This window comes from Anarhichas minor, unplaced genomic scaffold (assembly GCF_050575085.1).
Source record: "Anarhichas minor isolate MPS153535 unplaced genomic scaffold, ASM5057508v1 ptg000010l, whole genome shotgun sequence".
NCBI lineage: Eukaryota > Metazoa > Chordata > Actinopteri > Perciformes > Anarhichadidae > Anarhichas > Anarhichas minor.
This window is the reverse complement of record NW_027466456.1, coordinates 12,904,359-12,975,638: the sequence shown is the minus strand read 5'-3', so window position 1 is coordinate 12,975,638 and position 71,280 is coordinate 12,904,359. Positions and strand designations below refer to the sequence as shown.

Sequence of the window (71,280 nt, the reverse complement as noted above, 5' to 3'; positions counted from 1 at the left end):
GAGGGGCATCCGAGACATTAAGGACAGACTTAAAGCAAGGGTGAGCAGCACGGACCTTCACACCTCCCTGACACACATGCACACGCTCGTAGAAATTGTGTGCGCACACATGATTCTGTTCTGAGAGCACACAGATACAGTCGACACCCCCCCCCCCCCCCCTCATAGAAATAGACAGGAAGGCTGCTTTACATGGAGTGTGTGATTCTGACGCCGGGCCCTTTAATGACTGTTGAAGCCTGCTTAGCGCTTTGTTCAGGGCTGTACATTTTTAACCAACGCCCCTCTGGCTATGGCCTGTCATGTCATCCAGGCCCCGGCCCCTCTTTCTCTTTTATTGTCTGCATATTTCATCAGTGAGCCTGTGATTTCCTCAAAGCTAATGTAACGAGGTGTATGTTTCCATAAGCCTGATGGATTTGATCAGGCAATAGCAGTTTGATCTGTCAGTGGGAAACTGAGCAGAGAGGGCACTGATGAAGAGCACGAGGAGTTTGCAGTGTTCTGCATGTGTGTACACACACACACACACACACACACACACACACACACACACACACACACAGTAGAGGAAGGTAGAGGTTTTGAAATCTATTTGATTTGAGGTGAAACAGATTTCCTGTGCATTCATGAATTAATTCTCAAATGCACAAATTAATTAATTCGACTTTCTCAGGATCACACTTAATCTGCAGTGCATTTATGTTGCTGTCAGCCACAGATGTCTAAACAAGGACCCCGATGCACAAACATATTGAAATGAAGCTCATCAGCGGTGGCTACCTTGAATATAATTGTTTTAACCTTGTAGAGAACGTTTTAAAGGATTAGGCCGGTGATAATAAATATATGTGCTGTTATCCAAAGATTCCATTAAAAGGCCAAAACCACCAATGCGTTACTTCTTCTCTCTGTGTTTTCCAACTGTGATACCATGTCCGTGGCTCAGAGACCCGAACTCATTTGTTCTTACTGAAGATCTTTCTTTTGAAAGACGGGTCGTGAGTACATACTTTAATTGTTTCAGTGATTTACTGAAGCAGCCGGGCACTGTAGCTCTTAGCAAAATTTATCCAAACACAAATACACGGGGCATTTGTAAGGGACTATTTTTAGGGGCAGATTTGATGCGCTACCGAGTATTCGCAGTAACAGGACGGTGTGTGTGTGAGATTGACCACAGTGACCATGTTCATCGTGTCATCAAACTGTGGTTTATTGATTGCACTTTTGATCTATGGTGCAGATAAACAATACTTATTAGAAGAATCAATAAATATTTTCACAGATGTTGGTAGTAAGAAAAATATAGACTATCACCAGACTAATCCTTTAACTCAGAGGTTAAAGCATCAGGTCAGGTACTGCAGGGGGTCCGCGAAATGTTTGGTTGATTAGACAATTTAAAAAAGAAAAAAAGAAAAAAAAGTTTTTTCTCTAAACATGAATGTGTCCATTATTGTAATAGTTCAGTATTGTATGAAAGATAACAGGTATGTTTATGCATGGCAGTGGCACTAATAGGCCATCACTCATTTTACGTTTCCACATTTATGTTTAAGATGAAAACATCAGTGTGAATAGCTTGTGTGTATGATTATCATGCAACTGACAGACAACGTTGATATTGGCATTGGTATCAGTTGACAAGGTGTGTTTATAAATGGCAGTGGCACGGCCTCCCTCCTCACTGTACCTCACACGTTTAAAATAAAAACATGAATATATGAACCTGTGTATTATTTGAATAGCTTAGTATTGAATGCACAATAAAGAGGTATACACGGTACTAGGCCCATTTAATATAAAACACAATTTTATACAATATATATAGTCGGGGGTCCCTGCTCCATCTCTCTATCAGTTTGGGGGTCCTTGGCCTGAAAAATGTTGAAGACTTCTGCTTTAACTTTTACAAATGTCACTGAGAAATAGAAACTGTACAAAGAGCGTCTTTACTTTAGTTCTGTGGCTTCTTTCATTCTTTCACTTGAAACGGATTAACTTGAACGAAGGAGTAATGCATTGAATTTGTTGTGATGTGGTTTGAATGCAAAAACACATTATTCTCCCACCAACATGTTCTACATACTAGTCCCTTTAGTTCATATACAACACAGATCATTTTACATTCATTTCATTTCTCTCTCAGGAAGAAGAAGAAGAGGGGGTGATGGTCTGTGAGGGGTCTCCCACCAGCACCAAGAGCCTGTCTCCAAGGAGACTGCAGAAGATGAGACGGGTATGACACACACACACACAGATACACACACACACACACATCAGTAAATAAGTTAACTACATGTACACTGACTGATCATACGAGAGCTCAGTTTTCGCTTGATCGACATGGATGCGGTCTTCCACTTCTGTGCTCTTTCCGTCCACTTTTTGTTCTCATTTCTGTCTTTCTTTCTCTCTTCATCCCCACTCTCTCTCTCTCTTTTTTTTATCTCCATCCTCCTGTCTTTCTTTCTCCCCCTCTCTCTCTCTCTTGAAACAGCTCTTGGAAGTACAGTAGTTTGTCAGGGTGCCAAATGTAATGATAAGCAATTTTTTTTTTCTTTCAACGCACTCATGTTGTACATTCAGTATTTTTCTCTGAACAGCACGGACAGTAGAAGCAACTCATCTGCTGGTCAGCATTTCCTCTGAAGAATTTGCTTGTGCCCCATAAGTGGATTGTGTGTGTGTGTGTGTGTGTGTGTGTGTGTGTGTGTGTGTGTGTGTGTTCGTGCAGAGCTGGCATACAATGTGCAAACACATGCACGCTCACAAAATACACATTCATCAATAAATTTATCAAGAGAGGTAAAAACGTTAGAAAATACGAAGAGACTGCAGTGTGAATGAAAGCGTGGACATATAGTTCTTGGTGAAGGAAGTTTAGTTCAACGTAATTAAAATTGCACACTTAAGTACAGTACTAAAAGCATGCATACAGCCTCAGGTTACTAGTTAAATCTTCCACCTAATATCTATACCTCTGTACTCTCAGCTGGAGCTTTTCCACTTATTTTGGCGAAATGAAAAAAATACCAAGTTGACTGCCAGTTCTGTCTTAAAAATACACAAAAAAAACATCCCTGCATGCACACACTGACATTTTGGTCACAGTCATATAAGAGTTTGATTAGGAGAGGTTGCGCCGTCTCTAATTAGCGTTGTGTTTCCTGTGTGTGTGTGTGTGCGTGCGTGTGTGTGAGATGAGGCTGGAAAGTCTTAGCGCAGAGGAAGGTGTGACGGCCGGGGAGAGGAGAGGAACGGCAATTAGGGCTTTTCTAAAGGCCTCCTCGGACACCCTCCCCCCAGCAAGCACACACACAAAGACGGGCCAGCCCGACACACACACACACACACACACACAGATTAACAGTTAACATGCAATTGATGTGCGCACACACCCACAAACAAGCATACACACTGCATTCAGGATATACACACTCTCACACCCCTGTCCCTGCCATTGAGGCCTGTTCATTGCCACAGTAACGGGTCCCTGGAGACCACTGGAGGAGGGACGCACAGGACACGCGTCCCACAGCACTGATTTTGTGTGTTTGTGTTTGTATAGTTAGTCCATCAGTTCCTCTTCAGCCATACACAATGCTTTTCTTCTCTTTTCACATTAACGTTATATATTTACTTCTACCTTTTAGCTCAAGTACAGTTTACTCGTCTATGTTTCCCGACCCCCCTCTGGTAGTCTTCCTGACTACCAGAGCACCGAAAACACTTAGAAATAGATTGGAAAAATTGATTTCATTAAAGACATAAACCCCAGTAGGAGAGTGCACTCTGACATTCTGTCAAGTGAAACTAAGACTGAAAATTGAGAAGCCAAGAAAGCCTTGATAGTTTATGGCCCGTCAGTGTGCAGTAACCCCTGAAAGATTGAAACTCTTCAAAACAGTTCAAAACTGTGTTGTTGTTTTTCCAAGATAGTCGTATTAGCTTAGTTTTTGTCCTTATAAACAAATTAAAACGCGTTACTTAGAAACTCAAAATATAACACATTCTTTCACAAAAAGATGTTTATGTCCAGTTCAGAAATAATGTTTTTTGTTTATGGAATACCTCTGGAAAATCATTTGGCAAGTACAGAATTAAATACTCTTTTTTTTTAGGCTTTTATTTTTCTTAATGCGAGCCTTTTCTTTACTTTCACCTGACTGTTTAAAGCGCACCGTATTTACATTTCAGTTTCAGTTCAAAGGAATCTCTTACCCCCTCTTATCTTTCCTTCTCCTTCCTTTCTATCTGTGTTTTTTTGTATTAAATTGCTGCCCATGAAATCTTGATACTGTGTTCTGCCCACAGCTGTCTTGACCAGGTGTTCCTTGCACGGGAAATTGCTCTCAATGGGACTAACCTGGTTAAATAAAGGTTAAGTAAAGTGGGAAAAAAAAATAGAAAACCTTCCTTTACCGCCTCTTGTGCCCACACAGACACCTACAGCAGTACCAACTCTTATTCCTCGATGCTCATTCCTTAAAATATGTCCCACTCCATCTCTGTCCTGTCTGTGTCCATCCATGCAATTCATTTTTCAATCCTAAAATATTATTTTCCTAAAATAAATATATCTAACTTTTCTTGAATTGACATTGTACCCCAATTTTATTACCCGAGACTCATTTTTAGAAACACGTCACAACACAGCACCACAAAAAAACCAGCCTCCCAACTGACCATCAAGTTGAATCAGCGCCTCTCTTCAGTTCTTAAAGTTCAACAAAAACTGAACATTAAAACCTTCTTTAAGGTAGTACTCCATTAGTTTTAGCTACTGTAGGTGTGCCTAATAAACTGGCAACTGAGTGTATATTAAAGATGGTACAATGGCGCTGCTTATTGAACCGTATTCATGCCTGAGTGAAAGGAAACTCACTTCGTATACAGATTTTTTTATTTTTTTTATTTGCCTTTAAGACACATTTTTGCATTGTGTCCTTAGCTACAGTACAAACACTCGTAAACCCGCTCCCTTGTCCTTCTCACGCATCCATACCTCTGACCAAGTGACCAACAAAGCCTCATTCGCCTGCTATTATAAATTCACACGCATTTTGTCATCTGGCGCTCCAAACATGATGATGGTGATCTGATTAAAGACATTCCATCTTCCTGTATGAAAGAAGAAGCCTGAAACATTTTGAGCATTCATCTTTTCTTTTTTTTTTTTTGCAAACTCCTCTATGGCTGTCCTTGAAATGAAGTGAATGATCCTGGAGTAGCTTCCTTTTAATTAATCAGAGCAAAAAATAATCCGAGTTATGAAATTCCTCTTCTATTTGATCAGCCAACACACATGTACCAAAGTGAAAGTGCTGTTGTCATTTGCGCACATATTTCAGCCGTATCTGGCAATGTGGGTGATTGTCGGTGTTTGGTGAGCTTGTTGATTAAGAATGTAGGAGTAATCCTTTCGTTTGACAAAAACAAGACTGAATTGGACTGCTGACTCCTCGTCTGATACAACAAACAACAACCATTGTTCTGGCTCCTGTATGGTTCTCTGTGTGAGTGCCACATCTGTTTTTGAGATTCTGTATATCTGGTATGTGTGTGTGTGTGTGTGTGTTTTATGTGGTATTGTGCTGTGAGCATCTGCAAACAGAGAGTGCGTGTCTGTACCTCAGCCCTTTTGTACATGAGCATGGTTTTGATTGTGTGTACTGCATGCACACACAAACACGCATGCATTTAGCAGCTTGCCTCAGGTTGGAGACAACACAATGACAGCTGTTGAGAGAGGAGAGGAGAGGTTGGGTCAGTGTTATGGACAATGACAGCCAGCAGGCCTGTTGCCCGGCTCAGCCTCAGGCTCTGGACTCTTCACCTGGTGAGGCAGGAGAGGTGCCAGCCCGGAAAACACCACATCGCTTAGGGCGGAGGGGAATCAGGGAGCTGACAAAGATGTAAAACAGAGGAACAAAGTCACATGGATACTTCAGTGTGCGTGTGCGTGTGTGTGTGTGTGTGTGTGTGTGTGTGTGTGTGTGTGTGTGTGTGTGTGTGTGTGTGTGTGTGTGTGTGTGTGTGTGTGTGTGTGTGTGTGTGTGTGTGTGTGTGTGTGTGTGTGTGTGTGTGTGTGTGTGTGTGTGTGTGGTTATTTGTATGCGTTTGTAGTCTCCATTTCATTTAGTTTGTCCCCACTTCAGAGACCAACTGACTTCCTCGCTGAACCCAAAGTGCCATCTCCTGGCACCTTCAGAGTACTGCACTGCACCCATTCACAGAAAGACACCAGGTGATCTTACTGGATGAGTTTAGTCCAACAGAATGAGCATAATTCACATTTTCCTTCTTTTATATGCCTCCCTTTTTAAGCGAAAGGGAAGCGGGCTTTCAGCAACAGCCAGTTGGATCGACGAGCAGTGAATCTTGCCTCAAATGCCGTTTTTCTTTCTTTTCTTTCTTTTTTCTTTGAGCGAGCAGCTCTTAAACAGACTTGGCCGTACTTCTGCAAAGGCTCTGCCTCTCCCCAAGGTTTGTTTGCATTTTGCCGGCATCTCTTTACATACACTGCCAAGCTGTGAGATCAGTGCCCGCTCAGAAATACCATATGAAATGTATAATGTAAGACTGGCTATTAAAGTCCGCTAGCGTTTGGCCCCGTCACAGAGAGGCGTAGTTGTTCCGCTTAACTGGTCATGCAGGGAAGGAAGGGAAGAGGAGGGAAGAGGAGGGGAAAGTTTGTTTCTCCAAATGCAGATGGTGATGACTACTTTCCCCTCATAAACACAGAAATGAAATGTAATTTGTTGTATCAAATCTGAGGCCCCTTGGATATATGTCATACCTTTGCTTATTGCACGGCCAGGATCTAAAGGGTGCGAGTAAAGGATAAGCTGCTCACGTCTACAATTCTATTCAGTTTACTCACAATCCGTGACTGTGAAGGCTTGTAAGAGGACGTGTGGCTTTTTATGTCTGAAGCCGAAACTAGTGGTAATCAGGATTCTTTAACTTCTTGAGCCAGGTACTCTGATCAAAGTCAAAAAAATAAAAAGATTACAAAATAATATTAAAATGATTAAAGAAATGTTTCCCTCAAGGTAAAAACGAAAATAACACTGTGAGGAGAAGTCAAATCTTCTCCTTGATTTAAGAAACACGAGGCTTTTCTCTCTCTTCCAAAACTGAAACAACTCTTTATTATTTCCGTGACTCCTCTGCTGTATCTCCTCCTGACTCCTTGGCTCCCTGCGATCTGTACAGTCGCACTTGTGGCGGAGAGGAAGGGAAGCGAGAGCCAGACCGACAGAAACAGTGACATCTGTCGCTGGCAGCAGAGTGATGGAGGGAGGAAATGGGAGACAGGGGAGGCATGTAGGGGAGAATCACTTTTTACATTTTCACCTTTTAGCTTCCCATTAGCCGACAGCGAGAAGCTAATGAAGGAGCAGTATGATAATCTGTTGTTCTGCTATTTTATGCTTTCCCCTGTCCTGTCAGGCCTGAGGAGGTATGGGAAGGTGGCACAGCTGTCACAGCTTTGGTTGGGAATATCTCAGAGCACATTTGAAGAGTCTCTCTCTCTCTCTATTTCTGTTGTCATTTTACATTGACGTACAGTACATCTAATTTTAGATCTCAGATTTAACTGATGCTGATGATTTCAACAGCTTTTCAGGAGCAGAGATATTATATTCAAGTGACTAACAAAAGCATACGTCGTATCTCACATTACCAGTCAAATGAATGCAGTATGTTGGCCATTAAAAAAAAGAAGAAAAAAAAGTGTGATAAACCCACTCCTTCTATCGTAAAATGCTTGGTTGCTGTAAATAGTCTAATCTTAACTGCTGCACTCAAGGGTCACAGTGAAGAGAGGGAGTGACAAATTGATAAAGCCGTGAAGTGAGGTGCCATCCGTTTACGGCTCCCTGTGGAACTTTCTTTTGTAGACGGCATCAGAGCTGTAACAGAGATCAGAGGGCCAGGCTTCATGACCTGTGTCTGGTTGTGTTTGGGTTCACCTTGCTTTAATAAACACCTAGACGCAGAGAGAGAGAGAGAGGCCCTGCTTCCCGAAAACACCGCTCTCTCGCACAAATGCGCAGTCTAAATAACTGCATGCACCGTGAACATGCAGTGTTTCTGTCCAAACCCTCCCCAAGTGTCTCACAGGTGCATCTCCGCTCCGCTTTGGCTGGCTGGCACGTCGGCCTGGCCCCAGATTTACTGCCCTGACACAGGAATCCATTAAAGGCTGTTTAGGGATCCCAGGCCTGAGCCCCTCTGAAATCTCTTTCATTATAGCTCCACGCTACCATGGAAGGCGAGCGGCTTGGCCAATCAGCAGTGCCGCCACATGTGTTCATGTTTAGCCCGATGGCTGAGAGGCTTAAGTGGCTACTGCACACATCTCCTCCGCTGACTTTTATGGAGAAAATGGCACTTTAACTCTTTGTGTTTTTTTGTAATAGGGTGCGTATGTGACTGAGTGTGTATATGTGGGTGTGTGTATGTCTTCCCTGGCCGAACACAGGCCCTAAATGAGGCCAGGCCAGCCACACGTTACATTCCGCCTGTCTGGCTGGCACTGCGTCGGCTAATCAAGACCAGCTTGGTTACCGGTTCCAATACTGCCCCCCTTCCCCCCCTCCCGTCATTCTTTAGAGCTTTGAGGAATCTTTCCTCACCTCTAAACATTTCCTTCCTTCCTTTTTTCATTAATTCCCTTCCTCCTTATTGTTATTGTGCTCTTGTGTCAGTTTTTTTTTTTTTTTGTTGTGTGTCTGTGTCTCACAAATCACAACCACAACACAAGCACACAAACTGTACAGCGTTCACTCCCTAAACACACACACCCGTCCTTCCGCTCGCTGTTAGGGTTGTGAAGAGCCTTTTTCTCAGTGTAGGGCTTTGATAATTGGCTAACGAGAAAAATGCAGAGAAGTTAGAGAGGTGGAGCCAAGCTAGTGTAAAAAAACATGGGAGGGGGGGCTGCTAACTGTACCACATGAGTGCTTGTTTGTGTACAAAAACACACAAGAGACTGAACGACAGTTTGAGATGTTACCACAACAATAGACACAGGAGGTGTGCAGCAATATGTGAGAAGGTAAATGGGCAAGAGTGGAAAGAGTGTAAATTAGAAAGTGAGAGATATTGTTAACATAAGCGAACATGCGCGTGCAGTGAGAGAGGAACATATGCGTCGTGGTGGAAGGCATGTTAATAGGTGGCCTGGGGCAGATTTGGGCTCCCATGGGGAGAGTCCTGCCCGGCTCTGTAAAGCTTCTGTCTCTTCTTTAACCCACCCATTAAATACGGTACACAGGTGGCTTATTAAACCCACAATGTGTGAGACAACTACACTACGCACTGATCATTCAACACTCAAATGACAAATACAATCACATGTGCCGGTGTCGCAATGCAAATGATCAATGTAGCTACCCCCCACATCTTCACTCCCAGTGTGAACGTGGCTTTAACTTCCCATATAATGCTGAGTTTGATAAAATACTGCAGGGGATGTTAAAGATTTCTGTCCCTAGACCCGAATTTGACAAATTTAGTCTCAACCCTAAGGGTCCAGGCTCATTAAAACAAGCTGCTGCTTGTGTCTCATGGGGACCCACCAGACGCAGACCTGCATCTTGTCTCTATCAGGTTCCAAGTCGTTGTTTAGTGAAATGCTGTACCTCAGCAGAACACCCCATTCTGTCTGACTCCATGTTTATCACGAAGCCTTGTATCTTAAAGCGAACCCCCCCCCCCCCCCCCCCCCTCGGGTCCACTTCCATTGTGTTATCATGTAATGCTTTGCTTTTCTAACTACATCCACTTGCTGTGTTGTTCTCATTAACAGCAAAACTTCAACAAGTATCCCATGAGCCCTCGAGATCTTGGCTACGGGCTCGATGATGACGAGCTGGACAGTGCGAGCAAGTAAGTACTCTGATTTTTATGATCGCAACATTTTGGCCATTCCCATTTTGTTTCAAGTATGTTTGTCCCGATATTGGAACTTTAGCTGGTTGACTGATTCATTTCATAAAGAAAAAGCAGGTTCTCTTTTTCTGAGCACATTCAATCTTTTTTGTTTGTTACCCATGATAATACTGCCCCCAGGTGGACATATGTGGTGACAGAAACGTCACTCAAAGGAAGTGGTTATCGCAGCGATATTCACAATAAACTGTTATACACATGAAATATTACTTTTGAAAATCCCCACTGTTGATTAGCATTTGATGCTCGCTAAAGAACAGTTATCTTATGAAACAATACACGAGTCACTGTTTAACTCTGTCTCTGTCTCAGGATCTCCTCAGAGGACAGCGGGGATGTCCCTTCCTACATCGAGGACAGCGACGACTCCTACTCAGTAGAGCTCGACATCGACTCCTCCCGCTCGGGCCAGATGAACCTGCTGGAGGAAATCCTGGACTCTCTGAGCACCACGACTGTGGAGCAAGGCAAACTTAGCGCTGCCAAGAGCCTGGACTTCTTCAGGTCCATGGATGATTTAAACTACAAGGCCCCGGTACGCAAGAGAGAGACGGAGGAAGACATGGCTATGAGAGGGCCAGTCAGCATTTACAAGTTCTTTTACAATTCTTAAGGTGTCAGAATGGGACTCAGAACTGTGTTTCTTCATAAAGGTATTAAGTTAATGGTATTTCCTTGTTTCTGCTGTTCCAGAGCAAGCCCGCACCTCCCAGCGCATCCAAACCTGCCGATGAGAGTGGCTGTGATGGCGGCAGGGATCATGGCGGCTGGAATATGGGCCAGGATGACACTGCGGTACACGGAAAACACCTCCCCCCGTCCCCACGCAGACAGCCCAACAAGAGCAGCCTGAAGGTGACAAAGAGACCTGCGACAGCTTCCGCAATGCCCATCATCACGAATACACCCCCGGCCCAGGAGGCTGACATCTCCAGGTCATACCCTCATCAGCTCAACTATGACCCTCTACCTGTAGGGCGACGACCAAAAGACCGCTTCTCCTACTCGCCCTCAGCGTCCCATAGAGTTACACCTATGCCGCCGTCTCCCACTCTCTGTTACACCTACAGTTCTCCAGCAACCGTTTCTCACCCAAGCTATTCTCTTGAACCGACGGGCCGGCCTCGGACCATCTCGGACCCACAAGGCAACATGGAGCTTCCTGAGGCCCAGAACCAGACTGCCTCCACCGGCATCCTGAGGAGGAAGGTGCTGTCCAAGGAAACCGTGAGGTACTACCAGGAAAAGGCCCTCCAGAGGCAAAGCAGCAAGGCCCAGCAGGAGGGTCGGGGGAGCCCGTCGATGCCCAGCCCGTCAGCTATGCAGGTCCCGTGGGAGAAAGAGGTGTCCAAGGAGGGGCTCCTGGGGCTCGGCCTGTGCCTGGGTCAGGGTAAAGGTTCGGGGGCGGCTGTGGTGCAGGATCGAGGCCTCCTCGAGGAGATTGACTCCATGTGTTGCCTCGGCTCAGGGCTCCACACCAGCCTGCAGCTCTCCCAGGTTCACTGCAACAACAGTCACCAGCCGGTCCAGAGCAAAGCCACAGACGAGTCATAGGGACGTCACAGACTCGGTGTCTGTAAAATGCCATAGGTTCCACTGAAATCTATTCACTGTAATTCCTCTATTACAACTAGCTACACGTTCAGAGAACAGGATCTTTGTGATCCCAGCGCTCTGCTATCAGGAAACATTATGAACAGATTTGATGTCAAACAGGCAGAAACAAACAGAGTCACAGCCTGAAGAGCAGGAAACAGGAAGAGAGAAATTGGTCCACTGCACAACTCTCCATCTTTAAATTCCCCAAAAACATTATTTTCTTAAAACAAGTGAAAAAACCTGCAAGTGTTGTGAGAATACTTTAACCCGTTTCCAATAAATGTGAACTCTACTTCATAAAAAGAAACCACATGATGTGAGTTAAAAAACAAGTTCAAACATCTAATGTCAGTTGGGTACTTCTCCTGAGCGAACTGAACACTGATGAAGTGACAACAACGTGGTGTTTTACATAGTTTTACTTTCTTTAAACAACTGTATTCTCTTGTGAATCGGAAGAGCAGCGCTGCAAGAACACAAACTGAGTCCAGAATGTTGAGATTGTTTTGTGTTTTTGAAACGCAGCAAGATGTTTCACTTGTTTTAAGAACATACAACTTCATCAACTCAAATACAGAGACTTGATAAGAAGGAGATCTGTGCAGTCTTTTTACTGATAAAACAAAGTGTTTCTGTCTGTAATCATCTAAATTCATGGACAACATGTATGTTCATGTGTTGTATATTTTCATCTTGTAACAGCTTCACAATGTTCTACCAGACAAAAAGCCACGAGACCCATAAATTACATTTTGGATAAAGAATAAGAAGCCAACCATCTTGACTTTCAGGATTTAAGAAACGGTACTTGTGAGGATGAAGAAGGGATGATGTCTCCAACACATCATGATGTCTTTTACTCAGTGTTCCAAACATTACACGTGATCAGGTTACATTTGCACTTGTAGATGAACACATTCTTGACCACCTGGTACTAGAATCCTTTGAGCAAAAAAAACAACAAGGTGAGACAGGATGTTCCAGACGCAAAGTCCACTCTGGAAACTAATCATCCACTGTGTGATACTGGTGTTTGTTTTTTTTATCACCGTGCCTTAAATGGACAGGTGATTTGTTCTGGATACTCTGGTGTCTTACTCTATAGATAGTGATGCCGTACAGGTACTTTCTAATCAGAGTCTCTGATGCTCTCAGATCATAAATACAACACTTAGTAGTACGTAAACAGCACAGTTCTCTGGATTAATAGAATAGTTAATATTTATATGATGTGCTTTAAGCTGCTGTTTTAAATTAGCATTCCAGATAATGAGCTGTGCATGTAGACTCCTCTCTCTGGCTCTCTGTGTGTTCTTCAGAACGCTTCTGTCTCTGAAGAGAAGCAAACAAAGTCAAAACAGCGTTCGATCTGAAAATGCCCGTGTCAAGGCCCCATGTCCTTTTCTTTCTCTTTCTCCACCATCATCATCATCATCACCACCACCACTCTTCCTCCTTGATGTTGTCTCTACTTGTGTAATAGCACTTTCAGCACATCTGACTTTCACTCTCAATCTTTAGAACGGTTGCCAGTTGTTGCAGAGCTCAAACAGCTGGGATCAGTAGCTTACAGCAAATGTTACTCCAACACAAGTGAACAGTGCATTTGTTGGGGACAGGTTTCCTGTTTGTAGGATGAATACGTCAGAATAATATACAATATCACCAGACTTATCACACGGCTCTCCTTGGCTTTCTGTCTGTCTGTCTCCCTTTTCTTTGCTCACGGGAGGAAATGCAAATCTCTGTCCTTCTAGGTTAGAGTCACACACTGTAATGCAATGCAGTGGTTGATGATTGTACTGTAATGAAGCAATACGGTTCTCCTCGGAGAGTAGCGACGTGGATGTAAAGCGCACAGAGACTGAAGTATTTCTGTGACGGACTCTCCTGTGGAGAGAAAGGCAGCGTCCAGAGGAGAAAAGAAGAAAGCTTTTCCTGTGCTAGTGTTGGGATTATTACATTTATGGTTCGTTGTTCTTATGATTTATGCCAGACGCCAGTCGCTGTGGCAGTTTAATAGCAGCTATTTCTCCACTTTTTTTTTTGAGTGCTGCTCTGCGTTAACGATTTGCTCATAAAGTCTTTGGCGTGCTTCTAAAAGCCCAGGAACCAGAACCAGTCCTAGTAACTCCCAAAAGAAGAAAAAAACGACTCCAGAAGAATCTCTGCTCTGGCCTTATTCATTGTAAAGACTTTAAAACTTATTTACTATGCAAATATTTAAAACATTTTCAAAAGAAAGGTCACTTTTATTTAACAGTAATTACATGATTATGCACGATTCTACTTGAAGAATAATCACAATCGATCTGGTTCCTAGTAGGAGTGAGCTTCATGTGTCCCTGAATGAACAAACATGAGCGTCTATTACACTGTGTGTGAGCGGAGGTGTGTGTCTGACAGAACGCTGTGTGTAGTGTGCCTTAAACAGGAAGAGTATCACCCAGTAGAATCAGAACAAGGCGCAGTATTATAGAAGGGAGGTGTATGCAAAGCTTTCACACCACCGTAAATCACAGTGAGAACATTGATCGTTATGCTATTTATGAATATTAACAGACTGGGTTTGGTCCTTAAACACTGACCTGAAGAGAACTTGGGTCCTAGCATTGTTTTTATAGCGGTTTTGTTTTTGTGTTTCGGCTGCAGTCCAGCTGGAGTTACTCAGTGCTTTGCTTTGGTCGGTGGGAATCTTCCTGCCTGTATTTAATAGAACCTCTTTGAATTTCTCTGGGTTATTTGACTTTTTGTCAGTTAGGTTCTTTCTTTGATTGTACTATGAGGTGATTCCTCGTATTGTTTCTGTGCTTCTATTTCTTTTCTCTCTTTTCTTTAAACACTCATTCTGAGCTTGTTTTTGTTTTGAAAGACGTTTCTCGGCGGAGTCTCTCTAGTTGAGTTCATATTGATGAAAACAATTATTTTCAACTGAATAGACGTGTATTTTTGCTGGCTTGAGTTTATTTTACATGGATAATATATGATTGGTGCTCTGTTTAAAAAACAAAATAAAAGACACCTAATATTTGAATGTTTTAGATTTTATTTTTGGAAGAAGAAATAGAGAGAATATTAACAAATGTCTGACGTAGCCGTTCATGTTCAGAAGCATTTGAGACCTAATCAAAATAAGCAGAGAATGACACTTGCTAGTACGCGGTACAATGCGTATTGTTGTATCTGCATGTATGTACCTGTATGTGTTGAATGCTATGATTTTTTTTTATTCTGTTGGTATTAATTATTATTTCAGTATTTAGCGCTTCCGTCAAATCGAGAATGATGTAAATAAGTTTGGGTCTGGCACCACACACTCATCCTGCCTTGCATTGGGTATTGTGGAGTTCGTGTCATCTGCCTTGCATTTGATGTGTTTCTACTTTGGCTACTGTCAATCTAACTGAAGAGCTTTGTGGGAAGAAATACTGAGTAACTTAGTAACAAAGAAATGACTTGTGATAACTAAAGATAACTGCAAACAAATACAGTGTGAAGTAATTTATGAATATAAAGTATAAATGTCCTGAAATTACAAATTTGGAGTGAGTTGGCGGTGATTATGTAGCAGTGTTTACAGAGGTACTATGGACTTTACAAAGATATCATTACTTGCCCCTCGCTCCACATTTAAGACAAAAAAACGACACATCTCCAGTATAGTGACCACTTTGGACGAGTTACAGTATGCGACTTTATTTCAGTCTTTTTGGGTGTCGTCATGATGATTAACTCTTCGGTATTACATTTACTGATTTCTTTGATTCTGTGCTCACTTGCATGTTCTCATTGCAGAGAAAACAACTGTCTTAAACAACTGAGATCAATCTAATGTGCTATTGATGAGTAACTTGGTACAACTGCACACAATGTATGCACTGTGAACTGAAAATAAATGATAGTGTTTAATGCTTATACATCTCGTTGTTTTTATACCAAAATGAGTCTGTTAACAGATAGAAGCAGAGTATGTGGAAAGAAACAACGCATTTTATAGTCGGGGTGCTGTATTGCGTATTCACACAGAGTGCTGGTTTATTTAATAGTGCAGTGTTATTGTTATTGTGTGTGAGATAATTAATATCATTGCATTGGCTTATTGATTTGGCAAACACGAAAGCAAACATGCTAATCCTCTCTAACACCGCACGGTTTCTAAATAGACCTATGATCACTTGTCCACATACGATAAATTAACTTTAACTAGCACAACTTCTATGTACAGTTTCCATCAATTAAAGGTAGAAATGAAATTCACAGTTATAAACATATAATAAACAAAATTATAATTATGGTATATACACTTATAATTACACTGCAGTCAAGACGGTTCTTGTTTCTAACAACATACAAGTCGGCCTAGAAGAAACAATTCTCGACTAGTGCAACTTATCCTGAAACCTGACTTGAAGTATATTATTCTGTCGGGACAGTTTGGAAAGTCAAGTGGAAATGTTCACTGAAAATAAATCAAAACTGGCAACAAGAGCTAGAGCTAGAAAGGTGTTCTCCAGCAGTAAATACACACGGTTACGTTCATGAATTTTAAGTATAGGTCTCGTGATATTCTATATTTTTCTTACTGTGAACAAATCCCATGAAAAGACCAATACAAACACCGAGTTGATTTTACTAACAAGTTTAGCCTTTTACCTCCGAGCCATAGAGCTCCTTTATGGTTCCACGTGTTCCTTCACTATGATTCAGGGCACTGTAGTTCATCTTGAGCCAATCACACAAACACTGTCCTGTTGAAGTAAATACTCACTTGAGCACCAAATGTGTATTAATCCTCTGCTGAAAATAGTCCCCTCTAAATGAACAGTTTACTTCTGTTTGAGTAATGTTTGCTTAAAAACTACAGTTTCCAAATATCGAAGAGAATTACTGAGCCTTTTTCAGTCTTCAGTTTGTTTTTTGAACGACAGACTAACCAATCGTTGCTTTCGATCACTCCGTGACAATAAGAAAAACATAGGATACCACCAGCCTTCTCCTTTAAACGAAGCACGTTCTGACTCATTCTGCCTGTTTCTAGATGACGCTTTAACACAATGTTCTTGTGCGTCTCAAATTCTGCCACGATTTTCCTTTTCAGTGCTCACCGGTCCATCAATCCTAAAAAATATGGATCAGACACAACCTGTGGCAGACCCGATACGTTCTGAGCTAAAACTCTTTCTGCATTTTGATGGATGTACTCCTGGGTGGTGAAGCCAGGTGCAGAACATCACAGGAAGATGGATGCAGCACTGGGATATATACGATTACACAGAAATAGTGTCACGAAATCTCAGACAGTCTTCCAGCCTGTGAAGAAAGACAGCAGTAATTTAAAATGGAGGTACTGTGAGGGGGAAGACCATGTTTACATGCAGGCTGTATTTCTAGCAGCTCCTTCATTACCACCCTGCATGTAAACACAGCCCCCGCCTGCAGCTCATATGAGTCTCTCCATAGGCGGCGGCTGGGTGATGCTCCACATCTCCACCCGGGATCCCTCCTTCTCCTGCCGGCTGGGACTGTAGGTGCCGTGGGTGGCACGGCGATTTAGCGCCACCACCAGGCTGACGGAGGCGAGGATGAGAACCAGCAGCAGGACGACAGACGCCAGACTGATGGACAGTAAGAGGTCAGAGGTCAAACCCTCAGCGGTCAACTGGAGGGAAAGAGACAAATGTTTTGTTTTAAAGAACCTCATTCACATGATACATTGTTTATTTCTGTCTCTCTCTCACTCTTACACACACACACACACACACACACCCTCACACACACTTCTCCTCTCCTCACTGCTTTACACTACACCAGGCGCTCCACGCGAGCTGCCAAAGTGCTGATGGATGTGTTTCCCAGCTCAGCAGGTGGGTTGAGACCACCAGGAGCCTCGAGTTGCCGCGGACTGAAACCTCCCTCCGTCTGCCGCCTCTCTCGCAGTTTGGCAACGGCCAGCGCCAGCCCCAGCATCACCACTATCGCCAGGCAAACCAGACACGGTGCCAGCACGGCAGCCACCCGCAAGCTGTATGGAGCACGCTCCGTCTGTGGATCACACACACACACACACACACACACACACAGAGGCAAGATGCTGCCTGATGATCCCATTAGCATGAACACCACCAGAAACTCACTCACACACCCAAAAATAGCTCATACTACCCTGCATGCAAACACAAATTTCTGACCTCGCAAGTCAAACCCTTCCGAATCAAGCTTCCAGTGCAGCCAGTGAATGATTGGTGACGTTCATTAACCAGCGGCAGATGCACTTACGTCAGTAGTTCTGGTTGGTGTGATAGTCGTGACACTCCGAGTGGCAGCTACAAGGTTACCGACAGCTGTAAGTATCACTCCATTACACTTCACATTGCGGCTGACAACATCTTCATAACTAGAGCCTCTTACTGAGCTCGTCAGGTCACACGAGACTATGAAAATAGGAATCTCAGAAGTCAGCAAACTTTACACTGAGCAATCAACATGGAAACGTAATTCTTATAAAAATACAACCATCCATATCCTGAGGCAAAAAATAACTTATGCACTCACGCTCGACGCTGTAGACATTACACTTTCTTTCCCTTGCTACAGGCTTTGTTGACTCCTGGAAAGTGCTTACCTGTCACTGCAGCAGAGTTGGCTGTCAGAGTGAGTGTGACACAAGCGAGCCGGAGCAGCCTGAAGCCAGGACCCGCCATCAGTCACCGACTGCCACACACACAGACACGGAAATGTCTAACTAACCAGTCTCTAAGGTACAAGGTAAGGCCACCCTGAAGCCTCGGCAGAGCAGCTACACACACAGAGAGACGGCAGCAGTGCTTCCTTGCTGTCAGCACTATCAACCTGCTCCGTGTGTGTGTGTGTGTGTGTGTGTGTGTGTGTGTGTAGGTGTGTATGTAGGTGCCTGCCAGATAAGCTGCTCTCATACGTTTCTGTGAAGCAGACCAAACTTCTGTGAATGCCACCAGCTCTCTGCTGAAACTGCACTTCAGCGCCAGATGCTGCTGTTTTTCGCTGGCGAAGCACATTTCTCCCTCTCTGCTTCTCTCAAAGGATGGCCATATCAGTGCCGACACTGAAAAACTGCTTCCCATTCCCTCCCCCTCTTTTCCTTACCATGAGGGCTACCTGTGCTTGCAAAGGACACTCACACGCATACATACACACAGACGGAAAATACTAAAATAATCATACAAAAATACGGGACGGAAGAGAGGACGCAAGTTTACGAGAGAGGAGTGCAACTGCACACTGACCTCATGGTCAAAGGGAACATGGCTTGCTACCATTCACACACTGAAGGCTGAGGTCGGGGCGTTGTGAAGGCCAGTCAACTTCTTCCAGATCAAATTCTGAAAACTATTTCTTCACGAACGGATATAGGTTTCCCCTTTTTAAACAATTGTCAGGTGCCCATACAAACATCGAAACTGTTTTTTGCTTTAATCATTCCACTGGATCATAGTGGCCCGTTATAAGAATCCTTCCTAATGTGATTCCTGTGTAAGGGGTGGGGTACAAAATAGGACAAAAGGATAATTAAATAGACAGTATGAACAGGAAGAATGATTACAGCAAGCAAAACATGTTTAAATGTTCATATAGGCACCTGTCTATTGTTTGAAAAATGGGAAACCTATCCTTTAATAAAGAAATAGCTTCCAGAATTTGATGTGGAAGAAGTTGATTGACCTGCACGACGGCCCGACCTCAGCATCAGTAGGTGAATGGGAGCCATGTTTCTTTTGACCATGTAGTCGGTATGCGGTTGCACTCCTCTCTCATAAACCTGCGTCCTCTCTTCCATCTTGTGTTTTTTGGGGATTTTTTTGTTTATTGTGAACCTATCCTTTAAAGGTGCAAGATACCAGATTGGGAGTATTTTGATTGCTTCTCAACTGCTCTCAACATGGCGAAGGCGAGCCGGCGGCTCACAGCAAACGGTGGCGGGAGTGCTGACAGAGCAGGAAAAGTGTTTACCTGAGGGGGAACCGGAGGGTGGGTGCTACGCTTCCACGACCAAGCTGTCAGACGGGACGGCGCTATCAGCTCTAACCGCCATATGACAACAGTGTAGAGCAGCGGCCGTGAGCTAACCAGCTGGTCACTAACATGCACTAAAAGCACGCACGGCTATGTTAGCAAAGCGAGGATCATGAAAAAGCAACACACATAGAGGAAGAGCAACTTCATTCTTTGCTCAGGTTGACATTAGTTTTATTATATCTTTACAAAGCTAATAGCTGTTTGCTGCCATGTTAATGCTCTGAATGTATTCTTGGTTTTTGCTCAGGGGAACTGTCATGTTCAATGGTAGGAAAGCCTTCCCTATACTGCCTGCGCACCCCAAACACTGACAAATAACCTCACACCAGCAGCACAATGCAGCACTGTGCGTATGCTCTGTGTTTGACTCGTTGTGTGTCTATGATCTCGGGCTATTCTGGGATCTACTCACACTACATCTCGTTACGAGAGATCAAGTGTCTATGTTTGGCGTCAGGGTAGCCACCTGACTTCGGCCTCCGCTCCGTTACTCACAAACACACACCGACACACAGTTAGGAAATCAATGAAAGGATTTGTACAGCAGTTAACCTTCAACTGGGGTTCGTCGGATAGAGGAGAAAATGGAGGGAAGAAATTGGAAATTAAAGCAAAACGTGTGGCGATGAAAAAGGAAAAATAGTTGAACAAAATGAAAAGAGGACAGAAGACAGACAAAGGCTGATACGATTGTTTTTTTAATTTGACAACAACAAAGACAGAGACTGGATTTAAACCGAGACAAGACATGAGGACAGAACATGATGAAGGAAAGACAGACAAACAACAAGTTACCGTCAAACATGGATCATCCAGCATGATGTCAGCACAATGAGACTAAAAGACACAATCAAGTCCTTGGGGAACAGAGATTGATTTATAGTGTTATGAAATGTTGACCACAACAGCATGGTGAATGTTGATAAGTACCGTTTAAGCAGAGCCGCAGAGAATTTTAGGCTTTAAATATCTTTGCCTCAGTCAGGAAGGTTTAGAGACGGAAACTTCTTCTTTGGGTACAAAACAACACACAGCAGTCAGTCAGTCAGTCAGTCAGTCACCACGGCGCTCTGAATGCACATCAAGAACAAAGTTAGACATCTTGTCGTCTTCTAGCCCCGCGAGGTGCTTTTGTAGCTACAACACTGCTTTTGATAGTTCACACATCCATCCGTGTGGAGCACCCAAAATCCAGTTCAGACAAGAGTGACAGGATATCTTCAATGAGAAACATTATAAATAAAACATATTCTATAATGTTCTTCGCTGCTTCAGAAAGTGATTTTTTTGAATGTCGACTATCCTACCCTTTAGACCACAGTAACGATATTGCACTGTTTATTTGATTATTTATTAGTCAATTAACTGCCAACAAGTTTAATAATTAATTAATTAATTAATAAGATTAAACTTTGAAGTGAGTTAAGATGCAATTCTCTGATTTCATATCGTTTCAAATTGAAGTCTTTATTTAAGTTTTGGACTTCGGTCAAAACAAGCCGTTTGAGTGTAGTACTTTAGTTTTTAATCGATAAGTCAAATAATCAAGACAATAATAAACAAATGAATTGATAATGAACATGATTAGTTACAACCCTAATGTGTAATTTGTGGGTGTTGGTTTTGCGAGAAATTATTGCATCTGTGTTCTATAGCTACTTAAATAAGTCAAATAAATTGAGTAATATAGTAAATTACTATACTGAATAAGGTGCTTCTGATGACTAAAGTATCATTTTAAGGCACAGAAACAGCTCTGTGGTACCAATAAGCTCGTCAAACTAGAGAAAACCCGAATGTTTGCAGCGTGCTCTCATAAAATACCTGCTGATCCCTCGTGCTTTGTATTGGAAACCACTGGTCATCCTCATCTTTTATGATCAATCAATCACCCGCACACATTCACTGACAAACTTGCAAACCCTATTCTGCACCCACTTTTCTCAGTCCCAAAGAGAAGTGCAGAGATACACGCGCCTGCACACACACACACACACACACACACACACACACACATTCAGTCATTGCCTCCCCAGTCCACCTCCGGCTCGTCGTCCAGCCTGAGGATGAGGTAAGAGAGCAGCTGGAAGAGGTTCTGCCACAGCAGCACCGCCACGTAAAAGTAAATGTCGCTTACGTCCGTCTGACACGTGATTCCAGCGAAGCTCATGTCGCACACGCACATAAACTGGTTGATGAGGTTGCGGCAGTAGCCTCCATTCAGACAGGGGTTGGACCTGCACTCGTCCACCTCCTGCTCACACCTAACAACACAGAGTCACAGTGCAGTCAGGGACACTCATGTGAAGGAAGTTACCGCTTACAGCAAATAGTCACACAGTACGTTCTGAAGAAGAAAGGGCTCTGCTCTTTGAGGGAGCTCTCAAAGAATCCGAGCTCTGCTGGGAGAACTGCATTTTACTTATGTACAGGTAGGCCTTTCATTTAGTAATATTAATATTGTTTTCTTTCCTACCGGTGTCCAATGAAGCCAGGTTGACAGTCACAGTACAGCTCTCTGTCAGTGCAGTTGCCTCCATTGAAGCAGGTGTAGTTTCTGATGTCATCGCCGCACACAGAAACAGGCAGCTTAGGCCGTCTGGTTACAGGAGACAGGCAGACATGTAAGAGGGTTAATACATGTGTTGTTCGTTAGTACCAGAGGTATTGAGGCCTTCAGCAGGTCATGTTCAGCAGAGTTTGACGTTTTTTACGTCTGCCGGAAGGAGAAGGATCAGCCAAGCAGGAGCTGTATTGTTCAGCTTCCTGCTGCTCCCCACAGGGGAGACAAACAGGCTTAGGAGAGGACCGGGTTAATAACATGAAAGTCCTCCGGCCACTATTCACCAGCAGGAGGTCAAATCAAATGTACGGGAATGAAAAAGCCAATCGTTTATCTTTGGCCTCTTTAACCTTGTGTTGTGCCCGAAGCACAGCTGTTCTGTTCCAAAATGTTATTTATCTGTTGTCAATTCATCCATCAATGGTTACAAAATACTGTATTTGTTACTTTGGAAAGCGTACAATTTTTGGAGGTGAAGTTTTATTTTTGGAGGAATCATTTTGAACTACAGCTGTCACTCATTTGAAACAGTCGGTATCTCATTTAAAGACAAAACGATGTCACAGGCAGTGTTAATATTAGCTTTGCTTGGCATTTTGTTGCACACAGCCGAACAAAAAAACAGGCGACATCGTACATGACATTTGAGAGATGAATATCTAACAGGAAACAAATAGCTAACACCTGAGAAATAGGAAAGAAAGAAGAAAAAAAAAAAAAAGCTTACTTTTTTTTGACAACAATGTACCACGGAATTTCTTCAATGCGTTCACTGGAGAGAAACAGAAAGAAAGACGGGGAAAGGGGGTAGAAAGAGACACAAACAAGAGACGCAAACAAAAAAAGAAGTCATTTTGATGAAAACTTTACAGCGTCGATGTTCCCAGCAAAAGGTGATGTGCAGCTTGTCTTAGCGAGACACTTGCAAAAGGTTTTCCTTGTGCAAAAGAGACCAAATGCAAGAGGCTGTGTGTTTACAGGATAAATGCTCGGAGGCGTTCCCCTGCTGGTTCTCCGAGGCAAACGGTAGATGACAGGGGGTGTGTGTAGTGAGACACCACAGCAGACTGAGGCCTTTTCTGCCTGACACTAGAATAGCAATGCAACATCTGAGACGCTCGCAGCAGGCGTGGTTGAAATGCTGAACAGAGGCAGCGATGTGGAGACATTTACATTGAAGGACTTTATTTGTGTTGTAGTGCGGTCCCTTGTTTGTGCAAATTGGAGCATTTATTTGTGTATTTTGTGTTTAGTAACTAAGCTCCCAAAACTCTTAATAGAAGAGAAAAGTTTTCTTCAGAGCATACAATATTTATCTGTCAATGTTTCACACAAGCCTGTGACTACGCTGTTTTATTCTATTATACTAGTTATATTCTGAACTCACCTGCAAAGGGGTCCAGTGTAGTTCTCATGGCAGAGGCAGGCGTACCTGTCTGGCCCATGCAGACAGGTGCCTCCATGGGCACACAGGTGATGCTCACATATATCCACCTCCTCATCACAGTCCTCCCCTGCGTAGCCGGACTCACAGGTGCACTCGTAGGTCAGCCCGTTCACGCTGCAGTTGCCGTGAGCGCAGGGACTGGAAGCGCAGGTGTCGCTGAAGAAGCCGCAGCGTCTCCCGGCCCAGCCTTCGGCACAGCTGCAGTTGTAGGTGTTGAAGAGGTCCTGGCACTCCCCTCCGTTCAGGCAGGGGTTGGGCTCGCACACGGGGCCCCCGCTGCAGCCGAGGAGCGGTGGTTGCTGTGATGTCGGGATGAACTGCTCCTCCTGCAGGCGTGGGAGGTTCACATCGGAGGAGCCAAAGTAAGGCAGGGCAATGCCACCTAGCTCTACTGTGCTCAGGCACCCGACTAGGGACCATCCAGCGTCAGGGGCCAGGCCCCCTAAGAAGATGTCCACCCCCTGCCTGAGGAAGTTCAGGTTGCCTCCTTGGCTCCTGGAAGTGCTGGCGTCCTCTACTCCTTCATCCAGCACCAGAGTCCAGCGGGAGGTTTGTGCCCATGGCGCTGCCATGAACAGGTGGACGCTGTGCCACTCACCGTCACTAACACTCGTCCTGCTGCTGAGGCTGACCGTAGACACGCCCTGCTCTCCCTCCTCCTCCTCCTCCTCTTCGGTGGGACTCTGCAGCTCCATGACGAGGAAACCGCCCTGGACGGAGAGTGTAATGAACGCTGAGCCCTTCTCTGCGTGGAGAATAGCTGTGTTGCGATTTCGCGTGCGTAGGTTTAGGGAGAGGTTAGTTAGGTTGCGGGATATGTGACCGTTTCCCCGGTAGGACAACAAAGTGCTGTCATTCAGGAAGGTTGCATTGGAGTAGCCTAGGAGATCAGAGAGAATATATGTTGTGTATATTTATTTACACATTTACTCGCACCATTTAAACTCTTTTGTCGGTTGGTGTCTTGATTAGATTAGGCTTTATGCATGCCGATACAACAAAGGCATTAGGCAAGAGCACAGATGTGTGATGTAAAGAAACATTAGGTGTTCTTACAGCATGCCATTGAGCTGTTTTATAACACTGCAATCCATTTAGGCAACAAGATGGGGTCATCTGTCCGAAATATCCGTAACAAGCAGGTATCCTCGAGTTAATCACTGTACATGTGTGGTTCACGAGAGGCAACCCATGCAAATCATCACTAATCCCAAGAAAAATAAGGATAAGCTGGCCTAAGGCCAATCATGCTTTACGGGGCACATAGAATATACTGTGTGGGCAGATTGAGGCCAATAGGCCTATATAATCAAGCATGTTGTGTCATTCGGTTACATAGTGGCCAATTAAGTCAACAATGACCGATTCCACAAACAAGGTCAAATATTAGGTAACGTAGCCTAAATTTAATGTAAGTCTAAAAGGTAAACGACTTTGTGTCTGGGTTTAAGAGCTTTTATGTAACTAAGAAATGATGTAAAGTAGAACAAGGCAACACACTTTACTACTATGGAAGTCCATTAAGTCGTTATAATCAGGAAGTATATCAAAATAATGACTTAGTGTCTCAAAATGATGAGAAGGTTTCTCATTATTTTGAGATAATAAATCATTAAAATAACTTACAAGATCTTCATTTTTTCTCAAACAACGTGGACGTTTAAAACGCTCCTGCTTAAAACTGCTGAAATTCTAGACACCACTTACATTCATATCCCCGGTTCAGCATCCTGCACTCTGAGTCTGTGGGGCAGGGGGACAGCTCGCACCACCTGACCTCTTCACAGCGCGGCCCTGCTGTCTTGGGAGGGCAGGTGCAGGTGAAGTCATCCCACATGGAGTAACACATCCCACCGTTGAGACAAGGGTTCGTCTGAGGAGGAAACATTGACACAGGCGCTTACTTTTACCAAATAACATCTGATGTCCTTGCACTTTATATGACATGTAACTATGTATGAATTGTATCGGAATGATTTCCTGGTCATGAGTGAGGTCTCAATTTAAGCAGGATTTTAAGTTTTTTTAAATCCATTTCTGCATGCCGTGAACCAGCTCACACTAAAGAGTGAGAACAAGGTTGACAAAGTTCAAAGAAACTCACACCACAGGCATTGTCCCCTGTACATCCAGCAGTCACATTTTCCATGAGCTCCCGAAGATAAGATCTCACTGAGGTGTCCAACCCAAAGAACTGCAGCCGCCTGTCGTTGATCCTCAGGTCCTGGATACAGCCTTTAAAATATCCACCAAACACTGAAGTGGTCCAACTGTCCAACAGGCCTCCCACATACACAGTATGTCCTGCTTGGACATTGACTGTCCTGACTTCCACGACACCCTGTTTTTGAGCGTCTACATACAGAGACATACGATGCTCCACCACCTGTACACTCACAAAGTGGACTTCCCCATCGTCAATTGCACTCTGCGCCTTCAGACTCTCAAGGTTATTCAGCTGAACTGTGACCTTGCCGTTCTCCAGCCACATGTGCAGGTACTGAGTGCTGCTGTTGGCGAGCGCCAGGAGGAGTCCGTGGTGCCTCCGTGTACGCAGGAAGAGGGAGATGGAGAAGTCGTCATCCAGATCATCGGTGGCAGTGAACGCTGCATAACTGTGAGAGTCCTCATTCCCGAAGCGTGCGGTCACGTGTTCTGCAAAAAGGGGAAAATATAAGAATAAGATGAAACAAGAAATGTTTCAGGTTAACGATGAGAGAGAAGTGACTTGGCTCGGTGTCAACATTAAGAAAACAAATCCTTTCAGCTTGGCCAGCATGCATGTTCAAAGTAACTGAAGTGACAAATTCAAACTACAACTTTCTATTTCTTATTTAGATTCTGATGTTTTCTGATTACAGTATTCTACTATCTACATTTTCCTTGCATGTTCTGTGTGTTTCCAAAATAGATTCCCCTGTATCCTTAATCCAGTGCGTCAGATAAGAGGATCTCATGCCTCCGTCCTTCACTGTGGCTTTTGATTGGCCTCATCTCTACCCCCTTATTCTGTTACAGCAACTGAGGATGTTATCTAATTACCCACTTAAGAAATTTGGTGAAAATGACCTCGTACCCTTTCATGAAAACTCTATTATCTCTATCTCAAAAAGTCCTGTTTCTGCATTTGATGATTATCGGTACCAAACTTTTCCTTACATTTCTTTTGTTTAAGGGGACTACTAGCAAAAAAACTATACATTCTCCCATTATTTTACTCTGCGTTGCTGCTATTTGACCTGTTGAAGTCAATTATTTCATAGCTGTGAACATACCCTCCTCACAGTCCTGCCCCTCATAAGGCCTCAGGCATCGGCACTGGTAGCTCTGCCACAGGTTGACACACTCGCCTCTGTTTTGGCACGGCACGTCCAGGCAGCGGTCCCTGTGGCTGCAGCCAGGGGACACATTAACAGCATAGTCGCTCAGCCAATCCTCTGGGACCACGAGCTGCCAGTCCACAAACACATCCCGCATGCAGCCAATAAATGCTGGAAGTGGAGAGTCCTCACTGTGGCCGTTTGACTCCTGAAGCACTCCTCCAATGAAAGTGTCCTGAGGAGATGACGCCAGCATGGCCAGGGTGCTGTGGACTTGGGCCACCTTGTGGCACCACTGGCTCCTACAGCTCCCAGCATCATCCAAGAGTGTCAGACTGAGCATCCCACTTCTGAGCACAGCCTTCACAGAATGCCATTCTCCATCTGTGACATTGTGTGGAATCTCCAGGACCTGGTTTGGGCTTTCTGCCTCAGCCCCAGCAGAGGCGTCCTTCTTCAGTGAGAGACGAAGCTGCCCTTCGTCCAGCTCCAGGCTCAGCAGCAGCCCCCTGCTGTTGCGCTGGAACAACAACGCTTTGGGCAGAGTAGTCTTGAAGCTTAGGGTGATGTTGCAGGACTCTACGGTGTCCACCAGGGGACTCTGCAGCAGCAGGTAGCCTCTGCGTTCAAAGGACAAGGTGGTGGGGGTCTGACAGAGGGGTCCAGTGTGACCAGGTGAGCAGGAACAGGTGTATCCCTGAGTCCCATCCAACAAGAAAGGAGAGCAGGAGCCTTGGTTCTGGCATTCATGTCCCTCACAGCCCACTAGCCTCGCCTCACAGTTTACACCTCCATAGAGGACACCATCAGGACTCTGTTGGAGGCAGTGGCAAACGTAGCCCTCAACATGGCTCTCACACCTGCCCCCATTCTGGCAGGGAATGGGATCACACTGGTTTATCACCTCCTGGCAGAGGGAACCTGTCAGCAGAAAAATATAAAGTCACACCAAGCCTGTGTTTTTGCAGCAAGAGAAGATACAAACCCTCCTAAACTCTGTTACTGCTGCCTTTAAACAACGTATGTACCGTGGCCTGTTTTTGATCATTCTGCTCACTGAGGAGGGAATCGTTGTCATTATTCCTTGTTCAGTGGTCTTGTAAACAATAGATTTAGTAGTAGTAGTGTTTACTACAAACAAGTCACATTCATACACTTATTATGGGGGCAAGTTACATAAACAAAACAAAGGACATGTGCCCAGTTTTTTCTCCCCTTTTCTTCCATATTTTGCCAACGCATGATATGTATATCATGGTTCTTGTTTTATCAAATTTCTTTGGTGCCTTGGATACACTTGCCAAGTCAAGTTACCACCATACCCAACTATTACTTATCCATGTGTTATCTTTACCACGTTGTCTGTCTGCTTGTTTCTGTTTGTCTCCAGAAATCTTGTCATGTGTTGGGTGCTGTCAGCATTTAAAATGTGTACAGTAGACAAATGGTGAGATTTAAAAGCTTAAACAAATGCACATAAGGAGTACAGCATACTGTAGAAAAATACAGTAACAACAGGCGTATTAGTTTTATATCGGTAAAAGAAAAGATAACAAAACACAGGAATTAAATACTTATTACGTAATGATATGCTAAATATCTATTTATACAGGAATGTCTTCTGATGTTACCTGTTCCAAGCAACAAAATCCCCCAAATCCATGGTGCGGGTGTCCACATCATGCCGTCACGTTGTCCCCCAGGATAGCCTCAAACTTGTCTAACTGCACCATATTGGTTTGTGTACGTACATGCCATTCCAGTGGAGGTCTGCTCTGTTTCTACTTCTCTACAACAACGTAGGGCTGAGTAGCTCCAGTCAGGAGACCAGCAAAGCCAGATCCTGGGGATTAAACTAATGCTATTTAGCCACCTTACTGAGTCAGTGCCACAGCGACTGGCAGAGAGACAATTTTTAGAACACAACTCTCAGCAGCTCACAGTCTTACCTCATTGTTCGATCAAGTCTTGTGTAAGCAGAAAAAACAGGATTTTCTGCTTTTGCAACTGAAGTATAATTGGATGTAACATCCCTGCAACAATGCAAAGCTTCTCTGGGCATCAATGCACCAACAATATACTCTGAATATGTAAATGTCATTATATGGAGTATTATCAATTGTAAACATCATTCAAATTAAAACTCGTACATAAAGTTGTGTGACTATAGCATCTTTCATTTATTTTAAAAAAATGGCAACATGCCAAAGGCAGAGATACTGAGATCACCCTTCTAGTTGTGTATATAGCTAAACATTCCCATTTCTGATTTACCCAGTCACCCTGCTGTTGCTCCAACCAGAAACTGCTCATTCCCTTGATCAGACACCTGACTGCACACAATGTGAGATCTGCGTAAGCCATAATGAATTCAGTTTGGTTAATCAGAACAGATTACCAGTCGATCCTAGAGGACAGCTGCAGATGTAGCCTGCAGCATGCTGCTGGTCATAGTGTTCAGGAAGCAGAGGCTCGCTGCCGTACAGAACCTGCCACGACCTCTCAATGCAGCGGCCTCCATGCGTGCAGGGGTTGCTGCCACACTCATTGATGTCAATATCACACTGGCGCCCCTCAAACCCTGGAATGAGGAAGTCGGATAGTGTTTCTGATGGCAATGATACGTAGGATTGACAACACACAGTAGATCGATTAAGTAAAAAGGGTCAGAATTTGAGTTTGTATGCAGCTTCATGCAGTCGTTATCTTGATAATGACTGGTGTCAACCGCGGTTTTCAGTATACGTCTGTCTTTGCAGCACTTGTCTCGTTCTCTGTTTGCAAATTCATTTCTAACTTCTTGATCTTACCTCCACCCGTTTCTCTTACCCAACTACCCAGTGTCTCTAAACTCTCCTTTAAAACCCTGTTACTCAGAAATGCAATCTTTTCCCTGTTAGCTGAGTGAGAAGGTGCTTCGTGTACCTGGCCAGCATTCACAGCTGTAGTTGCCCTGGTTGTCCTTACAGATGGCGCTGTTGAAGCAGGGCTCAGAGAGGCACGGTGGCAGTGGTGTCTCACAGAGTCTGCCAGTGAAGGCTGTGTGAGAGCAGTCACAGCTGTAGCTGAGAAAATCACATTAGAATATTTACCGTATTTCTTCAAGTCTGTGTGAACAGGTTTAAAATGATTTTATAGAACAATTTTGCTATAATAAACTATTTCCAACGACTGTCTGGGCCACTTACTCATTCTCCGCATCTACACACAGAGCCCCATTTTGGCACGAATGCTCTTGGCACTCGTCAACGTTGATTTCGCATCGATGTCCTTGGAAACCGGGCCGGCAGGTGCAGGAGAAGCCACGGACGTAGTCCTGGCAACTGCCGCCATTGAGACATGGCTGTGATTGACACTCATCAATCTGAACCTCGCAAATGGCCCCTGTAAACATCAAAGCAGTTCAGATGTCAGAGGGCGAGTGAGCCTGCTACACAGACTGAGGGCAGGGGCCAAAGATGAGCAAAGCTTTCATGTGTGCTGGCTGTGATCATGAGTGGACTGCTCACAGCAATGCTTTCTGCAGCTGTTCGCAATTTTAAAAACAGTGCATTGTAGGCAATATATGTTTGAATGCATCCCTGCACAAAAAGAAAAACCGTATGGTCTTCGTGCAATGTAGAAGAAAGATGATGAGAATGAAAGTTTAAGGTGAATAAGTACAACTATAACAAGACATGATTTAGACTGCCTAAATGTAGTAAATGTACAATTAAATGAGTCACTAAATCTATTTTGCCTGTGTCATAATGCTATCAGGCTAGATTTTGTTTTATATTGGAAATAATATTAATATAAATAATAAAAGAATATAAAATAAAGATAAGACCCAGACATCCAGAAAAAGAATAAAGTTAAACTACATCCTAGTAAGAGATTGAATGAATCATCATATTAGATGCTGTTGGTTGAGGTTTTCAGAGTTACTCTTTACTTCTCCAAATTGCTTTAAAAATAATCATAAATCATATTGAACTCTCACTTGACCAGACTTCTTTGAAAACAAGAGTCTACAGTCACGTTAGCAGCTCTTTAACAACATGACCTATATGTTCAACCCCATTCAACATTTCACACATTTGTTCAAATTCATCCAAAACAGAGGTTAGACATTTGCACCTGTAAGCACCGTCGTTTTCTCTGTTAATCTGAAATGGCCAGGAATCCTTTTCATAAAGCCCTTTGTCAATTCAGCATTGAAATGATGTGGTCTCACTCTTAAGGTGCTCTGAGGAGACCTAGCACCGTTACTTCCACTCACCAGTGAACCCAGGAGAACACAGACAGGAGAACCTGCCCACTCTGTCCACGCATGTGGCTCCGTTCCAGCAGGGCTGTGAAGCACACTCGTTCACGTCAATCTGACAGCGAGCGCCCTGGAACCCCGGCACACAGAAGCACGAGTAGCCGTCCCCGCGGATTCTGCATATCGCCCTGTTTTGACACGGGTTTGGAGCGCACTGGTCCACTGGGGAAGGCAGCCTGTCAGGAGATGCACCTATGAACAGATCACATTTAGAAATATTGATCTCACAGAATATCATTGCTCTCTGTACTTAGACTGAAAAAAAACCTTTGTCATTCCTCTTGAATTGCAATATGCTACTTCTCATATTGATTCATTTAGTCTTGAAGCAAGACAATAGTTTGTTACAACTAAAAGAACATTAGTGACTTATAATTAAAAATGCCCTCTACTCTATAACATCTGGTTGTTTCTACTTTACTGTGAAAATGATCTAATTATTAAGCGTTAGATTTGTACAGTTGCTGCCTTTTGTTGAGCTTTGATAAAAACAACCCAGCAGCTGTCGGTACAAGGGCTTTCAATTTAAGAGCCTCTCAAGGCGTCATGGCCGACTGCCATGGTAACCAATTACACTGTTTGGCTTCAGTGTTCAATCTATTTCCATGGTGACCGCATCTGACCGAGGATTTGAAGCATTTACTTCTTTACACTTAATGGTGTGTTTTGATCAGCAGGACATTAAGGCCACGCTGCTCTGGGTTTAGGTCTCATTGCTGTCAATGCATGCTCTACATACTAATTAGAGGATCAGCACTTCATCCTCCCCAGTGACAACAATGAAAAGCAGTTATTCTCGCTCTGTGTATGACTTAATCATGTGCGTCTTAAAAATAGTGTTGTTTTTTTTGTTATTTGATTTTGAACTTTCCATGATCATAAAATGTATCACACATTTAGAAAAGAAAAAACAAATAATATTGCATTTCAAGGATTCTCATCTCATCGGAGACAGAACTCTACTGCACCTCATCTTTCATATGCAAACAAATAGAAAGAGACTGTTTTTGGTCACTAAATAAACAGAACCGCCCACGAGATCCGAACTTTAAATTAAAGTTCACAACTTCCCTGTAAATGTAGACTCCACTTTCCTTGCAAAAATGGACATTTGTTTGTTAATTATAAGCTTTATAAAATAGCTGATACTGTGGATTTCTAGGAAAACTGCTATTTCAAACCTTAAAATGTCTATGATTTATATTAAAAATTGTATATTTAAGGAAGTTATGGGAATGTGCAGTTGTATAGTATTTTCTATAATCTTGGTTAATTTCTTAAATCTCAAAAATACAACTGCCTTTTATTAAGAATAGTTCTGGGAAACAACCTTAACTCCTAAACCCCCTTAAACATCAATAATATAGAATATTTAATAAGAATTCTGCTTTTGGGTATTCCAACACTTAACCAAAGTTTTTTCATACTTACACTGAGTAAAATATTTGAACTCATGATGTCATTGGCCATGACTGCATTATTACATCGGATCGACATATTCTAGATAACGTGAGTATATTGATTTGAGCAACGTGAGGCGGCACATCATAATGTTATGAAGATGTACCCACGAGTGTGTCATGCAAGATCTGAAGCGTTAAACAGTTTCACTGTGACCTGAAAAACAGACTTCTTGAGAACCTCAATCCTGTGATGATGCAATGCGTATTGCTTCACTCTTCCTGACGAATATCATGCTTACCTTGAGACTTGCCCCCTACAGCTTTTACAAATGCAAGAAAGCATCAAAGACCAATTGCTACCACGAGGCATCTCACAATTGCCATACTCCAGGCAGAACGAATGGGACCAGCTCAGAGACAGCAACCCTCGTAATTTATGGAATGTGCATAAGGGGCCACAGATGCACGATGCCACAAAAAGGCGGCTTCAAATCAGCTGGAAAAGTGTTGCGTCTGTTCGATGATAATCAGACTGAATCACGTCTGAAAGTCTGTTTTGCATGATGGGTGCAAGAAAGAGTCAACATCATTATGCCGCTGGGGTCACACATGTAGCCACACAGATATGAAAAGAGATATTCCAGTATCCTTCACAGATGATAATGACGCACAGTAATCATGCCTCAAGAGCACAATCAGGCTGAGTGCAGACTATAAAGAAGTAAAAGAGTGCAATTACACTTGGTGCTCCATCTTCACCAACTCAGGCACCAATCTTCAGTCATTGGTGGAGGTCAATCAATTTTACAGACGGTTGGGCTTCTCCAGGAGCAGCTTATACATGTCTAGACTTGGACATGGAGGTATGGGCTGGTTGTCCCGGGGGTGTGATGGAGATCACGGGTATCAGTGGCGATGCTCTGACCATATGCCTATATCAGCTCTCATTACAACAAGGATCAGCCAGTAAATTCAGACCAGATTAGAGGCATGTTGCAGCATAGTATATATGTTATGTCTACAAAAACATAGACTCTCATAACCGTGGACAAAAAAAAAGACTATCCATGTATATTTTAGGAAACCATGAGAGGTGGTGTCTGATGTAAGATTTGCTCTTTAGTGAATCCAGTGCTCTTCAGTATTCCCCTGAGGCAGAGTTCAGACGATTCAGAGCCTGGCCTGTTGCCTGTTTGAGACACAGCCCAGCCAACCCCACATCCCCTCCCACGGCATGTACGGCTTTTTTCATATGCAAATCACTTCTAAGGGTCTTTGTTTGGTCCTATCTGAGGCCCTCGAATGGCACATGTGGGGCACCTGACAGATGCGTGTTGCCGGTGTATCTGTCTGCCTGTTTGTTTCAGTGGTGATAAGAAGACGTGTTATTGTTGGGTGTTTTGTAGAGCCACAGAGACATATAGTCCCATCACTTACCCCCCCCCCCCCCCCCATCCTCACCCCCCCCTCATGGGTCACTACGCTGCCCGCCATTGTGTTAGATTTCTTTTTGTCCATAGAAGATGTGCAAAGATTACCACAGGCAAAGATGTCAACTTTCACAGTCTTAATTGATATTCCGAGCATGGACTGTCAACATGCAAGCCAATTCTTAAACTCAGATTCAAAACACAGAAGCTGGTATCAGACTGAACACATGCTTTACTTAATTTTAAGGAAACTTTTGTAAGAAAGTATTGGAAAAATAAACGTATTAAATTTGTGTTGTAGAGCTACTTGCAGGCATGAGAGAAAACACCCTGTGGGGAATTAAGAGGATGCAAAAACAACTCAGTCTAATTCTGCAGGTGTTCAAATGCAAAAAGCCCTAAAAATCTACTTCAACACATCAACTACTGAAATCAATGTATGATGATTATACAGCTACAGATCACGTCAAACGAGACTTTTTCATGGTAAACAACTGGAACTCAACTCATAACCACGGGAGAAGAAGCAGTCACTTACCACCTATCACGAACAGTGACGAGATGAGAATAGCGCATGCAAGTAATTCAAAATTATGATAGCGAATTAAATCCATAATCGTCACAGGAAATCATCCTGATCGTTGTGTTGAAGTCTTGTCATACACGGATCTCTCCGCCTCTGCCTGCTGCGACCCATCTGTTGTCACCTCCAGATCCACTTGATGCACACTTCTCTTCTTGATGGAATAATAATAAAAAAGACCACAGCGTGGCGTTGGGCTACACACACCCTCCCGCGCGGAGCCGGGCAGTGACGAATCACACGGGAGGGAGTTAGAGCAATATCAGAAGGATGTTTAGGAATAACATTTAAACATCACATTAATGGGTTTAGATACTTATAAGAGTACTCAAATGTTGTAATTTATATGTCGGCGACATTTGACTTGAAGTCGCTAAATGTATAGCGTATGTATACAGCACGTGTCTGCATCTAGCCTACTTAAATTCAAAATATCACAATGTGATGTATTGATCTTGATATCAATTTAAATTAGACTATTAATCAATTATCTCCACCATAGAGAGCTCGAATAGAACATAAACATGGGAATGACTGAGTCAAATAATGAGTTATTTTCTGAATCGATGATTAAAATTGAATTATTGATTTAAAGAGTGTAAGAGAATGTTTGTCTTCAACATGACATTGTCCTGTAAATATTGTTTATAATGATCTCGTGGGACTTCTAGACTACATGTAGCTACACAGGGAAAAAAATACAATACATTGTAATATATATTGTGTGCTTGATTGGTTGATTAATTAATCGATTAATTAACGTATGTATTTTTTTGTGTCTATTTGTTATGCTGCATTTATTGATTACAAAACAATAACATACAGGTGTCCCTCCTGTTGACAAAACAATGTAAACAAATAAAGATCACCTGTATGACTTGTTTTATGGACTAAAATGCATTAATAAATGGATAAAACTATGTATTATTGTATTTCGTAGCTACATATATAAACTATTCAGTGTCCATGGACAGCGTTGGGCGTCTCCATGGCAGCGCGACCAGGAAGTTGAGCCTCGGGGGAGAGTGGAAGGGACCGTTTCCTTTTTTTTCGGCAAATAAAACTATCTTCTCGTCCACATGACTTCGTCAACGTTTTGGAATTTGGTTCCCAAAACCTCATCGTAACATCATCTCCGCCGTGAGTCCAGGATGTCTGCGTCCATGAGAGCCAATTCAGCCCCAAATTCATCGAGGCCGGAGCGGGCACGGGACACCAGAGGTGACATTAGCGCACAGTCAGTGGGGGAGCTAAACGTTACCGTGGATGGTAAACAAACAAATGGTTAGCTAATGCTAGGAAATCAATACTCTTACTGGTACGGCACACATCACGCCACAGTCAATTCACAACAGCCACAAACCTTTGACGATTACAGCCACACAGCTATTTATCTGTTTCCCAAAGATAAATACAAGTTATGCTTCTCCCCCTCAAACTAACACAATTATGCATCATCATGTCATTTATCACAACAATAGTGTTCATCATCACAGGAAGATGTTTAGAGACTTTATGTGTGTATACATACATCCCCTCATACCAAGGTGAGTTATACTACTGGTTTGTTTGAGTTTTATTCAATTTTTCTCAGTTGTGGAACTGAATTGCCAAGTCCCAGCAGAGCGCAGAATGACACAACCTCCTCCTGTCAACAACCACATCCTCCCAGATGAACTGCTGGTCAGCCTTACCTCCACTCTCAGCAGCAGGAGCACGCTGGGGCACACTGCACACCATCAGCACTGCAAGGTATATTCTACCCCCATTAATCCCAAGAAGGTTCTCTCTGTGTGGCACTTCCTAAGATGGTTCTGTATACAGGGCAGTGAAATCAGGCGGCCGGATCCAGTCTGGCATCACCGGCTCGGACGCAATAAATACAAATTCCTTCTGGAGCAGCCGACGTCCCTGACTGGAGCAGGCAGGTCAGCTGCACCGACAAAACAATGCTGTTGTTGCAACAAGGAAGTTTATCCAAAGATTTAATTTGAAATTCATATTGAACTGTGGTGTTTTGTCAACCAATAAAACGTTGCATATACTGTATTCATTACTCCGACATGCATGTTAACTCTTGACACTAATACAGGACAGTATGAATACAAACCTAGCTTTGGTTTTTATTTTGCATTTTCATAACTGGACATCTTGGAAAGCCAAACGGATTTTAGGTTCTTACTGAATATTTATCTGTACTCAGATAATTATACTATTGCTCTAGAATCAGGGCAACATCAGACGTCTCAAAGGGTCTTACATTTCTGCAATCTGCAGATACCCTAAGGGACTAGATGTGCTTGTTTTTTTAAATGTTTCTCTTCTGTTCGGATGACGTCCATACAGGGATATTTCGTTCCTGCGTGATGCTATGGCAACCCAGAGGAAGATGACCCCCCTCCCACCACTGACCGACAGAAGTTGCATTGGAGACACAAAGGTAAAGTGTCTCAGGTGACCTGTCCGACTTTTTGGCCTTTTAACCCTTCATGGCAAAAAATATGGAAGGCCGTAGAATGTGCCGAAATTCACATTTTTTATTTATCATAACCTACCTGATAGAGTTTCTTTCTGAGCAGCATGTGTGGTACAACACACAATTAAAGCAAGTGCTTTACAATACAACAAAATCAACCAGATGTGACAAATAAGCAAGATATCCCAGCTCAGGAACTACAGCACTTAATTGTTCAATCACGCAAAAGGGAAAAGATAATAATAATTAAATAAAAAGTAAAAGTTAAGAGAGAAATTCAAATAGGTTTTTCATATTCAGCAGTAGAAGGTTTTACAGTTGTCTTACATATAGTACAGACTTAAAATTCTCATTTATTGCCATATATCTATATATATGTATACAGTGTGAGGTGATAACCACGGCCACTCTGTCTTTCAGAACCTGAATGTCTCGGAAAGTCTGATCCCGGAAGAATATCACATTGTGACAAACAAAGGGCTGCGGAGCCTTGAGTTCTTCGAGGAGTGAGTGTGCTTTCTCATGTGTAGCCTCATTTTATTATTCGGAATTCAAACAAACTCTCACGTGGCTTCTCTTCTCAGTGCGTTCACAGTGCAGCTGAAGGATGATGAGCAGAAGCTGCGGGTCTTCCCTTCATTGTGAGTTCAGAAATATGGATTTTTCTAATTTACAGATACATTTTAGTCGAGTAGACTTCACTTGGAGATTTTGTTGTCTAAATTAGCAATGGTACAGTTTAATAGTAGGAGGTAGTAGCACGGTGTACCTTAAGGTAGGCAAAGTGCTGGTAAGATAAGGGATGTGTGTATGTTCTGTGTGTCCAGGAGGCCCAGTGGTAGACTGGAAGTGATCCAGCTGATGAGGATGATAGATGACATGCTGGAGAAGGCCGGAGTGGATCAGCAGATTGAGGAGCTGACAGAGCTCTCCCAGGTAGGCAGACACACAAGCAGAAAGTACACAGGCTCTATCGCTGACACTAGTGCTGTGTTGCATTTGCTGTATGTAGAAAAATACATAACCGAGCAACATCAGGCCTTTGGGCTCATTTTATAGTTGTGAGTGTACTGAGTTGGATTTGGAGTGCCAAGTGTTCTGAGGGTGCGACTGGAAATCTTTCTGTCGTAATGTAAAAGCTTTACAGTCTATGAAAAACAAATGTGCTCGGAGTTTTTTTATTCGAGTATAGCCAGCTATACATATTATGAAATGTCTTACAGATGGAGGGTCTGCTGGAGCTGGTGCAGGTTGAGCAGAACATCTACAACATTGTTTTCCATGAACTGATTCGGCAGGTCAGCGTGGGCTGTGCTGAGAGAGGACAGCTGCTTGCCAAACTCAGGTTAGCAGCCAATAGAGGACGGTATTTAAGTGGTAAAACACAGTTTAGGGAGTTTCATGAGCTTTTGCATCAGATTATGGAAATATGGATGTAAATAAGAACTCATAAAATGAGCCATCATTGAGCCTCAAGTTAATTCTGTAACATCTTTTGACGGATAGTTTAGGAGATTTTCAGAAATTCTTTTCCAGCAATGACCCCAAGAAGCCCTTTTTCACGGCAGCTCTTGTGTTTGTGTGTCCCAGACAGCGCTACCAGACCATGCTTAAGCGAATCCCCCACCGACTGAAGGCTCTGCACACTGAGGCAGTGGCACAGCGAGCTCTGGACCGCCGGCTCACTGAGGAGATCCACCGCATCAAGACCTTCATCCAGGAGCTCAACACGTACGTAGGTCAGGTGTCAGGCTGCTGGTTCACGATGGATGAAATGACTGTGTGCTGTTAAGCACTGGAACGTGTTCAAAGAGTGATTCTATTCAAAGAGTAAATAATAAATGCAAGAAATTTAAAACAGCACTCATTACAATGTGTGAATACAAGAAATGTGTTTGCTCATTTTTCTGTGGAAGTGTTTATGGTTGTGCATCCTTTTCACAGGGAGCTGTCCAGAATGAGAGACCATGATGCTTCTGTTTCCCAGCAGGTGGAGCGCGCTCACCGGCAGCTGGCCGGGGAACTCAAGCAGCCTCACACCAACTCAGAGTCAGTCCCTCGTACAGTCGGAATGAATTGAACCACTGCTCATTTAGTCCAAAACACATTTTCGCCAAGTTGATTCAATTCAAGACACTTATCAAGTGATTTATTTGTGCCTTGATAAAAAAATGTCAAAAGAACACAGTAAAGAGTAACACTGTAGAAGCAATTACCTACACATGTAAGGTACTGCTATCAATGCATCTTTGTTGTATTGTACACAGCAGCCTTTACTGTATCTTTATATATTACTTCCATATATTACTTTTTAAATTTAGAATCTCAAATTTGTGTTTCAAGGGGACAAAAAAACGGATTTTCTTGAAGACAGGCAGCAGTGCAGAAGTACAAAATGCCACCAGATGTCCCCTTTCAAATAGTCCATGTGCTCTTCTCAGTGTGGTGCAGGGTTACCACGACCTGTATGAGCTGCAGAGGGGTCGCCTTGAGGCTCAGCTGCTCCAGATGACCGAGGAGAGAGACTGCTGGAGCCAGTTCACCTTGAGCCTCGCCCTCAAGGTGTGTGAGCCACGATGTAGTGTTTTTCTTTCAATTGGACTCACATCATGTGTTAGTTGTTTGTGATTTTGATGATGTGCTGTTATGCCGAATAGATGATAGATTAACTGACTTTGCTAGCGCAATCGGAAGGAATGAGAAATATATAAATAGCTATGGCGCACATTTTTGCTCACTTTGAGTTTTGGGTTGTAAGAATAACATGTCTGTGATTGTCAGGTGATCAGTGTAAAGAAGCTGCAGCTGATCAGTCAGCTCCATATCATTGCGCAGAGCTGGTTCAAGACAGCTGAGCAATGCTGCCTTTACCTCACTTCGACGGTAACAATGCAGTTCCTATTTCTTAACACTTTCTGTATTGCTCATGGCAAAAACATCCCTGGTGGTTCAAATACACTCTAACTATGATAGTGACCATCCTGCTATAGGACACAGATGACCTGGCTATCCTCATGGAGCTTACTGACTACTGGAAAAAGCATCTGATTGCTTTCATGTCCCAGCTGAAGAAGACTGAGCATGCTCAGTGTGAACAGATCAGTGCAATCCAGCAAGGCATCGCTAAGTGGCTGGTTTTCTGCACCATGCAGAACAAGTAAGGATAAGCTAAGATACCCAGGGAGATTACGTAAGGTTTCATGATTATCCATTATTTTAAAGAAAATATGATGTACTGTATTAACCTACTTACTGCCCAGTATAGTGTCAATGATCAGTGAAGTAATTGAGAGCAATTTAAGGAAGAAGAGATTGATCTGTGCGTGTATTCTGCCAAACATGCTCTTACTCTCTTTCAAGCTGTCCTCAACCAAACTATGAGGAAGCTTCTTTGGAAAAGTTTCATGCTGATTTGAAGGACTGGTCAAATGTAAGACAGTACATTTACTTCCTCTGTCTATGTTGTTCTCGTTGTGGTCATTGATGTTATCTATCTGTCTATGTACACTTGCCTTGATGTTGTCCTCGACAAGGAAAAGCTATTTTTAAAGCATGCATATATTTTTCCCTCGTAAAGTAGTTGCCATTTTGCCATCCTTCTTTCCGATTGTATTCCAATTATCAAGTGGATATGTTGAAATTTGGGCCATACAGTATGTCTAGTCAACAGCTAAGTTTCCTTTTGTTATCCTAAGGTCCTCCTCTGTGTTCTGTTTCTCTGCAGACATTGGCCCTCCAGTGTGACAGCTATCAAGGTGAGAAGCTGCTTTGCAGCCAGCAGACACTCATCGAGCTCGGACGTGTCCAGGAAAGAAGGCGGTATATGAGCCTTGAGCTGTTCATGAGACACGCTTCTCCCGATGGTGAACCCCGTGAAGGCCAACGGGCCCTAAGTGAGCTGGACAAGGTCCTATCTGAGCTCCTGAAACGGCTGGACACCCAAGTCAGTGGAGACAGTGGTGAGGGCTGATAGAGACACAATGTTGAATAATTCAAAATGAGCTAGAAGCTGTGATTTTTGAGGCCTACAGACGGGTAAGTAAAGTATACACTTTTCATTTTTCATGTACCGTATTTTCCGCACTATAAGGCGCACTTAAAAGCCTTTAATTTTCTCAAAAAACGACAGTGCGCCTTGTAATCCGGAGCGCCTTATATATGGATCAATTGGTTAATTGGTTGATCCATACTGGTTGTACACGGCGCTCTGTCAAAATGTTTCAGTACGACTGGTAAACTACAAAGCCGCACCGCGGTAAACACCGGTACTGTGCTTACTCCTAGTCCAACACCACTTGTGTGTGTATAAAGACCCCAAAATGGCACCTTTCAAGAGACACGCTTACGACGCTATTCTATTCTATGCGCCTTATAATCCGGTGCGCCCTATATATAAAAACAGTTCTAAAATAGGCCATTCATTGAAGGTGCGCCTTATAATCCGGTGCGCTTTATAGTGCGGAAAATACGGTATATCTGTCTCATAAATCTCTCTTGTTTTTCTTGGTGTTTTAGTGGGCCTCAATGTGAGATACAGTCGTTAAGATATGGACTTAAGTGTTGAAACTGATTCCAGCCATGCTGTTTCAGGGATCCACGGACAGATCATGTCACTGCTCAGGTTGATGGAGTCCCAGGCTTCCAAGCTTGGTGCAGTGGTTGGTCAACTAGACATGATGTCTGTTTCTGACTGGCTGAATCTGGAGAAGGCACTGCAAAATTGGAAGAGTTTGGCTGAAGAAGCCTTTAATAACGTCTCGAGCAATCGGACAGAGAACGAAGAGGACAAAAATAAGCCTGACATATTGTAAGTTTGGTTCAAACAATAGATTTAATGAAAAGACAGATGCCTCATATATCAACATCTTGAAAATAAGTTTGTCAATTTGCTGCAAAAAGGAGACTTTTGAAAGTTCTTCAAATGTGGTATTCTTTCTGTGATTTTGAATCACTTGTGAGGAAATGTGTAGTTCCTTGGACAAGCCAAGTCTCTTTTTTTTAAACATTTTATTCATTGCTGGTGAAAATAAATAGTTTTGAAAGACAATTTCAATGAGCGCATCGAAAAAAAGGTGCATCTTGATACTGCAATTGAAATACTTATTTACCTGTTGCGTGTGTTTGTTTGTTCAAACAGTACAGAGACAGACGAGTTGTTAGACAAAGTGCAGGAGTTCATAACCAGCCTGTCCAACTTCACTGATGGTGAGAACAAGAGACTCAGTGAGGAGGTCAGTAACAACCAGGTTTAGTCAACACACTAAAACTACAATGTCACTTACATTTCCATCAAGTGTTTTGCAACAAACTTATCAGCTCCATGAATGTGAAGCTCAGATGTTACACAGACAATACATCTGAATGATCAAAACCCCTCCTAACATGTCACAGCAACTCATACAGGTGACGAACACAGTTATGATGCGTTTGTTTGCTGAGTTTTAGTGTTTCCTCTCCTGTCAGGTCAGTTCTCTTCACATGGGACAGATCCGTTGGATGTTGGACCTGTTGCTCCTCATGGTACCTGAGTATAGTGAAGACCACTGTCAAGAACAGGAACACCACTGCATTACAAACATCTCGCCACAGACACTGGATAAGGATGCCAAGATACTGACTGAGAAACTGAACTTTATTTCCCTATACATCAGCAGGTACCTGAAGTTTTTACAATTTTTCTTTTACATTTTATCGTCATGCAGATGCTGTTTACCAACGTAACTCACAATTTGTCCACAGTAAAATAAGTAAACTTTTTTGTCTGGCACAAGTAGTGAACTGAATCAGAGGGCAGTGATAACCTTTTCACACTCTACGTTTTAACTAACAACACACAGAAATGAAATGATGGCTAAGTATGTTGAGTTATACTCTAAGATTGAAAGGATCAGTAGCGGGGATTTTCTCTCCAGGATTTACTAATCAGGAAATGCTTGTTTTTGACTCCAGCTCTTGCCAACTGATTCTGCAGGAGCAACATCAAGTCGAGATTGAAGATAAGATGAATGAGTGCAGAAAGCTGCAGGTAAAGTTATGAGACAGAATTAAATAGATGGCAAAGACTTGATAGTAACATCAGGGCTGCGTGTTTATACATTTCGCAAGTAGAAAAATCATGATACGCACCACCCTACATTCCAACGGCTTGTTGTTTTTTACTTTGTGTTCAAACATTAAAAAATTCCAGGAGAGGGAGCCATAGTGGTTTTACAGACTCGGGGAAGATGCGCTAAACAAACCTACATGTGTACTGTACATGCTGTTTTGTGTCCATCCTCAGAAGGAGTGCACTGATTGGGTGGAGAGCAGTATAATCCTGCTCTCAGGAGTGACAGGTAGTCCTGTAGAGCTGTCTGTCCGACAGGCTGACCCCGCCTCCAGCGTCGACGTCCCGGTCTCTCCAGCAGACAGCATGGAGACTCTGGTGAGGAGTCAATTAAAATACAACCCACATGGATAGACCTAGTTTGGATTCTGACTTTAAAACATATTTGCTGAAGATGAGCATGGCTGTGGTTTATTATTATATTTCAACTTAGTTATCTCTTTATTATTGGAGAAATGACTTGAAAGCCTGGTGTCAGTTGACTGACAGCGACACTGATACTACAGTAATGTAGCACAGACTTCAGAGGAAAGATTGCCATTGATCAAGTATCAGGTTTTTACTGTAGTCAGGATCTGATGCTGGTATCAGTTACCCAAATACATTGTGATCACTTCATCACAAAGGTTTGAGATCTGGAAATTGCAAGAGGAACACAATGTTTTTGTGGTTTTGTGTGTGTTTATAGGTGAACGAAGAGGTTTCAGCAGAGCCTAAAGCAGACAGTGAGGTCACAGATGAGACTGAGGCAGAACCGAGAGAGGTGAGTCATTTTAACAGCTGTGGACTACGAGTAAAAACCTCAATGACACCCTGTAACCATTTAGACTATATATATTTTGGATAAGTGTAGCCTAGACAGTATAAATAACTATTATGTATAGGTTGATTAATGACATTAACTTGGACTTTTATTTTACTGACCGGCGCTGTTTGGTTTCCATTTTTTGTATAATATGCATCCTTCTTTTTCAAAATGATAATATGCTCTAGATAAGATATTCAACATCTGTTACCAATTCAATAATAATCATGATGCTAATGATGAGGGCAGTAATTGTACTCTTGTTTCTCCACAGGGCACTGCTGAGGGACATGATACACAACAAGAGGTTTATCAGGTATTAATACAGTTTCCATCAAGTGTACTTCTTCAACAGTAGAATTACACATTCATGGTTCATTGCGACGGTTATAGAGCTTTGGAGTATCTTGGAGTTTGTAGAATTGTGTTCAAGATAGAGCAGTTTTAAGGAATTCAATAAAAAGGATTTTACAAATGGGTCTTTTTAAAGGAACACAATTTGTTTCACATATTCTTGGTACATTATGACTTACTTGCTAAAAGTACCAGTGTTGCTGTTGTTGTCCTGCAGGGGGAGCTAGCGGTTTTTGAGACCCCAGTGGTGAAGCTGATAAGCTATGATGGAAACATTACACAAAGAAAGCTGGAAGAGAGCAGTGTCCACCTAAACAGGGTCAGGAAATTAAATCACACACTTTTTCCAGTGTTCGTGTCATGCCTTTCACCGTCTATAGAGCTGAACAAACTGTCCGTCTCTCTGACCATCTGTCTGTCTGTCTCTGTCTGTCAGACTGAGGAGCTGGTTGTGTCTCCAGCAACAGATGAAGCCCAGAAAGCTTTTAGTGATCTGACCACAGTAGGTTTACTGCAGCAGGAACTGTAGTAAGTTAACTCTCTTAACGTTAAGTAGAACATTTTTGTAATACTGTTACAAGATATCAATCGCATCACCCTTTAAAGGGGAAATCTATGTTTTTTTCCTATAAGCTCAATGTGCCACACATGGCTGAACATCCATGCTTTTGTATTGAAATAAGTTTGGTAAATGTCCACATATTAGCTGAGTTTGTGTTTGTTCAGAGATGGAGAGTGGACCTGCGGCTGTGCAAAAGGCATCCAGGTTAGATTTCTCTCCATGTATGTGTCAGTGATTCAGAACTGCGTGTCCAGGGTGCCGAGCGGCGAGCCTTCAAGGCCGAGGAAGCCCTGCAAGCAGCGTTGGAGAAGATTCAGGACCTGGAGAGACAACTGCAGGGTCGGCCCAGTCTGGAGCCCAAAAGTAATGAAGGTACCGCCTAAACAAAAGATTCTATAATCTTGTAACTGAGACAGAGAGACAATAATACAGTATTCAAACATAAAGGTAGTACATGTAGTACAGTACATTTGTTTTAGTTGCAGAGAGAAAGAAAACACCAATACCCTCCCCACTACCAGTAACAACTCCAGCTCCTCCAAAGAAAACCACAGCTGAAGCCAAACCAACAAGCAGCACCAAAAAGACCAAGAAACGGTGATGTGACGTGATCAGGAGCTGTCACAGCTTTATATCTATGTGTGGAGCTCTCCATTAAATGTTGGGTGAACTAGTTTTGAAATCAATTTTAGTGTTAATGCATTTTCTGGGTTGTAACAAGGCTCATCGCCTGCAGTCCATCGCAGTCACATTCATAAAACCAGTAAAGGAAAACTATCTAAGGTATTATCACTTCTGCTGCATATTACCAACAAATGCACTGTTTCAGAAGTTTACAAATGAGTATAACACATAGGAAGTAAAAGACAATACAGAAAGATATTGCTACTATCATCAGGAGGTTGTCCAATATTCATACTGCTAGTCTGTTGTATGAGAATGAATATAGTGATGTTATCATTTATATAATGGCTTGATGTGGTTTTGTTTGACCTCGTGATATGTCTGACTCCAAGTAAAGGCAAATTAGTTTTTGTTTCCTTCCAAAAAATAAACAGACATGACATGGAAATTGTAAATTGTGAATGAAATATAACATTTCAATAATAATAAACTTTCACGTCACAACAGTCACATCATTGGTGAGTCTGTATCTGGTTCCCCCTCTGTCGTCCCACCCTCTCCTTCCACAGCAGGGGGAGGAGGGAGTGGTAGAGATGAGAGGTCAGGGGTCACGCTCAGGAGATCCTGGGGGAGTGGAAGGACCAGGGCAGGATGGAGGAGACGGAAAGAAGCCCTCAACCCCTCCCAGGCATCTCTCTCCCCCTCTGCAGCTTTTACCTGGGGGAGAGAAAGACTGCTGTTGGAAACATGTTTTCTGTACAGAAATATTACTGGGGATGCAGAAATGATCTCACTGGCAGAGGTAAACTTCAGTTCACAGGATAAACCAAGGCTGTGCTCTGAGCTGGAAAAACAGCTAAATGTCTTGAAATGGAAACAGAAACTAGTCCATTGAGCAGAGTGTTGGAAGGCATCGGAACAGAGATCAGCCACTAGCAATCTTTGGTGTCAGCTACTGTCTTTTATACTGCGCAAGGATCTGCCAAAGTTAGACATATTATAATCGTAAACATAAAGGTCTTTCTGTGTATTTCTACTTATCTTCCAAATGTTTTTCAAATAATACTGATAATAATAAAGTTCCTGAGTCAAATGCCAATATTTGACCAAAAAAGATGAAAGTCGATGAACATAAACACATAATATTCAAAAGCAGGCATTAACATGTAGAACAGTGTTTTATAACACACTGGTATAGCATAGTAACTCACTCTGACCTGGTGTTGTCTTTTGGCTGCAGCCAGACTCTGCTGTAACTCCACAGGAAACCTGAGCTCGTCTCTGACAGGAAATCAAACACAAGCCTGGTCAGCAGGAAGATCCCAGTACACTACAAATCTCTACATTTCTCTTTATGGTTTACCAGGAAAAATCAAAGATTTCAGAGGAAAAACACTTTGCACACAGAAAGTGATGCATTTTTTATGAACCCTTTGTAATGTACGAAACAGACGCTTCTTGTTTTGGCTCTTGGTTATCTTTAGCCATTTAAAGCATCAGCTGTTAATATCAGGTGTTGCTGCCAGTCCCTGCAAGAGCTTCAAGCATAAATGTTCACCCAGGACATTAGTAGTAGGAGGGACATGAAGACCAGACTCTACATCCACAGTAACGTGAGGTAGACCAGAATGCGATGCTACCACGTGTTTAAGTCTTGGCTTCCAATGAAACTCACTAAGATAAATGCTGCCGAGGAAAGTTAATTACAATAAATCATCTTTCTATATCTTCTGTCTTACATGTCTGCTCTCTCCACCTTGATGCCCCAGCGGCAAGCAACAGAGTCAACAGCTGCTTGTATCTGCTGTCCGATCTTCCTCCTGTTCAGCAGGATGTGGCTGAATGTGTGTTGGGCGAGTATGTCTCTGACCGCTGCCTGGACCAGAGTCTGCAGCACTGTGGTCGGACTGGACAGAGCTGCGCTGCACAAAGCCACATTCTCTATCTGGTAATAACACACTGCACTCAGCTCCGGCCTCACCAAGTCCTTTGTCACCACCTGGGAACAGACGTATGAGAAGTCAGCAGTCTAATGAAATCAAATCCTCATCACTGTCTAGTTAATTGCTTCAGCGGGGAGCACTTAATTTACTCATCGTCCGAAATGTTTGAGAAACACTGTGTGACAAAGATGGAATCCTGCTTCATTGTAAACTTCTGTGAAGATACTTCAGTGAAAGTAGCAAATGACATTTACTAGTAAGTGACAAATAAGTCTGATTTCTTTATGGACTATGAAAGATTTTAGGGAAAGCAAAGTGCGTATAGTAATCATTTCTACATACGGAGCTGAGTGGGAATTGTTCTGTACCGTGTGAGGAGGAACCTTCAGCATTGTCAGTCGAATGTCAACCTTGTGACACACATCAAGGAGTGGAAGGTAGAAAAGAAGGCCTGGAGAGAGGAGGGAGAAAGGTTGATGATGACTAAAAGAATGTAACTAATTGAGGGCCGTCCAAACTTTAACACGAATTAGGTACATGATCACAAGCCAACCCTAACCCACCAGTAATTAAAATCACTGACACATCCTCAGAAATGACAAGTCAACTGTGTTGCATAAAAGAAAGTACAGTAATTGGTGACAACCTGGTCCTCTGGGTCTTCCACGCAGTAGGTGACCCAGTCTGAAGATCACTGCTCTCTCATGCTCCCTCACTATCTGTCAATCGAAATGACAGACATCAGTCAGTCCATGTGAATGGAGGACAGTGATGGCTGCACTGACTTACAAGTCAAGTGGACAAGTAGGCCAGTGTTTTATACAATACTTTTGTACAATAACAATGGAGTCAGAAAGTATTAGAACATTGACACCGTTTTGTTATGTTGGCTGTGACTCTAGTACATTGCATTCGATTTAAAACAAAGGCTAAAAGGTGAAAATGCTGACTCTCTAAAATAGCCCATTGGCATGCTAAAAATTCCCCAATATTCACTAATTTCTCTTTACATTACAGACATTTAGCAGACGCTTTTATCCAAAGCGACTTACAAATCAGATTCTATCACACCGTAGGCACAGCCACGGGATCAATTTTGGGGTTAAGTGTCTTGCTCAAGGACACATCGACATGCGACTAGCGGAGCCGGGGTTCGAACCGCCGATTTAAGGACGGCCTTGCTCTCCACTTAGCCACCGGCGCCCCCACTTAGGTTGAAAAGCTGGAAACAGCATTTTCACCATAAAGAGCTGTCTCAAAAAGTCAAAATAATCATGAATGATGTTATTCTTCAGCCTTTAACTTCTCCATCACAAACTCCATGTGCCTGGTTTGTTTTGCATGATTTCTGTTGAAGAAACCCCACTAGTTTTTAAAGTAGATTATTATCCATGTGTTTGGTTTCTGTTCAGTCTGTGTTGTAGTTCGTACTTTGACACAGAACCAGATGGAAAGAGGGAGGATGAGGAGAACCAGAGCCAAGACGAAGACCATCAGCAGCCACTCAAACACTCCCAGGTTCTTGCGCTTCAGACCTGCAGAGATCCACATCCACACTTTGTTTGAAGAAACCCAACCAAGATACTCAGACTAAATATAATTTGATTCATTTTGCAATTTTCAAGCTCCAAAAATGTCCCAAGACTTTTTTCTTTTGTTGTGATTTGTCACTACCAAGAAGAATGATGTTATTGCAAAATTGAAATGAAAATGTAATTTATTTGTATCATTGCATTCTTGAATACTTTTTATCTTATTATCTGTAATTTATTTTCCAGAACGTTTCAAGACATTTAACAAAGACATTTTCCGATCACAAGATTACATATTTATTCTTCCTAAGAACGCCGAACTGGGAACAACTAAACAACTGTTGAGCTTCTCACAACTGCATATAAAATGTGCCAGGCTTTCCTTCAGGCTTTGACTTACCTTCCTCCGGCTCTGCTGCTTCCAGGAGGCCCAGGTTCTCCTCCTTGACCTCCTTGTCTCTCACGCTGTCTATGTCCACCACAGTGGTTCTCACCTTCACTTCTGTCTCCTGCTCCACCTTCACCTCATTTGTCTCTAGCTTCTCCCTCTGCAGCCTCTCTTTCCTCACTGATGTTGCCCCGGGGACCCGGCCTGCCTTCAATGGCCTTCGCCTGTGACTTCTGGGAGGCACAAAGGCTCCGCTCTCCCTCTCCCTCTTGGGCGTCATTCTGGATCTCGACGGGAGACCGGGGTGGAGATCGGAGGACTTGTCCATAGTGGCCGGAGGCTCTGCAGTGAAGAGCATATAGGAGTGATGGCTGTTGGGATGTTTCTGCTCGATGGGTTAGTAGATGGTTTTCTTTTTGGGTGAAAGCAGAGAGAACTGAGAAATATAGGGACTTTTACTGCTGTGAGTTGCTTCCTCTGGCTGGAGGTCTGTAGCTGGAGTCAGTGGTGCTGCTGTCTACTGTGGTAATCACACAGACTACATGGATGGTAAATTAAGCTGACTGTCTAGGGAGTAGGACAGCAGTGGGAGTGACACACACCACCTTCTCTGTTTTTCAAATAATTTTCAAATAACTTTTGTGAGCATGGTATTCAACAAGCTTTATGTTGTCAACGCAGCAAACCAAACATTAAGTAAGGATAATAATGTGGGGAGAAGCGTGAAGATACAGTAATAATGATAGGTTCTCATGTACAGGTCATTTCCTCATCTGCAAGCAAATCTCTTCCTCTTTTCTGCCTGATTCAGAAAGGCCTTACCAGACATAAACTCCAAACATCCAGGGATTGCTGGATGAGTTTATTTCAGCATTATTCTGTTTAATTTATTAGCATTGTTCTTTGCTCGTGTTCATCAAAAAGCTCGAACAAGGGTAAAAAACAACAACAACAGTATCAAGTTTTGGGTTCTTTTAACTCAATCAGATGTTTTCTTTAGTTGTTACAGCTTGGAAGCCCTTGTTTCTGTCACAGAAATATCATCAATAACAACAATAGTCCGATGCATCCTCATATTTCCCAGCTATATACTATACATGCTGTACTGGTATACATGGCCCACTAAAATATCTGACATCATTGCTTTGGAAAGTTAGTGGAGGCGCTTGGCAAAGGGTGTCCTGAAGAGAAAACATTACTTTCATGCCATTGAATCATGCATAGAACATGCTACTTGAGTGAATGTCATATACAATATAAAACAGGCACACTAATTGCATAAAAAAAACTCTCAATATTTGTGTCACTGGGTGCATTTGTTGGGATTATGCTTCTTCCCTTGTAAATCCAAAGCCATTCAAAGGTAATTGCTGGGAAAAATTGTGTCAGTGGAGCTGAGGGAGTCACAGTGTCTTCATTTGGAATGTGCAGACTCAGGCCTCTCCTTTCCCAAGAGCTGATGGAGGTTTTTCCTCTGTTTTTACACGACACACAGTCTCCTCCCTAATAGATCCTTAATTAAACTAAAAAATTGTGCATTGTCAAATCACAGCTCGTCATTTTCACAGGCGGGTACTTTTAATTATCAAAAATACAAGTTTAAACACTCAAAGGAAAAATCTTTTCAATGCTATTTACACAATATTCACATGAAAAATAATAACCATGTACAAAACTAATAATACTCCCCGAAAACAAACACCGCCCAGAAACCAAATAAGGCACCAAAATAACTCAGAAGACCTAAGCCCCGTCAGACAAAAATGAATTCCAGGAAAATAAAATAATGAATAAATAAAAACCATACACAAATAATTCCTGCAAATACAGCACAAAAACAGAAGTGAGAAACTAAAAATGAAAAGCTGGACAATTGTCGTCATTTATGTGGAGTTATGGTGAATCCCGGAGGTTCAGGGTGGTATGGACGTATAAGCGACAACATAATGAACGAAAAGAACCATCACCATCATAAACAGCTTTGTGAATGTGTGTACATAGGGACATTATAGTGCTGGCCAAGGACTCTGAGCTCTTATTACAGTGATACAGTTTTCCTATGAATGATAAAGAGGTACTTGAGTGAAGGCTTGAGGTACTTTTTTAGTGTTATGCTACTTTATACTTCATTTCAGAGGGCAATGTTGTACTTTTCACTCCACTACAATAAAAACAATTGTTGGTACAATCTTTGCTTATGGCCACACCTCTCTGACCAGCTCCCGATCTCGTTTGCGGGGGGGTGAGCTAGGTCGGCCCTGGTCAGTACCTGAATTGGACACCGCCTGGGAGTACCAGGTGCTGTACGCTTTTTCACTTCTCCTTCCAAACACCAGGGGGCGCCGCTGCTTCTTCAGTCGAAACAGATCAGTAACTGTTTTTTTTTTTAATTTATCCATTTGTAAAGCCATATCAATGCTAGAAAATCTTAAAATTATATTCGTAGCCGTATCATCCAGCTCCAATACCTAATACCTAGTTGTATCTATAAATAAGCCACTGTGCGCGAGTTCTCTGGTTGTCTTCTTCGTTAGTCATCATTGCTGCTGCCATGGTGAGGTGACTGCAAGAGTTTTCGTGGCGATCTGTTTTAATTTAGCTAAGTAATAACGGCTCTGTGTTTTTATTTATCGTTGAACAGGTTTTGGTGCAGATAAGCCACTTGTCGACTACAAGTCCCACGGTCCCTTTAGTTTTTGCTGTTTTAACGTCACACTTAACGTTACCGTCTATCACCGTGTGTGGCGGTCTGTTAGCAACAGGTGTGCAGAGAGTGGAGGACACGAACAGGTTGACGATTTGGGGTAAGGTGTGCACAATATTTTTGGAACAATTCGAACGAGACAGGCCCGTTCTGGTCGGTGTCGGCATTTAAAGGCAATGATAACTCACGTTAACGAATTTAAAATTGCAGCAGCGGCATCCAGCAAACTGGATTTCATGTTGAAGTCGGATGCTAACGTTCGCGTTTGTTATCTCAACAATTGTGCATTCGGTGGTGGTGTGTCTGCATAGCAAAAGGTAACACGTGTTCATGGTGTAGGTGTGTTAACATTACCTCAAGAAGGTTTGTTGGACCCGTCATGACGGTTACAAGTAACGTTAGCATGCTGCTACTGTGCAGGTGTAAGGCAGTGGTGTAACTCTTAAAATAGTTTTATTTTAACGCCACTGCTAACATTTCCTGACAGTCTTTTTTTTCCTTTTTCTAAATGAATCTCAGTGCAAAATTTTAACATATAATTTTATATTTATAAAAAGGTAACAAGATATTTTTGACAGCAAACCCCAATCAAATAGCATAGCAATAGCATTTGTGACTTTATTCCAGCATTGAGGACTGTGCATTTCTCTCCAGGTGGTCTTCCAACCACCTGCTTGGGTTCAGGTTGTGCAGTGATGTTCGTGTTTTGTTCCATCATGTCGTCTTGCTGTCTTCCCCAGATGTCAGCAGGCAGGATGAACCCGGAGGAGGTTTTGGCAAAGCTGAAGGTAGAAGTGCGTTCCTTGCTCATTTCATCAAAGATGGGCTTGGACGCTGATCAGCTCAGGCGAGACTATATCTCCATAATGGGGCATCCCATGCCCCTGAAAGTCCTGGGCTTCAGACACATCATGGATATGGTGAAGGAGATGCCTGACGTGGTATCTGTTCACTTCAGGGTAGATGGCAGCTCATTTTTAAAGGGTAACGTCCTTTGAACACAGTCAATTCAGCATTGAGGGGAAAAAAATGCATGAAAGTCCTCTCAAACATTTACCTATCAAACATTTGAACAAGTTTCCTATACTTCATGCTGTCACCTTTTTACATGTCCGCAATCGCAGCTGTTGGCGACGATTCCACCCGATACATTGAGGCGCTAGTAGCTAAGCAGCGTCTGCCGAAGTCCACCAAGAATACTCGGAGGGGAGGTGTGAGCTACTTCTCGCCCCGCTACCGTCACCCGTCCTCTGCTGTGGTCCTCCCCAGAAGAGCTCGTGCTCCTCCGGCTGTTCCCGCCCAGCTCAGGGCACAGCTCTCCATACTGCTCTCCCAGGTATGACTTGAAGGTAAACCTGTGAGGTTTAGCTTTTTTTTGACAAATGATGTCTAAACTGCAATTGACTATTCAAACACACCCTACTAAATCAGAGAAGTAGTGTTCTATATGTTATTTTTTCGAACAAAAAGCATTTAGCTCTGTTACTGCAGAATGTTTCTTGAAACGAAGCGGCCTCTCTCCCAGGGTCCACTCAGGTTGTCTGACCTGGAGTCCAGCTTCCTGCGCGCCTTCGGCCTCCCGCTGCGTGTCCACAACTACGGCTTCTACACCACTGGAGAGATGCTGGAGGCAGTGGTGGACCTAGTCGTTATTCAGCAGGGCAGGCTGGGATCAGTTCTGATCTTGAAGGAACATGTGCAGCCCAGACCGACCCGCTTATCAAGGACTGGACCCATAAATTCAGAGTTGCCTGGAACTGTCAAGTCAGCCTTCGAAGTGACAGACACCATATCTCAGACACCAACAAAAACCTCAGGTGATGCATTTACATATTTTGAACATCTTGCTAGAAGGCGTCTCAACAAGCAATCCATACCAGTGTTTTTTGATTGCATTAAGACGTGAGCGTTGTTGAGATTGGATAGTTGTTTATCTCCCCAAAGGGAATGGTTTGTTAATTTGGGTCAGTAATGTCAAACTAACGCATTGAAAAGCATTGAGCAGGGGCTGTTCATATTTTGTAGCGTTGAAGTTATCGTTCGCACCCATTTTTATTTTTTGAAATATTTTTTTGGGGTTTATTCCAACAGAAGTCCCAGTGAAGGAAGGTCCTCTGAACCAGCCAGCCGCTGAGACTACCTTTGGCCCTGTCCATAAAGAGTCAACAACTGCTCACAAGGCACAGGTAGTTGAGAAGAACCAGGAAGCGAACCCAGAGCAATGTCAGGAAGGTCAGCTCTTTCAGAAACGTGTCCTTGAGGTAAGAAGGTGTCGTACCTGCACCTGTAACTTGTTCCTAGAACAAGACATGAGACATGAACTTGAAAAAAGGGGGGGGGAAGTAGACCATACATGGACAGTATTCCTGGATAAATATACATAAGTGCATTATCTTTGGTCTTTCTACTTGAATTCTATGTCAGCTGGAGGAGGAGCTTCGCCAGCGAATCCTGAAGAACGGAGTCGCTGGCACCATTAGTCCGGAGCTGAAGGACAAGCTACGAGAGGTCAGAATTACTGCTAGTTTCAAAGCGGATGTCTTAGTGCCACTAGTGACTACAAGCTTCTAATATGCTTTGCTTCAAACGTTACCAGGACCATGCTTACAATTCTTGTACTTTGTTTGTTCATGACTCTCTGCAGGTTGTAGGTCAGACCAGTGGTGGATTATCAGTGCACGCTCTGCCTGCTGAGTACAAGGTAAAAAATACAAAAAGATAGCCATGCAGTTCTCCTTCATAGTGTCACGTGAGGTTGGGAGCTTCAGAACTCATTCATGTGAGGACCTGGCTTAAGTCTTTCCTGATCAAGCTAAATAAAAAGCGTTGGGTTCACTGTTTTGGTTTTCTTTCTTGCTTTTTTGAAGCACCGTACTGTCCTAGGAAGTACTTCTCTGACATTTAGCCCGCCTGCTCCCAATAGTGATCAGGAAGCGAGCAAGTCACAAAGCTGTTCTTCGGTTCAGATGATAATGAAAGATGTTTTTTTTGCTCCTCAGAGGCTTTTCGGTGAGGAACTCCCGCTGCAACCGAGCGGCTTTGTCAGTGTCATCGAACTGGTCGGTGCCATGAGTGACACCTTCCACCTGAAATCTGTCGGGAGTCAAATTGGGCAACACTGGATAGTCATGGACATACAGGACAGTGGCAATACACAACCAGGTGTGTGACATAGACAATTAAATTGGTGTTTACTCTTGGTGTTATTGGTTAATATTGTTGTAAATATAGATATTATGATTGGAAGCAACCAGTGTCTCACTAGGACAACATGTCTGTAATCAATACTTGTCTAATCAATGACATGTTGTAATCAATGGTCGTGTCTGGGATATCATGTGACAAAGCTTACCAGTGAACAATGACTTTCAACTAAGCAGGAAATGTATTTTCTTTCATTTTTAGACTCAAAGGTGACCGAGTCTTTTTGGGAAGGCAAACTGGAAGGAGACGATGATGGCATCACAGCAGATGATGAGAACGAGGAGCTGGAGACCAGAAACAATTCCAAGACCCATGAAATGGTTTGGCAATATCTAATTGATCGTGTTGTTTTACATTACAAGGCTCAAAGAACAATCATTAAAAAACAGAGACCTAAATACAGATTTTATCAAGTAATCAGAGCATCACTTGTGTGATACCAGTGCAAATCATGAACTTTCACTGCACTTAACAAACAGATGTTAATGCCCCATTTTTTTGTGTACCCTGTGTAAAATGTTGATTGTGTCCATACATGCAGGTTAGACAACTCTGAAACCTGTTATTACTTTTTAAAAGTGCTGTAGAATAATACTGAACATAGAGTAACGCGCGAGTAGATTACAAAGTCTCTGCACAGACGCGATGAGACTGGAGTGACGCGAATTTGCGATGGCGCGATTGACGTTGACATTTTTCAACTCGGGCTGCGGCGCGATAGCCTATCAGCGTTGAGATGCTCCTCCTGTCATCACTGATGTCCTGTCATTGAGGAAACAAATAATGTAGCGTAGGTGGGCACCCAGAGCTCTACGATACCTCATATTAGTAGAGACCGGACAAAACTATGTATAAATGTGTGTGTGTAAACCATATGGTACAAACAATGAATAGACGCTGCCGTATTTACGTCTATATGACGTTATTGTGAGTGTTGATGGAGCTGCTACAATGTTAGCTTAGCCTAGCACCGATCGATCCGAGCTCCATTGAGAAAAAGTATTTTAAAAGTTATTTGCTTGTCATCTTGCAGAGAGAACTAACAAAACATGAATTCAAGCTTTTTACAAATCGGCATCATTACCTAGTTAATTCTGGCATCCCTTTTTGTCCGTTTATAGCAGTTAAATCACAGCAAAATATGTTTATCTTGTGTTCATACAGCCGTAGTAAACCAGCCGATGTGTGGCTTGCTAAACACAGTGAATACAACTCGATGGTGTTCCTCCTTAGTTTCCCGGGATATCTGGGACTTCCACAACAAGTACTAAGCAGAAATAGAGGTTATTTTTTCCATGGATGATGGCGGAAAGAAATGGCTTAAGTTAATAACGGCTTCCAGGGCGATAAGCCACGCCCCCTCTCCGGCGCGAATGGTGCGAATCACGCGAATGACCACAAATGGTCCCCCGTGAGTAACGCGGCGCAAATTGGTGTGAACGCACCTTAACACTGCTGTGTACCGGTCACCACTCTCGCTTTACATTTGATCTTTCCTCCTGTAGATGTCTCAGATGTACCCTGCCATTCAGGTGCATTGCAGCACTGCGGTGCCCCCAGATGCCCTGCAGAGTCAACGTCTCAAACCACCGACACGCCGTGGTGCTCGAGAGCTGGTAGAAGTCCTGGTGGAACATGTGAAGTCGCCTGGATATTTCTACATCAGCTTCAGCGAGAGTGATGAGGCCCGTGTTTTGGAGGACATGATGATGGAGATGAGGTGGTGGACATGCTAGTGGCAGCTTACTCGAATGATAATGTACTCGCACATTCCTGTGCTTATTGCAACATAGGGGTCCTCTTTGGAATTGCAATATAGTCATTGATATAATACATAATATGTTTACCATTTCATCATGTCTGGCACTCTCTCTATGTCCAACGATATCACTCTATCTGATGGGCAGTTGAAATATCTGTATTTTCTGAGCGGGGTTCATCATAACATGAAACAAAATAGTCATTTAGCTTGACCAAGGAATAATAAATATATATGTGTACAAGTTTGAATGTAGCCCCCCAAATTGAGTTCCTCTTGGGGCATGGCAGTAAGTATTCGGTGGGGTTTGACCCGGGAATTAGAACGTGCCGAGCAACCTGCTTATTGGCTGAGGCTTACAGCCCTACATGAGGTCCAAATGCTCTTTGCTGATGCCCAGAAGAGACCCGAACACAGCAAATAAGAGGAAAACTGGTAGACTAGGTCCAACAATTTTCTGAATTGTCAGAAGAAGATGGCATGAAACCAAACACTGAGAGCAGCTGTACGGTTGAAGCTAGGACTGTTTTTTTTAAATCACAAAACTTCGCTGTGAAACATCACAAAATTTAAGCAACACTGCTCAACATAAACTTTTTACATTTCAAGCTTCCTGATGCCTCTATATGAACAATGACACCCTGTGTCTTTTTTCCCCCTCTTCTTCTGTCGCCTCTAGACGATGTTACACCTGTCCTGAGGTGTCGGAGCGTTACCGCCTCCCTGAGCGATTTGTCCGACCAGGTCAAGTCTGCTGTGTGTCACCCAAAGGAATGTGGTTCTACCGGGTGGTGATCCATCAGGTCATCAGCCCCACTGAGGTCGAGGTGTACTACGTCGACTATGGTGACATCATCACAGCACAGACCGCCAACCTAATGTTCCTCAAGTAGGGACATCTAAACATTTAAGCACTTAAACAATCCAACTAGTACTACCACTACTGCTACTCTGCTAATGCATGTCTGTGCTTTGCTGTGCTCTCTACTGTTCATCTCCGTTTCCTCAGGTCTTGTTATTCAATTCTTCCGGCACGCGCAGTTCCGTCTTCACTCGCTGGAATTAAACCCAGCACTGTAAGTCTGACAGCATCATATATCATATGCTCAGTCTCATACTTTCATCTATTCAAATTGAAACTGTCAAGCTGCAGACACAATGTTCTGTTGCATGGAGTTTTAATGAGTAAGAGTGTTGTGGTTTGCCTCTTGCAGGGCAGCTGGACTGCTGAGGCCGTGGCTTCTTTCCAGAAGCTGTGCTCCGATCGCACCCTGGTGGGCGCTTTGGATTGTTACACTGGAGATGTGCTTCAGCTCTACCTGTGTGACACACACACTGACAAGGACATCTACATCCACACTGTCCTGCAGAGCCAGGGCCACGGGACAGCCTGCAGCCCTACGGCCAATGTAGCGGTAAACATAAATATCAGTCTACATATATATATATATTAGATACATACATGTACACCTCACATGTCTATGTACAGTATATAGTTAATCCACTGTACTAAATATACTTGCATATGTACCTGGTAATAATGAATGGCATCATCAATACTATTGATGCAGCTTAGTTATAAGTTCATTCCTCGCTATTGTGCTGTCTGACTACACAACATGGTTTATGTGACCATGATATGAGTACTGAAATACTGTTTATTTATGTCGATGTATATTCAAACCCGGTCCATACACCCACTTGTAAAGATGTTGTGCTTTGTATGTCCTTCTTGTTTCTTTAGCTGTGTGTCCATGCCTGCCCAGTGAGTCTCTACCTGGGGAAGGGAATGGTTGACCTGCCAGAAGTAGAAGAGGTAGTCACTTTTTCACCAAAGCAAGCAAACATGCTTGAACAGTCCATGTCAGCTTCACTGAAGGTATGCCCCCCCCCCCCCACACACACACACACACACACACACGTTGTGTTTTAATGACTTTTGGAGACATTACATTGTCTTACATTCATTTCCTGGCAACTTACCATACCCAGCCTAATCCTAACCCTTACCCTAACCTAAACCACAACCTAAACCTAATCTTACCCTTACCTTAGACCAAGACTTCACCATAAAATGCAATGAGATATGTCATGGAGACTTGCATTTTGTCGCCACAATGAAGGCAAGTCCCTACAGTGTGAGTGTGAAATCAGATTTATGTCCCCACAAGATGGGTACAATACGCCCAGACACACACACACAAACAATCACACACACCCCCACACCCACGAGTAGTGGTGTTTTCATGACTTTTGGGACATTACATTGTCTTACATTAATTTCCTGGTGAACCATACCCAGCCTAATACTAACCCTAAACTGAAATCGTGCCCTTACCTTAAACCAAGACTTCACCATAAAATGTAAGGATTTATGTAATGGGGAATTGCATAAGGAAGGCAAGTCCCCATAGTGTGACTGTGAATTCAGATTTATGTCCCCACAAGACCAGTAAAACACGGCCACACACACAAACACATCTAGCTTTAGCTGTTTGTAAAAAATCTTTGAGGTTGCAGTACAGCCGAACTAAACAATAGTTTACTGAGTTATTTGGATTATTTGTGGTGGATTTGCAGCTTTATGTCTCAATTGTTTCTTATCTATGAGTGCACTCTCTTTGTCTCTTCACTTCCTCCCCCTCTCACTTCCCTTTTCTCACCCAATCTTTTAATGTTGCTGTAAAGCTTTTATTCTCCGCCGTCCATAGCTCTTATCCTACCAGCCATACTGTCACTCCCGCAGGCACACTGCAGCACCACACACACACATACACACACACACACACACACACACACACACACACACACACACACACACACACACACACACAGTCAGTGTACACACTCACATCCTCTTGCTGAATGCCCCTTAATGTACAGTCACACTGTTGAGAAGGTCACAGCTTGTTGTCGGACAATAAATCAGATGACAGCCAATCAGTGGGCTGTTGGATATTGGATTACAAGATTGCGTGCATCTGATGTTAATGAGTGGATCGTTGTGAACTGAACATATAGCAAAGGACATTTTACAGTGTCATCGTCGATGACTGCAAAACACCAGTTATTCTGGTTATTGTTGAATTTATTTTGCATATTAATTCAAAGTTGGTGATGAAATGATTCAACCAGACTGATAAATAGCGACAGAACAAAGACATGATAAAGGAAACAAACTGAACGAGGCAACAGAAACCCCCTGTTGACCAGTTGCAACAATACTCAAACCGCTTTTGAATGATGCTCGTTTGCTGTGGTGTTTGGGAGGGTTTAGTTTCACATAGTTTCCTATTGTTTTAGTGATACTCTTCTTAGATAGTGATGTTATTCATTTCCCACTACTTCAGAAATTAGATAATAGGAAGGTTACACAGATCAGGTGGAGTGTGTTCCTCTGCGCTTCTCTAAAATAACCCTCTGAGAGGAATTGATCCCATCAACATGGAGCTAATATTGAAGTTGGATGCATAAAGCTAACTTTAGCCATGCTGTATATGAAATGTGAGTGCAGCAGATGATTTTTCAAACATTTCAGCAAATTTTAACGCAGTTTTACCAGCCTGTGCTGCTTGCGCTCATCAACATTATTCCTCACAAATCTTCTGCAGTCCAATCTTTTGTGTAACCGACATTGCAACATGGTGCCCACTGCCCTGAATAACTACTTTGTGAGCCATTAGTCACCTGCACCTGCTAAGTCTGACAGACCATCCCAGTATCTCCTCTATAGTGTACAATATGCCACAATGTGCCTCTTATCCCAGAAGGTTATGGTTTCATTTAATTAATTTGAATAATATTGTTTTCCTCTGATGGGAATGGAGGCGGCCATTTCAGGAAACCTTGAAGTTGTTTGCACAATATCTGAGTTAATATTGTCATAAATCTATAGCAATAAATGAACGGCTTCTATGCAAGCTAAAGTAACAGTAAGGGGCCTTTTTATCTTCACATATGCAATGCCACCAGCTGAAATGACTTTCAATCATATTGCCTAGTGTGCAATATAACCCACAATTACAGGATCTAGTGTATGTTGGTTTGTGAATCTGAAGGAAACAGGAACTGTCTTTATGTCTCAGGTTGATGACGAAGAGCTGCCCGACCTGGAGTTTCTTGAGGACAAAGAGGTCAGCCCCCATGTCCAGTTATGACCACCTGACACTGACCGTGTCCACATCCACACCACCACTGCCTTCATTATGTCTTTATGAAACTGAGATGCTTTCAGTTTCTGTAGGACACTTCACCATCTAGTTGTTGCATTGATTCTTAACTTACTTGTATAATACAACTCAAGTTATTGTATTTTTGAATTGCTTTTTTCCACTGCAATCACCCAAAGTCAACTAAGGATGAAAGAGATGAAGACAGATGGTGTTGTTTGTCTGCATGTTGATGAAAAGACAATAGCCTGAACTAACGGTACTAAATTGTTGTTTATTGCTGTGCGTTGTTCAGGCTATGGACGCCAACCCCTTCAATGCTCTACGGAATGATCAAACCTTCAGCTACAGTGAAATGGATTGGGCCTCGACCAACACATCGCCTCCCACCAACTCTTCCTGTCCGACCCCGAGCCCTCTCGCCCCTCCAGATTTGATCCAGACCCAGATGACACCAGCTCATTGTAAAGCCGATCTTAAAGTGAGAAGACATAAGTTGGTTTTATGGACGCAAAATCACTGGATTTATGCTTTTTTGTAAAGCACTTTAAAAACAGAATAAATAAACTTAATTCTCTTCTCAGACCCTGATCTGGACTCCTCCACTAACTCCATCCAGCGTCACTTCCAGCCCCTGCTGTCCAACACCAAAAGAGGAGCAACACCAGCACAAAGTCTCTGCCCCCCCGTTGGTCAGGCCACCACAGATTCTGAGAACCCTGAGCCTCCACACCCCTGACCTGGCCCAAATCCCTTACTACACTCAGGGTACATATACATCCAACTTTACTTTTAGAGAAAAGTACAATATGCACAAAGTGCCCACATGACCTAAAGAATCCAGGCTGCTAAAGTGTGTCTGATTAAGCGTGAAGCTATTTCAGCAAATACCATTTGCCCATGTGAATTAGTTCTTGAATGAAAAGATGCACCACATCTTAGTGTCAGTGTTCTAGCCAGTAGAGTGGTCATAGATCAGAGAAGGAACTTCTGAAGCGCTAAGTTAAGCAAAATGCTTTACATCGTAAAACACATAAATATTTTATCCTAACAAGTCGTCCCATAAAGTTTTAATCATTTGTAAGAGTAGTAGATAACATTGTGGAACAAAAGGCTAATGTACACACAAAGGCTTGTCCTTTCTATTGCACCCACACTCATGTTTCAATAGGATTAAAAAATGACCTTTATTAACCTGCACATGTACACACAATGAGAGAGAGAGAGAGAGAGAGAGAGAGAAGCCTTCAATGAAATTAGACTGTGTCCACGGTTCCAGAGAGGACGTATTGATTTCCATCCTGCTGCTTGCGGTGGAGGATGTACCTGCACTGAGAACCTGACACTGATTCAATTAGACCTGTTATCAGATCTATTTGACCCAACAAGCTGCTTTCATTGCATTGGTCCTGATATCGATACACTGCTGCTCCACCATGCCTCTGCTCGCAGTGTTAATGAAAAAATACAAAACAAAGTGGGTCAAGGCAGATTAATCTGCAAATTGCTTTTCTGCACTGTAGCATTAGAAATGCTTCACAAAGCTGCACACGTACAGATAAAAACACAAGCTAGAAACAGGAATTAGTACATGACAGATGAGACGATATGGTGTTTGAGTGCGTGTTCCTGTAACGTGTGTGTGTGTGTGTGTGTGTGTGACTACATACAGACGGCACAATCTGCTGACGGTATCGTACTTGGTAGAAATTCTTGCCCTTCGTTCGTACTTCTCTGTATTTTGTTTCCCAGCATGACCTGAGACTTAACAAAACAAAAAAATTGAGACAACCACTCGCAAATGCAAAGTCTGCACTTGTCCCTTGTCTAGGTTCTCTTGCGTCTCTTGATGCACCTACAGCTGAGTTTTGTCTGCTCGGCATATTTGTTACGTGTTAAAGGGCCAGTACTCGGCTTGTTGAGCTGTTCCTCAGAGAAAACCAAAGAAGAGAACTTTTTATTTCTTAATTTATTTTAATTATGGAAGCATCGTGGAAGCTTAATGAAGCAGCTGAGGTGAGCTGCTACAAGGACAACAGTTGTTAGTAGCACAATAGCTGTGACACAAGAATAAAATACTGAGTTATATACGCAGCTGATTTATCACTTACGATATCAAGTATTTAATTATTGAACTCTTTATGGTGAATGCGGTGTAAATCACATTACTTTGCTGGTTCAAATCACTTAGTCACTAATTATGTAGTTTGTTAACATGAGCTAAGCCCTCGCATCACCACTCTGAGTCATTTGTACAACAGTAGGTGAACGCATCAGTGTTTGAGTGCTGCTTCAGTCCAGTAGTACGCTCAGTCTGCACATTAATAGCTCATTAGCCACTTATTTACGACTGACTTGTCAGATTATGATTGTGGCTGTTGCGGTCTTTCAATATCATTCAAAGTGAATCACAGCTGAGTTGACAACTTCAACTTCAGTTTATTTAAAGTGCACACCACTGCGTGTCTCTGTACACTTAACAAATCAGTTACAATGGAACAAAAACACAACTGTGCTCTCTTTCACCTACGATGATTCAGTATACCGAGTTTGAAATTATTTGAAGATGTGTTTGTACAGTACAAGTACTGAACAACTCTTTTAGTAATAGTTTATTGGTATTCGTTTTGTGTTTTGTTCTGTTGTGCAGGTGTACCAGTTTCTCCGTTTCACCTGCGAAACTCTGGCATCCTGTGTCCTCTGTTTGGTGCCAGGTAGGTGGAGCCTCCGACATCCAACCGCAAAGGAAGGAGCATTCGTTCCTTAATAACTACAACTGCTCACAAAATATTGTCACAGTTCTGGAATAATTTGGTCAGCGAGCACTTAAGTTATTTACTGACTTGTAAAAAGTGAAAAAAGCATTTTTATAAGAAGTTTGTTTTAATCTATTCTAGATAAGTGTATTGTATGTTAAGCTCTGTTTATTAGTTTGGTATCAGAGTAATTGTAGCCCTTTCCTAACAGTTTTGTCTTGAACTACAGGAAAGTGATGGCTGTTCTTTTTTCTTTTTTTTAAACGTGAATACACTTGTGAATGCTTTTTGTTTAAAAAAACAAACAAAAAAACATGTTTTATTTGGGTGAAGAGTTTAATTTCTTTCTCAGAAGCCATCGGTGTGTTAAATGGTTTAATTTCCTTATAAATACTAATATAGCTGTTGTGGACAGGGTTCAAACATTTCAAAATACTGTTGAAATGAACATTACAAAGTCATGATGAATGTCAATCTATTTTGGAAAATAAACCTTATTTGATAGAATATTTTAGTTATAGTTTTACTTGTGTCAGAACAAATTGTAAGTTTGTGACAAACCTTTCGATCTTTGACCCTTTTCATAAAATTAATTTAAAGAAGTGAATTTAGAAAATGCTCCAGACAGTGTTGTGATGTCAGCATTCGTGGTCCAGTATTACTGCAGCTGTAGTGCCTTTCCTCATCCCTGGTTCTACTTACCTGTCAATGTGAGCGCCTTCGGACAGGCAATTATTCCTTACTTTGCCTCGTCCTGCTCAGTCACTCGAACTTCCCTTGTTTTCCTGCATTTGACTTGCGTGACTCTGCTTTCCCAACGAGGCAGCATGCGAACAGCAACACTTAAAAACGTGTCTCGGAGGGAATATGAGAGAAGTGCGATCAGCGCACGGGAACGATGAATAAAACAACGAGGAGACCATCTCTAAGCTTTACTGAGCAGAGCTGACAGATATGGAGCTAAAATGCGTTTGTGTTATTGAGCAGAGCCTACGGCACCTAATATAGATTTAAAGCCCCTTCACAGTTTCAAAGCCTACCTTCTTCATTTCATTTGACAAAATGAGTTTTTTTTCTTCTGAAACCTATGGAGAGGCTGGAGCTTGCTTACCAAAATGTGCTCTGACTTCTAAAGGAGGAGGCAGAATGTGGCGTCCTGCATCCAGCTGGGCTCCCTGATCTTTACTTGCTCAGCCAATCAGCTTTTTTAAAAGGCTCCTAAAGAGAGTAGCTCCTCCTCTCACTCTATCACAGCAAACCAGTGAAGAGCATTAGCCTATACTCTGTACACACACTTCCTGTACAGTGACACTGTAAAACATACATTTACATACAGAAATTATACATACACACCTGTCTTTGTTTTGTAATACAAAGTATCTCTAATTTGCACACACACACACACAGAGTAACAATGTATTGTAAGTCAATCATACATTCTCAACTTATCCTGATTTTTAAGCAGACATGCAACGGCAGCAGCCACACAATCTCACACACAACAGTAACCCCAGTAAACAAAGCTTACAAATGCACATAAACATTGTGTGTGTGTGTGTGTGTGTGTGTGTGTGTGTGTGTGTGTGTGTGTGTGTGTGTGTGGCAGATGCGCACGTAAACCTTATTAACGATGAGAGTAATGTAGTTGCTGCTGAATTAGCAGCCAACAGCAGCAGAGCATCAGTGTGCTAAATGAAGCATGAAGATCTGATGGCTTTGATTTACAGTCGAGACCCTGAACCAGACCGTCGGAGGAAGACTGCTTTTGTTTCACAGGGTTTTGGTTTGCTGAATAGCTGAGTATGACGGGTACTATTAATCATCTGGATATTTTGTCTCCCCTGTTTTACATTTACATCCATAAGTTTGGTTGATGACGGAGCAGCTTTGTTGAAAGTAGCCTTCAGTGTGTTAGCGGGTAGAGAGCAGTTATTGGAAGGGACCAACGTAGTGCACAGCTAACTGGGAATCAGTAGCTCAATACCTGGAACATTTACACATGCACCACATGTATCACCACATGTATAATTATTTGTACCAATGAATATTTATTCATCTGGAAAGAAACCCAGAATCTCACAGCACAGAACTTGCAACTCGTTGAAGGGACCCGACCCTTAGATTGGGAAGCACAGGACGAAACCAGCTAAATGTATGAAGTTAGGCAGTTTAGTCCCGTGGTTAACAATAGCTCCACTTCAACCAGAGCAGTAACATGTTACTTTGACATAAAAGGTTATTAGTCATCAGTCGAGGGCCATTTCTCTGCAGAACTACTTAAAAGTACTTTTACTTTTGATACTTTCCTTGATACCCTTCTTTTTGCTGATAATGCTTTTACATGGTATTGTAATATTGTGGTATTGGTATTTTTTGTTGGCCCTGTCTTTATGGAAATGTGTTTAGAATCAAAAGTGTAGTTGTTAGAACACTTATGCTGTTGGTGTCTTTTCTCTCAGTTGTTTCTTTCCCACACCCATTAGAAAAATATACAAAACATCTGAAGATAATGTATATTTTTTGACATTGATCTTAAAAGATCTCAAAGGATATTGTTGTTAAGGATACTCGGATCGATCGGCAGCAGATCGTTATCGGCTGATACATATATTCTAAATAGTTTGATCGGTGGTCTCTATAAAGGCCGATCAAATGACGCAAAACAGATCATTTCTCTACGTGCAGCTAAAATGGCTTAAACCGTAGTTGTGTCTCTGTGAGAGAGTGGAATATTTTTCACACGTTGATAGTTGATACACACGATACTTTCTCATCTCTCAATTTTAATACTCCATATACAATGTTAAATTAATAAATAATGCTGCACGAGTCCTTGAACCAGACCCTGTGATCGGTGACAAGTAGCGGGCGACACTGCTTCCACTTTCAGGTGATTGGCCCCAAAAGTCCTGATTGGAGCTCACTTCATTGCTGGTTTTGTCTTTTGGAAAATCAGTGTCAGTTGAGGAAAACAAAGGACAGAAATGTCATATCTCAGATGGCCAGTAGACATATTATTTTGTGTGATTCTGTGATGTTAATGCATGTGTGCGTGTGTGTCCACGTGTGCCTTCTGATAGGGTGTGTAGTGTTTGAGGAGGTTTATGTGTGAGTGGCCGTGTGCGTGTGGAAATGAGGGTGTACGAAGTCACACTCATCCACTGAGAGATAATTTCTAGAAAAGAGGCGCCTTTATTTTTATCCCTGTGTTAAAATTCTTATCTGCTGTATTAATGTGAAGACAATTCTCCTGCTAATCCCTCAGGCCTCTAGTTCTGCTACACACACACACACACACACACACACACACACACACACACACACATATCAGTAGAACCAGCACCCCTAACGAAGCCTTTCCTCTCAACACATTGGATTTATGTCACGCTTAGTTACAGTAACAATTTTCCTTTTCCTTCTACTAACTGCAAACAGCACTTTAATCAGCACTACATGTGCAAGGATTGGTCTTGTTGATACACTGTTTGTATTGTCACGGTAACATTTTTGTGTCACTCTTAATCCGCAGAATACTCCAAAAGAGCTTCACAGGTCAATATCAGGAACAAAAACATCCTGCTTAACTTTAAAGACATTTTGAGAAATGTGCTCATTCTTTTTCTTGCCAAGTGTTCGATGAAAAGATCAAACAGCTCGCCTGGCTCTGTTTAAAGTTCACTCATGAAGACTTTTTTCTGTTTAAGTCAGAGATCAATTGTTGGAGACAATTTAGAGCGTTTTTCCCGTACATGTTTTTGGCAACCAACACTGTGATAACAACCATTTAACTCCTCATTTTGTAAATATATTAGTTGTTGGAATGCTGTTAAGCATTCCAACAACTAATATATATAAATAAAGACACAGCTAAAGAAGAAGACTAATCAACGCATCAATTGGATACATCCTGAGCTCAATAGGCTTCGGCTAACGACAACAACAACTACTCCTTTGAATACGGAAAAGCAGATAACTAATCAACCACTTAAGACATTTCTTTATTAATATTATGAACTCACTACAGAAGCCCCCGTTGTTCCAGGCTGGATTATAGAGCTTCTAAGAGGGACACGCGCCTTAAAAGTATGTTTGAGACAACAACTCTGCTGGTGTTTAGGATTAAAATCAAGGCTGAATATCATGATCGCCACTAAAGCACTGAAAACCCTGCTTCCATTTCACACATCCTCTTTGTGAAGCGGGATGTTCTGCAGTGACGGCAATCAAAACAAAAAGCAGTAGACTGGACATCAGGAACAGACTTCGGGTGTCATTGTCTCCCGTTACCCCCAGATGGGACCGTCTCGTTGCAGAGAAACAAGCTCAGGGCTCCCACTGACTCAGCGTTATTGTGAGTTGTATTTATTTATGCATTTTATATTTGTTTTCATGCCGATCGTATCGTTTTATTTCGTCGTGTTTTTCCGCCACACCTTGAAAGCCGGTCCGTGAAAATATTGTCTTATACATGAAACCGGGCCGTGGTGCAAAAACGGTTGGGGACCCCTGGTGTAGAGTATCAGGTGCACCTCGGTTGGCAGTGCAGATTGTCTGGGGAGGGACAACAGCACAGCCAGAATATACAGCCGACATGTCGAAAAAAGTCATAGCAGTAAAATGTAAATAGTGTAATCTTTTCTTCCAATCAGAGCAGTGAAATGTGCCACCCAAACAAAAAATAATTTACAGAAAGACTTATTATTATTTGTCTTAACTATTATCCACCAAATAATTCAGTTCAGAACAGTTTTAAGGTCTTAAATCCATCAATTGCCTAATTCCCAAACTCAGGTGCAGGTGAGATTTGGGTGTGGCTATAATTACCACAGTACACGGGATGCAACATATTAGCATTTGAATATGAATTTGCAAACAGACAGCTTAACAATGTGAAAAGGATCATTTGTGGAGTTACTTGCAACAGCTTAAACATTTGTTGTGACTTGTTGCACGTATGATTTAAAATATCTGCGGAGCAATAGACATTTTTTTAAATATACAGTGTTGTATCATTACTGCTAATGGTTCATGAGGTGTGGAGTTTTGTGAAAACTGCGCCATGGAAAACATGATGAACGCTGGAATAGCAAATAGTGCTTGTGCACATTAACCTCAGTATCTTCCTGAACCTCCCAGAGGACAGCTGGACACCTGGACAGCTCTGAGGCTCTGAGGTAGGCCCCGGCAGAACCACTGGTCAAAGCGTCTGCAGACAGTCAGATTTCACTCTGACGACAAAGCATGGCGCTAATGTTTTATAAGCAGCTGACTCGTTGTTTCGGGACTTTAAAAACAAACCGGAAATATTATCGTCAATCAAAGCTCTCCAGCTATCAAGAAGTAGGCTACAGTTACACGGCGCTGTGGAGTCATGGCCGAGGATTTGACACAGCAGCTTTGGAAGGACATCGCGGACTGCGAGTGTTTCTCCCTGCAATTGGACGAGTCTACGGACCTAAGTGATGCAGCCCAGTTGTGCATTTTTATTCGGATGGTGTTTACAGATATGACTGCAAAAGAAGAGCTGTTAACAATACTGCCCATGAAAGAACACACGGCTCTATACATATTTATGTGAGTCAGCCTTTTCCTACATGAAGAACATAAGGCCAAACACCGTTCCACCATAACTGATGATCATTTGGAAGTCTGCTTGAGGCGGGCTACCAGCAGCTACTGTCTGGACTATGCAACTCTGGCCAATTCCATTCAGTGCAAGTCATCAGAGTAAGGTAATGACCAAAAATGTACAGAATTGTATTGTGCCATGAGGGTTCATGCAGTTATGCAAGGTACGCCAACATATATTGTAAATATAAAGTATACTCAGTATATAAATTAATAGATATTTAGCATTTGGTAGATCATTTTGACTTGGTCATTTTAAAAGTAGCTCGCAAGCCGAAAAAGTGTGGGCACCCCTGATCTAGATCTTCAATCTGCCCCTACTGTCTTCAACAACTCCACAGAAGACACCTGGAAAGCTCTGAGGCAGGCCGCGGCCAAACCACTGGTCATAGCATCTGCACAGTCAGCATGCTGCGTCTGACGACAAAGCATGGCGCCAATGATTTCTAAAGTGATTTCATTTGACTGTGGTCAGGCTTCCTGGGGGGGCTCCCCACCCATCTTAGTTATGCTGGGATAACTAAGATGGATGGGACTTCTATGGTTTCTATGGATCATCGTTATATCTGGACACTGGTCTTGCCTCTAATGTTGTTGTGACATATGCAAGTGTAATTTCCCTGGTTATCCTGATCATGACAGTTAACTGTCGGGGAGAGACAGTCACGTATCTCCTGAGTACTGACTTTCTCGAGAGAGAGAGAGAGAGAGAGAGAGAGAGAGAGAGAGAGAGAGAGAGAGAGAGAGAGAGAGAGAGAGAGAGAGAGAGAGAGAGAGAGAGAGAGAGAGAGAGAGAGAGAGAGAGAGAGAGAGAGAGATATGCATGGTGACATGTCGCTGTGTTGGGCTGCTGTTTCAGTAGTATCAAAAAGGGGATGGCCAGTCTTCAAATCATGTGCCAACATGCGTTAGGGTACGTCCGATGTACGATGATGGGGTAAGATACTGGCACCAAACTCCTGTCGTGTAAACCAGTAGCATATCTGACCTGTAACATTGGATTCAGAATAGATTTTGTCAGTTAGCATTTTTCGTAATTTAGCTTAGTATGTTTGGTGCCACTATAATAATTTAAGGATTACCAAATCCCTCCTTGAATATCAAATTGTTAGCATTGATTATTTACTGAGAGTTAAGTACAGTACAACTTAGAGAGCTTTGCTTAGAGGAGGGATATTTTGAAATATAGTATTTATAATCATACAGTTGTAAAATAATTAACTATGTCAAATGTTGGGATTTTCTCTAACTTCCTACATTAGGACAGTCTTTTTATTCTCTCATTCACTCACAACTCTCTCTGGCTCTCGCTCTCTGGCTCCTACGCTATCAGCTGACAGTGGGTGATTTCGCCAAGGTCTCCCTAAGCCAATCATATATTTCCCGTCAAACTTTAAAGACCTGTTCTCTTCTGTGCAGTCAGCTGTCATTTCAGTACAAACCGATGTGACCCTCCTCCCCATTCATCATCACATCCGATGCTTAAGGTTTCTTCTACTGAGCTCAGTGAACTCAGTTCCACTCCACATGCCATCATCATGCCCGACATTGTTGCTGCGGCCCAGCAAGACCACAACAAGGGCGACCGGAGGCCAGCC

The 71,280-nt window shown here is 42.7% G+C and overlaps 5 protein-coding genes across 7 annotated transcripts in view; 3 read left to right on the top strand and 2 right to left on the bottom strand.

Annotated features, from left to right (window-relative positions):
* dennd1b (DENN/MADD domain containing 1B) overlaps positions 1–11,950 on the top strand; it is a 97,072-nt gene extending 85,122 nt beyond the window's left edge. For all 3 annotated transcript variants that reach the window (XM_076088247.1, XM_076088246.1, XM_076088248.1), the window contains 5 exons: positions 1–40; positions 2,153–2,242; positions 9,827–9,906; positions 10,282–10,504; positions 10,663–11,950. The exon at positions 1–40 is cut by the window's left edge and continues 17 nt beyond it. In XM_076088247.1, the coding sequence (XP_075944362.1) occupies positions 1–40; positions 2,153–2,242; positions 9,827–9,906; positions 10,282–10,504; positions 10,663–11,523 (1,294 nt within the window). In that variant the 3' untranslated portion in view covers positions 11,524–11,950. The remainder of the gene's footprint in view (positions 41–2,152; positions 2,243–9,826; positions 9,907–10,281; positions 10,505–10,662) is intronic.
* A 5,058-nt stretch (positions 11,951–17,008) lies between these two features.
* On the bottom strand, positions 17,009–34,817 carry crb1 (crumbs cell polarity complex component 1). The gene is made up of 13 exons (XM_076088654.1): positions 34,628–34,817; positions 31,212–31,448; positions 30,139–30,334; positions 29,876–30,015; positions 29,349–29,531; positions 26,906–27,871; positions 25,735–26,285; positions 25,338–25,503; positions 23,571–24,510; positions 22,911–22,955; positions 22,097–22,219; positions 21,758–21,884; positions 17,009–17,227 (listed from the first exon to the last, which is right to left on the bottom strand). Exons 1-13 carry the CDS (start codon positions 34,701–34,703, stop codon positions 17,009–17,011), a joined length of 3,969 nt encoding a protein of 1,322 aa, XP_075944769.1. The 5' UTR covers positions 34,704–34,817.
* Positions 34,818–35,823: 1,006 nt separating this feature from the next.
* Positions 35,824–45,576, top strand: axdnd1 (axonemal dynein light chain domain containing 1). The gene is made up of 25 exons (XM_076088652.1): positions 35,824–35,893; positions 36,288–36,424; positions 36,497–36,600; positions 37,019–37,112; positions 37,569–37,654; positions 37,733–37,789; positions 37,976–38,084; positions 38,372–38,493; positions 38,739–38,879; positions 39,093–39,197; positions 39,590–39,710; positions 39,930–40,031; positions 40,139–40,305; positions 40,509–40,578; positions 40,873–41,107; positions 41,739–41,955; positions 42,286–42,379; positions 42,612–42,802; positions 43,098–43,173; positions 43,429–43,572; positions 43,943–44,017; positions 44,631–44,732; positions 44,850–44,941; positions 45,208–45,347; positions 45,461–45,576. Exons 1-25 carry the CDS (start codon positions 35,824–35,826, stop codon positions 45,574–45,576), a joined length of 2,967 nt encoding a protein of 988 aa, XP_075944767.1.
* Positions 45,577–46,106: 530 nt separating this feature from the next.
* nphs2 (NPHS2 stomatin family member, podocin) lies at positions 46,107–49,867 on the bottom strand. The gene is made up of 7 exons (XM_076088653.1): positions 49,475–49,867; positions 48,974–49,077; positions 48,189–48,261; positions 47,911–47,993; positions 47,339–47,598; positions 46,811–46,880; positions 46,107–46,316 (listed from the first exon to the last, which is right to left on the bottom strand). The coding sequence occupies exons 1-7, from the start codon at positions 49,818–49,820 to the stop codon at positions 46,107–46,109; spliced, it is 1,146 nt and encodes a 381-aa protein (XP_075944768.1). The 5' UTR covers positions 49,821–49,867.
* Positions 49,868–52,906: 3,039 nt separating this feature from the next.
* On the top strand, positions 52,907–64,016 carry tdrd5 (tudor domain containing 5). The gene is given in 17 exon segments (XM_076088650.1): positions 52,907–53,150; positions 53,291–53,502; positions 53,692–53,983; positions 54,261–54,427; positions 54,591–54,674; positions 54,811–54,867; positions 55,166–55,328; positions 55,572–55,690; positions 56,885–57,090; positions 57,809–58,018; positions 58,139–58,205; positions 58,344–58,544; positions 58,874–59,008; positions 61,188–61,304; positions 61,594–61,779; positions 61,883–62,066; positions 63,949–64,016. Coding segments are annotated over 17 exon segments (2,712 nt in total).
* The last annotated feature ends 7,264 nt before the right edge of the window (positions 64,017–71,280 follow it).

Coding starts and splice junctions, on each gene's coding strand:
- crb1 (XM_076088654.1), bottom strand. CDS start 34,703: ATGGATTTAATTCGCTATCATAATTTTGAATTACTTGCATGCGCTATT. Junction 27,872..29,348: donor CTGTCCTCTAGGATCGACTG/GTAATCTGTTCT, acceptor TTCTGCTGACAG/GTTCCCTCTGCCAGGAGGTG. Junction 24,511..25,337: donor GCTGAACCGGGGATATGAAT/GTAAGTGGTGTC, acceptor CTGATCTCCTAG/GCTACTCCAATGCAACCTTC.
- axdnd1 (XM_076088652.1), top strand. CDS start 35,824: ATGTCTGCGTCCATGAGAGCCAATTCAGCCCCAAATTCATCGAGGCCG. Junction 39,711..39,929: donor CCTTGAGCCTCGCCCTCAAG/GTGTGTGAGCCA, acceptor TGTGATTGTCAG/GTGATCAGTGTAAAGAAGCT. Junction 44,733..44,849: donor GCAGTGTCCACCTAAACAGG/GTCAGGAAATTA, acceptor TCTGTCTGTCAG/ACTGAGGAGCTGGTTGTGTC.
- nphs2 (XM_076088653.1), bottom strand. CDS start 49,820: ATGCTCTTCACTGCAGAGCCTCCGGCCACTATGGACAAGTCCTCCGAT. Junction 47,599..47,910: donor TGAAGGTTCCTCCTCACACG/GTACAGAACAAT, acceptor GTCTGTTCCCAG/GTGGTGACAAAGGACTTGGT. Junction 46,881..47,338: donor AAGGTGGAGAGAGCAGACAT/GTAAGACAGAAG, acceptor ATTTCCTGTCAG/AGACGAGCTCAGGTTTCCTG.